The sequence below is a fragment of the Bactrocera tryoni genome, unplaced genomic scaffold (assembly GCF_016617805.1).
Source record: "Bactrocera tryoni isolate S06 unplaced genomic scaffold, CSIRO_BtryS06_freeze2 scaffold_7, whole genome shotgun sequence".
Lineage (NCBI taxonomy): Eukaryota > Metazoa > Arthropoda > Insecta > Diptera > Tephritidae > Bactrocera > Bactrocera tryoni.
The window spans coordinates 5492914-5565002 of NW_024396366.1; the positions used below are offsets into that span (position 1 = coordinate 5492914).

Sequence of the window (72089 nt, forward strand, 5' to 3'; positions counted from 1 at the left end):
GCGGCGACATCCAGCAATCCCTATATCAATCAGTGATGTGAGTCCCTACTCAATTATATTTTACATTGTAGTCTAGTGGTAGCCAATTGAGGTGAGGAACTTACCTACATAGGACCCACTTCCAGAAACGTTCTAAACATAACTCCATACACAAGTAGAGGTGCATTGGTAAAAAAACTGGAAAGTGCTAAGCATACCGTTGTTCTCTGAACATATTTCAAACGAGGTCAGGAGAAATCCCAGGAATACAAACTTGGATCTCTACAAGCGGATACTATTAAGCAAGAGACCTGGACCTTGCGTATACAACTCACATGAAGAGTTTGAAAAAGGCGTGACTGTATGTACGAATGCCCTAAATACAGATTTTTAATATGCATGCCCTACGTTGCGACTCAAGCACAAAACCAGGTCCCTTGGTGCAACAAGGAGCTTGGGTCTTGCAGATGCAAAGTATGAGACTGCTCCAACTGGGCCAAGCTAGCAGAAAGCAAGGACTGTTGGAACGAATATAAAGATCTTCTACGGGACTACAAGAAGTTGGTGCGCCGGACAAAGCGAGAATCCTGGAAAAACTTTTGTAATGGATTTGAAAAGACCTAGGAGGTGGCGCCTCGCCCGGTCTAATTCACAAAAGTAGTGGAGAGTGGACGAACAACGGCCAGGACCCATTGGAGGACCTAGTCGTTTCCTAATACATCTTTACGGAGAATAAAATATATTGGGCAATCTGCTCATTCGACTCATACAAATCTTTCGGTACGAAGAAATGGTAAGGAAAGCTAGCTATGCTCTAAATGCGTGTAGCCAGCTGTTCGCCACAACCTGAGGGTTCTCTCCCTCTCCGATGCACTAGTGCTACACAGCTATTGTTAAACCAATTCTGCTCTTCGGTGCCGGAATCCAATAGAAAAGATTCAGCGGATCGCTACGAATCCAGAGTCAACATCTACGTAGACATCCAAGCAGCAATCAAGGTAGTAACCGTATCGCATATCAACCATAAGTGCCTTGGAAAGCAGGACAGCAGTGGAGAGTGTTGCCAGAGCAGTGGAAAGTGTTGCCAGAAGTAAGCAACTTCACTTTTACTGGGTGCCAGGACACATAGGCATCGAGGGCAATGAAATAGTGGACGAGATTGCCAAGAATGCTGTACGGCTAACATCCGAAAACATGATCAACATTGGGAAACCCATGCAATGTCTATACGACAATCTCGACAGAAGCATGGTGAAGAAAATCAAAACTCCATGGAACGAGCATATGGAAAAAGGTAGATTAGAAGTTGTTGGCACTCGATACGAATACTAAGTGGTCACTGTCTGGTGGTGATACACACCCGCAAGGTGGGGGCTGACAGATCGAGTAGACTGCAGGAAATAAGAAAATACCTAGCACCAGGGAAACAATGGAGTATCCCTTGTGCACTTGTCCCGCATTGGCAAGACTACGCTGTAAGCATCTGGGGTCCCCATAGGATGATACACTGGAGGAGGTATCGATAGTGAGGCCGCAATGTATGTTAAAATTCGTGTCAATCCCGGGCATCGTAAACGATGACTACTCCTCATGGACTTGGCATCTAAGATTAAAATCTATAATCGACGAAAAGCAGTTAATCCCATCGCATCAGTTTGGTTTTAGAAACAAGCATTCAACAATAGAACAAATTCACAGAATAACACCAGAAGTAGAAAAATCCCTGGAGGAGGGAAACGTATGCTCAGCTGTATTCATTGACGTTGCGCAAGCGTTTGAAAGGGTATGGCACTAAGGACTTATGCAAAAACTAAAATCATGTCTTTCGATTGAGTATTGTGCTCTTTTAGAATCGTATATCACCGTGAGATTTTCCCGCGTAAAACATAGAAATTAATTCTCTAAACTAAAAGAACTTGAAGCACGAGTTCCTCAGGGAAGTATCTTAGGTCTACTTTTATATATTCTGACTTACCGTTAGCACCAAACAGTATGACTGCCACTTTTGCTGATGACACCACATTACTACGCGTCGAATAAACAGCAGAAAAAGCTGCGCTAAACCTGCAACATGCAATCAACTCTGTAGTAAGTTGGACTAAAAAATGGAGAATAAAACTAAACGGTGGCAAATCGGTTCATGTAACTTTACAAAAAAGAATCAACCTATAAGTATACTAGATGTCTGAATACCGTATGCAAATACAGCTAAATATCTTGGCATCACGCTCGATGCTAGATTACGTTGGAAAGAGCATATTGAAATAAAAGGATTGAACTTAATCTGAAATTGTCGAATGTGAAATGGCTAATTGGGCGAAGGTCAAACCAGTCCATCCACAACAAATTACTTCTTTATAAACAAATAATCAAGCCGGTATGGTCATATGGTGCGCAACTGTGGGGATGTGCCAATGATAGCAGTATTAATATTATACAACGTTTTCAAAACAAGGTGCTAAGAGACATTGTAAATGCTCTTGGTACTGCAGAAATGCTGATATTCATCGAGACTTAAGGATGAATACAGTCGCCTAAGAAATAAGGAGTCAGGCAGATGCCCACTACAAAAGGCTTAATGCACATGTGAACGAGGAGGCGAGAAATCTTCTTTAAGACACATGCCGCTCTAGTTGATTATGTCGAAAAAAACCACATAGTTACGTTGGAAGCTAAAATATAAAGGAATTAATTATATACCATATATGTATGAATATTACTATTAATTTCTACATATGTAATTTGAAAACAATTTTTACAAAAAACTGAAAACAAAATTTAAACTCAACTCAATACTCATATTTAATTTTGGTTTTACATTTTCATCTGTCAAAATAAGGTTTATTGTCATTTACTTTTTTCTGTAAAAATTAAGCTATTGTGAATGCCAACTACCTTTTCCTGCAAAAATTGTGTTGCGAATGGAAAAAACGATGAACTGATAATGCCTCCAGAAGATAGGTTTTGACAAACCAGTATACATATACACAAATATGTTGGCTAAGTATTCTCATATTTCAAATTTTCTTATGGTTAATGAAACTATGTTTGGGTATATTAATATATTTATTATATATATATACATACATATATATATTTTACTTAACGTTACAAATATATAAATTTTCTGTAATACATTTACATAGATTTAATAATATTTAAAAGTCTAAAGCCCATTCGTTTTCAGCAATAAATGAATCTACTACTTCTTTCATCGAAAAATTCGGTATTAGTTGGTCCTGGGTTAATTTAACCCTAGTCACAGGATCAAAGTGACCTACACGTTGCAGGTGTTCTTCAATATCTTTCCGTTCATATGTTATACCGGATGGAGTTATCACAGGATCGGTGAGAATTTCAAAACTAATTTTACCACACAAATAATCTGGGACATCGCGTTTCTAAAATGAATATAATTTAAAATTAAAAATAATATATAGCAAGTGTGAAGGAATAGGTCTTGGTGACCAATTTTTAAGCACTGCTATAAAATGGTCACCAAGATATTTAATGGTCATTAAGATATTTAATTATTTTTTGTTAACTTTGCTAATTTCTGCCAGTTTTCCTATTCTGTTTTTTATATTTGTTTCTAGCTCAAATACTTCTTAATATTAGCAATATATGGCACAGTTTTATTCAAGAGAAATGTATATACATATGTATATATGAATTAGCAAACTATACATATATACGAGTGTTAGATTAACAAAATTTAAAATTTGCCTCAGGTTGACGAACCCTTCTGGGAGAAATCAATCATCATCAAGTAGTTCTCGCCCTCCCTGGCACGTTCCGCAAAAGGGGGTTTACTTGACATTCTGATGTTACGAGACGAAATCTCTTCATTTAGTTTTACAAATTAATGTTCTGCCTCCTTTATTTAGGATAATTTAAAAAATGTTCGGAAGGATATCATAAAGGCCCTTTAAATAGTCCAAGGATATCTCACTCCATGCAATATTTATTGCTGTTAATTGGGGATTGGAAAAGGGTGGTTAAATCAGTCGGGACCGCCGAAATTAATTTTTTTTTATCCGAAAACACGACCGATGTCTATTAAATTTTCAATTCATGTGATCGCTGCAAAACTGTACAGGGATGTTGTGGAATCTGATAGTTGTCGGAATCAATTTTAAACCGATCAAAAAAGTAGTAGATGTCATGAATTCAGTTATTATTGGTTCGATGTTGGAAACAGAATTTGTATTGGTTTTGGGTATCATTGAAACAAATTGTATCGGTTTTGATAGTAACACACAAGTAAATACGAGCTAAATTCCTTTCCGATTCTCCTGGAGCATCAAAAGAGTTACTGTGATCTGTTAATATTTTCCTCTTATTTTTTTCGTTTTTTCTTATAAAGGAAAGTTTAAATTGCCGAACTCATTGTAAATTTTATTATAATTGCTTTAATTAGATATGTTTTTAAAATAAAGCCCTTTCTGCTTCTTTTGTCGCCTTTATTTGGCCTTCCTTTTGAATTTTTTAATATAACGCCAGATTCCGTAAAAAATTGTTAACGACATTTTATCTTTTATCAATTTTGAAAGCAATAGCTCATGCAGAAAGGCTTTGATCTGCAAAAGCTGTAATTTTGGCCTTTTTGACATCATAAAGTGCATCTGCTCGTCCCATATTCAACAAGTTCTGAAATCTTTCCAAAATTTCTTAGATACCAATAACAATTTTATTAATTTCACCTAAACGGACCTGCCTTAACAATTCCAATACAATATGCACCTCTTCAAGTGACGCAAATTTAAAAGCACATTTTCAAGTTGGTCATTAATACACCTCATATATACAAAATTTTGAAAGGAATATTTTTAATTTTCACAACCTTTTTTTCAAAATAGTTCCGTCTTTTAAACCAACCGAAATCGGAATATTTGCGATGTCTAAATGAAGAAACATATGCTCGAATCTTAAAAATTAATTATGTTCCTATTTAAGTACAGCGATGTGTATCTATGCCTATATGAGTACTCCGAGAAGAAACGCTTTTCAAATCCAGCTGCGCCTAGAGTATTATGACATATCATTTTACTGTTCTTTTCTCTAAACCTGTGCACAAATCTCTATCGGCTGTTTCCATGTTTTTACTATTTTCGTGACAGCGCCCCAAAACAAGGTAAAGTCATAGTTACTTCCCAAGACAGCCCGATATTGATAAGTCTCTGTGCTAACGTAGATGAAGTAATCTCCTACATGCTAATCATCTAATGAAGAGAATATGGTTTTCAGAAAACAATGGATTAGAGTGGCAACTCATACACACAGGCAGGATGTCCAAAAACTAACCCTGCCAACAATCCAAAAGTTTTTGGTAACTACTTGAGGAGCCGCTTTTATGAGTAATCTCCAAATGACTGTAGTCCAGGTGCTCCTGCATCGGCAATGGCAATTTCGACCCTTCTAATTTAGAAACAATAAGGGCCTCACAGAAAAATACACTTGGGGTACTCACAACCCGTCGTAAAGCATCGTAAAATCGTAAAATTATAAATTTTTACACTTGTTTTAAAAAATTGTTGTTGGATTTCATACAAAAATGAGTTTACACATTTACAATTCTCAATGCTATATCATTATAACTTATAACTTTATGAGACTTGTGAAAACCCTAACAATGATAATTGTTCATTTAATTTATGTTAAGCCATTGTAGCAACAATGTTATCGAAAAGAAAAATTAATGGTATTCACACCAAGAGCCAAGAGGGAAGGCTTTGCTGAAAACGAATTTACCTAGTAATGTGCCGATCCAGTCAATACACTATCACCTCCCCATCTCCAAAAAAGCAGAGAATTGCAGAAGTAATATTCATACCAAAAATGGGAGAAAGGGATTACTTATTGGGCAAATCTTATACGCGCATTTTTTTACGCTTAGTACTGTGAAAAATTGGTTGATAGAACCTCTAAGTAAATATCATCAAGTATGAGTTCTTAATTGTAAAAAGAGGGCATTCCGCCTAACGGTTTTTTATTTATTTTTCTTATTATCAGATAGTAAAACTCATATCTTGCTTCCAACTACTTAAATGCTGTACAAAATGGTCTCGTACGACTTTTCGGAAACTTAAACGTTTAAAAGATATTAACCGTTGAAGTTTGACAGTTTTAAGGCAAATTTGTTTGTTTATTTTGAATTTTCATACACTACAACTGTATAGTTTTTTGTTATAGTAGAGAAGTGGTAGTTCTTGGATATACCCAGCAAACACTGTCTCTAACATTAGAGTAAACGCTAGATTTTACATTAGAATTCTAATATAGTTTTCTAATGTTTCTCGAATCGAATTCAAGCTTAGAGAACAACATTAGAATTTGATTATAGAATGATTACAGAAACACTCGAAATGCACTATCGATATAAATGCTAGTTATCGAATACAATAAGTGTCTGCTGAGTCGCTCATTCCTAGTGTCAAATAAAAATAATACGTGCGAAAAGTGCTTTAAATTTTTTTAGACGGTTATTATTACAAAATTACGGGTAAATATAATTTTTAAATGCATTAAAAAAAAAGTTAAAGAGAGAAAGCGAGCAGATTGTGGACATGCTGTTTGATTATCGTGAGTTAAGGAATGAAACCCACGATGCACTTGAGTCAGATGCAGATTCGCCGCCAGCTCTTAAAGAATTGCGAAGTGACAATATCGAATGTGATTCAAGCGGCAGTGAATCCGAAAAGGAGTTAAGTGAATCAAATGATGACACAGATAGTGCTTCTGATGGTGAAAATTCAAGTTTGCCACAGGACTTAACCGAATGGACAATTAAACATAATATTACGACTTCTGCGACGGACGACTTATTGAAAATTTTAGGAAAGAATGTTTCAGGACTTCCGTTATGCTCTAGAACTTTAAGAAATACACCAAAAAAAAATACCTAAAGTAACAATGTGTTCGGGAGAATATGTTCATTACGGCGTTGAAAGTGCTTTGACCGATTTTTTAAACCAGAATGACTTCAATGATATCCGGTTAGATTTAAACTTTAATATTGATGGGCTTCCACTGGCAAAAAGTTCTAACCATCAGGTGTGGCTAATTCTAATTAATGTAAACGGGTGGGACGATGTGAAGGTTATTGGAGTGTATTGTGGGAATAGCAAGTCAGCAATCGCAAACGAATTTCTTACAAAATTTGTAGATGAACTACTTATTTTAATGGAAAATGGAATATTTTTTAACGAAAAACATTACTCTGTAAATTGTCGAGCTTTTATATGTGACGCACCTGCGCGTGCGTTTATTCTTGGTATCAAAGGTCATTGTGGATATTCGTGTTGTCCTAAATGCATACAGAAAGGCCAGTCTAAAAATGACAAAATAATTTTTGTTAAAGAAAATAGTCTTCCTCGAACTGACACCGATTTTCGTGCTCGTGTTGATAGAGCCCATCATGTAATTTTAGAACCGATGGTAATTGAAAAGGTAATCGTTTGCTTTGGATTACATGCATGTAGTCTGTCTAGGAGTTACAAAGACTTTATTGTTGACCTGGATAAAAAAACGTAAAAAACCTTATTCACTTAAGCAGAAGCAAATTCAAGCATTAGATTCAAGAATAATGTTTATTTGCAATCAGGTGCCGCGAGAGTTTGCTAGGCACCCACGTTCTTTGAAAGATGTTGAGCGGTTTAAAGCCACAGAGTTTAGGAAAAGCATCAGAAAATACTCCTGTAACTAAAAATGGTAAAAAATTAAATTTTAATTAAGTAGTAAAAGGGAAATATCTTAAGTATTTTGTTATTTTTCAGATATTGATTGGCTTGAGAAAAGGATATTGGACCGTATAAAACAGTCGGAAAATAAAATACTGAAAGGTAAGAAAATGGCTATGCGACTTTTCTAGCTGCGTATATTGGCGTTTTACCATTCAGTCTTATGTGACAATTTATGAAACGTCAAAAATATGTTTTTTAATGTTATACGTTTTTGTATTACAGAATAGACCGAAATCAAAAATCCTTAAAGAGGGCCCTGACACGAATTTTGCAAGAAACAAAGCAGACTACAAAGAGAAGCCACAAATCACGAAGTGAGCTGCTCCTGAAAGTTCCATTTGATAACTTGGAACAATTGCAAAATTTTGAAAAGGATATAGAGGAGCATTCCAGCAAATTTAATGAACTGGTAATATTTTAATTAACCAACAGACTATCTAAATTGTTAAACTTGAACTCAATGCATATCTTTCCAGAAGGAGGAATTTTTCACAGTATCTGGCCACACAGCTGAAAAGTTCGTAAAAAATGCTTGGCGCCAAATTTTTACCGATGGTGTTGCGCAGAATTTGTGCTGGAAGGGTACGAAGGATAAAATGGCTGTGAGACCCTTAAGTGTAACAGCTGCCTTAAAAAGTATAGTTCTTCACATTTCCGAAATTTTACAAAACTAATTAATTTGTTTTAGGTACATTTTTGTCTAAATTCCCTCATGCGACAGATACAGACTTTGAGCGCACGTCTATAGTCTTCTTCCAGCATGCTAAAGAACGCTACATGAAGAAAATGGCATACGACTCCAAAAAAACAAAAACGTAAAAATTTAACTTAAAAGAACATAATGTGATCTCATTTTAATTTTTTTATGAATATTTTTGTGTTTGAATTTGAATTTATAATTTTAATTAATTCACTAGAATTTAATATAAAGACCTTTGTGTTGGACTTTTTACACACAACTATATTAATATTAATGTAATGAAAATTGAGGCAATATGAAATAAAACTGTTTTAATTTGAAAAAAAAAAAAAATATTTTTTTATTAAACGAAATCCAATAATAGCTCCAAAACAATTCAAAATCAACATTAGAATCCAATTAGAATTCAATTTTAGAATACGATTAGATAACTAATATTTTTCTCGATATCGAGAACTAAGTCCCCTTTTTGTAGAGAATGCTATAGTTCTCGACAGTTTTTCTTATAGTTTTCTAACGTTCTACCTTAGAGAAATATATTAGAGTTCGACTCGTTCTCTAATCATTCTCTAACTTAAATGTTAGCTGGGTAAATATATTCTAGTTCTATAAATATACTCAACGGACGAATCTTTAACCTTTATACAAGTGTACCTACACCGATATGTATACTTTTAATTTTAATGGTAGAAAAGATTTTTTAACTCACTCGTCTTCTATCATCTACTTTTGCAAAAATATTATTAAGCTCCTTAATGTGATCATCCTGTAAATAGAGAATGAAAAATATTTTGAATTAAAATAAAATTAAAGTTTGATTGACAGTTATATGCAGTTTTTTCCAAGATTATAGCCTTGCCTTGGAAAATAAATGTCGTGAAGATATTTTACCAAATACTCTATAAGGCTGCTATATGATATAGTGGTCAGGTTGATTGATGAAAATATTTTAAAATTACTTTTTTCTGATTGTTCAGTTTATATGGCTACATGCAATAGTGGTTCGATATCGGCAAATTCTCAGCTTCTTTGACGAGTGTAAAATTTCAAATTGACATCTCAAGAACTGACAGACTAGCTCGCATGTATACGAAGAGCCGGACATGGTTAAGCCTACTCAGCTCGTTAAGCTGATCATTTTATAGGGTTTCCGGCGTTTCCTTAGAGGTGTTACAAACTTCATGACAAACTTAAAACACCCTGTTCAGGATATAATTTACAGTCGATATCTATATTCAACTGGTCGTAGCTTCGGCCACAAGTTCATACCAAAGACTTTAATCTGGTACCACGGAGAGCAGTAGCCCCTGGAGTTCGCTCCAGTCTGCTCATTGGGTTTGGCCCTTTGTGGAGATTCGTGGTGGCTGTGGTTAAAACCCAAATCGCGGGAAGAACTGACTTTGTCAGTCGAATGTGGGGTTGCATTGCAACCGGGTGCCGGACCCAAAGTACGGCAGAGGTTTTAGATGGGCCTCGAGCCCTACCAAGGTGTCCATGCCACCCTGCCAATTGGTACTGAAAATGTTTACCCAGTTTTCAGGGCGCTGATCGACGCATTGTATTGATCCGTTATGCTTTTGAGCACCGTGGAGTTAAGCTGTCGACAGCAGGATCCCACGTTAAACACAATCAGACGTTGTTCAGTAAATTTGGCATTATAGTTAACCAATTGCGATATTAATTGCAAATGAACTTCTTTGACTAAAAATTACACGAATGTATGCTGCAGCAGAGTTTTACAAGCTTTCCTCCTTAGAATAATCATTGTGAGTGAAAGCTGTTAAAAGTTTGAGGAGCTAAGTTAGTTGTAAACACATTAGTTTTATAAAACGCAATGCTTGACGCTACAATTTAGGAACAGCGTAGAGGTTGCGGGTATAAATTGTGGACACATCTACATGGCCGAACATGTAATTAAAAATTGTTAAGGTTATTTCAAATTAATTACGAACATTACATACCGAGCATGTAAGGCAACAAATAAAGTTTTTAAAAGTTATCAAGATTATCTCAAATTAATTAATAAATTTATATTTGCATATTCAAAATAAACTAAAATACTTACACATTGTTGCTCAAATTCTTGTTGTTTTTCTCTTAATTCATGTTCATGAATACTTTCGTCGATTTTCAATCTAGCTAAATTTCTATCCATATCTTCTTTTATAAGCCTGAAAATCATTTAAAATCATTATATATAACAATTAATTCTATAATATTGAATAAGTTTTACCTATTTATATACGTTTGCAGTTCAATTTCTTGACATATTCTTTTTTCTTCTAACAAACTCCACCGTTTCTTTCGTGCGAGACGTAACTGCCAAGTAATGTCATCTCCAAAATTCTGTTTCTGCTCCTTTGATAAATCAAATGCTAGAAAAATTATTTTTTCATAAAGCATATTCCAATACAATATTTTTTATATATTATATCTTGTATACTACTTTAAGTATTTTTCATTTAAAGAACTTTACCAGTTGTCCCATTTATAGGTATGTAGAAGTAATCATGATGCAATAATTGGACTTATGATATGATATAATTATTTAAGTTATCAACTATTCGACTAAAAGCATTTAAAACTTATCGTGTTAGATATAGAGTTTCATATATCAAACTGATAAAAAGGATGGAGTTAAATAACTCGGTTAAAAATATAGGTAAATGTATGAAACATTTTACACATGTTCTCTCATACTTGGCACGACCACAAAATACTGAAAAACTGCTTTAATTAAGCCTCAAATTAAGGTACAAAGCTGTAATTTGGTAAAGGGGTTTAACTTTTGATCACATATATCGACTAGTTTTCAGTTAGGTTGAGAGATCTTTGCGATTAGGATAAACACCTGCGAACTCTCCAACCCCGGCTATTGTATATAAAGTATATAAACGCTTTGTCAGAAGGAATTGCTCTCCGATATCGAAGGATAACACTAGACAACGCTGACATAATTTTTAACGAAGCGCTGAAACTTGAGAGTATATAACTTTTTCGATGGTTGGAAAACTAAAGTCAGATTCTAATACACAAACAACCACAAAGAGAAGAGCTGTGCAGTGATTTGGCCAGAGAGTTTGGTTATGATACTGTGGCTTTTGTAATTCAAGTCAAACAAACAGAGCCTGGTTTCAACTGGGGCAAAGGCAAATTTTCAATTTAATAACCAACCGTGTTGCTAACGGATAAGGCGATATTTTTTTTTGGATGCACCAGAGGCCAACGGCATAATTTTTTGTTGATACAGTTAAGCAAAGACAAAGTGGTTGCGGTCGCTATTGCGCCCTGTGGAATATCCGCCACCTTGGTAAGTGGTGGCAGAACCGCACACTCAGCATTCAAACTCCCGCTGATCCTTTCAAGTGAAGAAACGTCCATTTGCAGAATCAGCAAAATAAGTAGTCGCGGTGCTCTATTACAATGATCGTGAGGAACAAATGCACATTGTCGCTCAAGCGAGCGATTGAAGCACTGGATCGCAGCTTGCAAGTCATTCGGGGCAATCGAATTTTGATGGGTGGAGTGGTCCTTTGCGTCAGGTGATTTCCAGCAGACATTGCCGATCATGGGCGAGATACCGCGACAGACGTGATAAACACTTACCTCAAGGCTTCGCTGTCATGGGCTAAGGTAGAGTGCTAACAGTTGAATACTAACATAAGGGTTAAGCTCTTCAATAATCAGGAGTGTGGACTCTTTGCATAAACGCTTTTCGAGGTCGGCGAAGGTTGCATGCTAATGATTTCTAACGGCCAAATAACCTTTTACAGCCAATTTAGCAATGTTGTTAGCTCGGAAGATAACCTTATTACTGAGGTATTTCCGAGTTTACAAGATAATCTGACTAACGAGGAGTGGTTGTGTGAAAGAGCTATCATGGCGCCCAAAAAGAAAATCGTGGAAAAAAATAAATAAAAGAATATTAGATCAATTTCATGGATCGATGACAACTGACGACGTCACTATATACCCTGCGGAGTTTTAAATTCCCTCGACCTTTGTCTTACTTCTACATACAGCTCACGTCTGTACGTCTGTACGTGTGCGAAAAACTCACACACCAGTTGTCAGAAAGTAAAATAAAGTAGTAAAGTTTTCGCGATAATTGCTTGAACAATATAGTACTTCAACATTATACTCTTGTGCTTGTGCTATTTAAACTGGTACATAAACAAATTGAGATATAAAACAAGTATGAAGGCGCATTCCGAGGGACTATCTATCAGAAGCGCAACATACTTTTCGTAAAGTCAATGGATACTGCCCTACATACTATCATGGGTTGAAGAAGCCATTAGGGTTAAGGATTTCGCTGTTGGGACCTTCCTTGAGAGCTTTAAACCACGTCCTGTCAGAGGCAGTCGTTACTGCTCTAGACGGTTTTGGGGTTGAATCAAACCCTAAACACTTCATTCTCAGTCTTCTGTGGGAGAGAGGAATTGAAACAGATGGGGCACCGCGCGCGTGCTACGTAACGTGAGTAGGGGTACCCCACAGGGTAGAGTTTCTCTCCTCTTCTATGGATCCTGGTCTTTCACGAACTCCTTAAAAGCTCGAGGATCGTGGCTGTAGGGTGATTGCCTATGCAAACGATGTAGCATTTAAGCACATGGTCAAAGAAAAGTTCCTTAGTACCGTTTACGAGTTGTCGCAGGGGTATATCAGCGTCGTAACAAACTGCCCGTCGGAAGTGGTCTCGCCATCAGCCCAAATAAAACCAAGATGGTTTTATTCACTAGAAGATATAAGATCCCAGTGGCACCGCTAATGGGAGACATTCACCTGCAACCGGTGTATACAGTGAAATATCTACGGCTCATCCTGGATAAGAAGCTTTCATGGAAGCCAAATATCGAACAGAGATGAAAAAGGCATCGATTGCCCTATACTGGTGTAGAGGAGCCATTGGCAAGAGGTGGGGTCTCTTACCGAAAGTGGTCCCCTGACTCTTTGACACTATTGTCAAGCCCATTATGTTCAATGGAGTGTTTATGTGGTAGAAGGCTTTAGAAAAGACCGCAGTTACAGGAAACTCGAGAGCGTTCAATGGGCGGCGCTCATCAGCATGTGTGGTACACTAAGCTCCATTTCCAACCATGGCACTTAACGCCATTTTGAACATAATGCCTGTAGACATCGCCGGAAGGTGTATGGCCCCGAAAATGGCTATTAGACTCAGAGAATCTGGGTTCTTAAAAGAACGCGTATCTGAACACTCGGATATCCTCATATACTTTGACTGCATATTTAATCATCTAGCGGGTCCTTGTCTGCACATTTACCGCTGAGGGTGCTATGGGTGCGAAGAAGCCGTTGGGCAGTGAGCTTCTTTACGGATGGGTGAAAGCTTGGTGGAGGGATTTACTGTCGGAAGCTTTCTATCAATTCTGGTTTCAGACTTCCTGACTGTTGCAGTGTCTTTCAAGCTGAGGTTGCAGGCATAAAAGTTGCAGTAGATTTGCTGCTCCGGAGTGCGGCTTCCTTTAGAGAAGTGACCATTCACGCAGATAACAGAGCGGTGATACTAGCCTTGAGCCCATTTACAGTACGTTCAGGGTTGGTCGAGAAGTCCCTAACCTCGCTATCAATAACATCGAGTGTCTGTGATAAGACTGGTGTGGGTGCCGGACCATAGCGGAATCGCACGTAATTGCAAAGCGGTTGAGCTAGCAAGAAAGGCAGCCTAGAACCACTATCGGCAGAATGGTAACGGGTCGGTGCTCCTGTATTCTTTTGTGTTCTACTACTGGATAGCTGTGCTTCGCGGAAGCTTGGCCAGCGTTGAGCCACCATCGGTACTTGCACAGTCGCTAAAGTTTTCTGGCCCAAAATTGATCGCAGGGGATCTAGTGCTCTCTTTGCCCTCCGTAAAGATCTAGCTTCTCCCTAATTGTGGGGCTTTTAACAGGCCATTGCCCTTTTGGCGTACAAGATGTAAGGTTGGGAATCTTACCCCGCGCCGTTTTAGAAGCTGTTTGGAAGAATTTAAGGTAGAAACAACTCAACACTTCCTTCTTGACTGTCCCGCGTTTGGTAGGTCAAGACTTAAACACATTCCTTCAGACATCTAATTCTTTAGATTATTATTAAAATACAATAAAACTTTAAATATATCTAAATATAATCGGCACGGCGGAGTTAAGTAATCGCAGAGCGAAATTGTTGTTGAGTCGAGCTGAGATCTGTCGAATTTGTAGGCCGAAGTAAAGTAGCGCAGGTGTCGACGCGGCGCAGTGCCGTTCCCACGACAGTCGGGTCTACGTAACCGGAACGAGCCCGGATTTTTTTCTGGCCAAGGACTGTCAACCTGGCAGATTTCTGCGGCTACAACAACAACAACGCGGAGCAGTGTGTAATCGAATGTGTTGATCATCTTTTTGTTGCTTTGTAGTGTCAGGTGCCGTCGGGTAGTGACATCTGCTGTGGTGAATTGAGCTGTGTTTTATTAAGGTGTGCCAGTTTTTTCGGGTAGAGTGGGTAGAGGCACAACTCATTTAAATAATATGGAACTAAATTTCTTTTGCATGGCCAACACGGACACGTTCGCAGAAGTTCAGACGCTGAACACAATAATCAACGGGTTTCAAGAATAAATTAAATTAAAGAATAAAAATTCAGCAATCGTTGGCATAGATCATACAATTGACGAAGCCTAATACGAAAACGTCTAACGGCGTCAAAGCCCACGACCGAGGGGAACAACTGAGCCATTTCGTGAGATAACACGTTCACTAAACTTGGTTTTCAATAAATGGGTTGTGACATTCGCTGTGTGGCTTGTGGCACCGTCCTGTTGGAACCACATATTTTTCAAGTCCATATCATCAAAAAATATTCGGTTATCAATGAGCGGCTTGCTGATCATTGTGGGTTGCTGCCTGACCAATAACGCATATTTTTCTTATTGACAAAACCATTCAGCCAGAAATGAGCCTCATCACTGAAGATGTTTTTTCGATGAAAATCCGGATCATTTTCAAGTTGTTGCTCAGCCCAATCCACGAACATACGACGATTTTGGTAGTCAAGCGGCTTCAGTTATTGCGTCAATTTGATTTTGTTAGGTCATTCGCGAAATTCACCACAACGACGTCAGAGAGATTCCCAATGCTTGAGAACGACGTGTGAGAAACTGATTCGCGTCTTCCTCAATTGATGACCTAGCTTAAAGTTCAAAAAATCACTATAATGCGTGTTTAACCGGTTTTTAATGAATTTTACACTTATATTTTTAACTTTTATATCCACTAACATTTCACTTTATTCAATATTTAACACTAACAAAAAGTGTGCATTATAAAAAAATTAATCAGTGTAAACTTTATCTACATATTTTACCAAAGAAGTACAAATAATACCTCAATGGCAGGAAATAAGGGTCGGCTTTAGAATACCGTCCCAGGATTTCGGGAATAAAATGGGTATGGTCGGATAGAAGAGATTCTCCAGATCAAGAACTACCACTATTTCAAGTACGTATTTTTTCGATACAAAACTAATTTTACTAAAGGGTTGCAGTCTGTCAAATAATACTGTGTCTACCAGTATAATTTGTGAGATGAAAATTCTTAGGTGTTTCTAATGCAGTTTGATACCCTGAAGTCAAATTTGAAAGCAGAATTTTTCTATCAACCACTGATATTCTGCAACCTGCGGCTTTAGATTTAGATACATAAAATTTCATTATATTGCATTGTCTCAAATTTTCATACGATCAGGGATTTATCCGGTTTAGAGCGGTTCTGCCTGCTTGTTTGAAGTAAACACAAACAACATTTTATTTTACAAAATTTATCAGTAGACTAATAATACCCGTGACAGACATGTAGTAACAATACCATAGTAAAGGTATCATGGTATTCTGTTTACTACGTTGATGACACACATGGCAATGCAGTAAACTCAAATACTAGCTTGTTTCATAATAAATATTATTATTATTATTTATAAATATTAAATTAAATATTAAAAAAAAATGTAAACAATAAATATTTAGTTGTGTGTTGTTAAGAAAATAAGTACAATTATTTCAAATACTGTAAAGTTAATCTATTTTCATCGCAAAAAAGCGATTTGGTTAAAGTCTCTCTAAAATCCTCACATAATCATTAACCACTCCCCGTATTCACCTGATATGGCACCGTGCGACTTCTTCCTTTTTGGAAAAAAGCCTTTTCTCATGAAAGGAAAGCGTTAAGCAAACGTAGAGGCCATTAAAAAGACTTGCACCGGCATACTAGCTGCCATACCGGCTAACGAGCTAAAACACTCGTTCGACATGCTTTTGGACCGTGCAAAAAGCTGTATTGAAGCAGAAGGGTACTATTTTGAATAATATAAATTGATTTTGCCGGAAAAACCATTTGTTCCTCTTTACTTTGGAACGCATTTTGTATGTGCAATTTTTTTTTCAAAGTATCTCATGAATTAATAACAGTAAATTTTTTTTCAGTATGGTGGTTCGTGGTTCACAAAATAACATTGCGATTTGTATTGTTCATAGAAAATAATTATATGAGCAAATTCATCTATTTGTGCTCTGACAGCTGTACAGACAACATATAAAGTTTGTTTTTTAACCGAAGAGAAAAGATGTTTTTATTTTATTTTGCTACAAATATCGGTTTTTGGAGGAGAAGTTTGTAAACGCAGTTTTTAGTGACGAAAAAAAGTTTAATTTGGATAATCCAGATGGTCATCACCAATATTGGCGAGATGCGCGACATTTGCAAGGTAGCTTTGCTATAAGCGGAACCATGGTGGGGGATCTTTGATGGTATGGACTGCCTTTAGCTCTAAAGGCAAATCTCAATCAATGATCTACTGAATAGTGAGCTCATTCCTTTTATTGAGAATTTTCATGACGAATATTAGATATTTCAGCAAGACAACGCCCCATTCATGTAGCTCTCGCTACAAAAGCATTTGTTGAGTCCCGGAATATTAAATTATTGGATCGGCCAGCTTTGAGTCCTTTGATACCCTTGGGGTATACTTACTGCTAAAGATTATGGATATGTCAAGTAGTATTATACTATTAAGCAGTTAAAAAGTGCCGTTGTTTTAGGGTGGGAGAAAATTGAGCTAACTACTCTGCAAAACTTAGTAGGGAACATGCCACGAAGTAATACTGCAAAAGGGTAATACTATTAGATACCAAACATATTTAAAACTTCAATTACTTAAAGTTATTTTTATTATATAAGTGTAAAAATAATATTGGATATGAATTTTAAGGAGTTCTTTATGTTGCACATATAATTATTTTCTATGGAATTAAAGTAATATAATTTTTTTTTTGTTAAAAAAATTAATATATAATTGGAATTTTGTTTTTGTTTACTACACCTTATAAGGCCATAAATGACAAGTAAGGAAGGCAACCGAGGGCAACCGAACATTTTATATTTATATTCTTGCAACTTGCAAGAATCAAAGTCAGCGAAGTATCTTAAGGTGTACAACGTCAACCAGAGAATCGAAACCCAATAAATTTTATTTATACATATCCTGTATACAACTTATACACTGACAGACATAGAAATACTTATGTTTGTTAGAAAAAATTAAAATCATTATTGTAGTTGGGGTTAGTGTGTACCCGATTTTGCCTATTTTTGCCAATCCTATATACTATTAACTTGTCACATACTATAATAAAAGAATATTCTCTGGCTTTCATTCAGGTACCACAAATAAAATCACCAATCATATGGAGTAAAGTCAGTCAAATAAAGTTTGTGTAAGATAAAGTTTGCGCCCAATTTTAGCTATTTTAGGCACAAAGATACGCTATTATAAGTAAAACACGCTCTGTAGTTTTAATTCAAATAACTCAAATATTGACCGATAAGTGCAGCATGAAGTCACCAGAAAGTTCGAAAATCTTTATATTAGTTATTTGGGAGCTCAGGAAAGTATTTTTGATTCACATAGTTACTATTGTCAGTAAGAGATTATCTCTGAATTTCTGCTGTATATTCTATATAATACTAGCTGTTACCCTGTGCGTTTCACTACACCTAAATCGATTAAAACTTAAGGGTTTTTACTTTGTGTTTTATTTATTGTTGTAAAACTGTTACTTATTTATAAAACATTTATAAAACATATTGGTATACAACATTTTTGGTTTTTCCACCTGGCGCGTAAATGAATAAGCACCTTGGTGTTCCCACTCTCGAGCATGCGACGAACAATTGGCCGTGGAAGAATCACGGTTCTTCCAAATTGACGCCGCACACTTGAAACGTTTGCCCTTGCGATTTGTTGATGGTCATCGCAATGACAAGACGTACTGGGAACTGCAAGCGCTCAAATTCAAACGGCATGTCCGTTGGAATCATGGGAATGCGTGGTAAGAGTACAACTTCACCTGCTGCCTTGCCATTTAGTATTGTTGCTTTAATCAAATTTGGCCACAATTTTTTGACTGAAAGTCTTGTGCCATTACACAAAGGCGGTGGCTTTCGATTTCGTAGAAGTATAATGGGTTAACCGACTTTCAGAACCAAACGATGCGGTGGTAGACCGGGGGGATCCAAAGAATTCAAGAATTCAGTTGGATAATTGACTACTTCATCTTGATTTAAAACGCTATCAATCGATGTACATATATGTTGTATCTTCTCCTGGCAGTTTTTCTTGAATGGCAAAATTGATTTCGTTGACGTGTACATTTTTCGGTGCCAATATTGCGCATTCACTTCAATAATCGTGGCGTTGATAGTGTTGAACAATATTCGGAAATACACTTTCAATCAATTCTTCTTTCGATTGTAAAAGTGTACAAAAGTTGTTCGGCAATGTGATCAAACCGGTATCATCGATTGGTATTTTGCCTTCGCCAATGTCCAACAACTGCTTCGAAAACGCCGCTGCGGATCGATCATTTTGCAATTGGACTCGCATGTTGATGGTAAGAGTCAGCCTTTGAACATGTCTCCACAAAACTGACGATTTTAAACATACGTTTATTTCATCGGCAGGAGTTGATCGAGGAATGACTGGCAGAGTTTGCCGAAAATCGCCGGATAATAAGACTAATGCTCCGCCTAAAAATTGTTGCTTTTGGCGTAAATCTTGCATTGTTCTATTGAATGCTTCTAATGTCTTTTTGTTAGCCATTGGACACTCATCCCATAGAACTATTCCAGCTCCTCGCAAAACTTTTGCCATTGTTGAATTCCTCGATATGTTGCACGTTGGTGTTTCAACGATTTTGATGTTCAACGGTAATTTCAACGCAGAATGTGCTGTTCGGCCGCCATCAAGTAGAGTAGCAGCGATGCCAGCGCAATTTTCTGCTGTGACCGTATAGTAGCAAGAATTAAAAAGATCAGAAACATTTTCCCTGTACCACCGGGCGCATCAAGAAAGAAGAATCCACCGGCGTTATTGTCAACCGCTCGTATAATCTTATCATAAGCATTTTTCTGCTGAATATTCAATTTGGTAATGTTAGCTTGTATGAATTCACGCAATTCATTGCAATCGTATTGTTGTTCACGTTGAAGCTCATGGTCAATGATTGGGCGCAGTAATGCCAAGTTGCGCTAATGCCTTATTCGCAATTGTAAGGCACAGATCTTCAACCAATATCAAAGCAGAATTATACGTTTGTTATGTATATAGCAAGTCTGAGTCCGATGCTCGATTACGCGCCAAAATTAATAAGTCCTCGGTCATGCAGTCTTTGTACTTATTCCACAGTTATTGCGGATTTGACCGAAGGCATGTAGATATTATTATGGCGAATAGTACGCGTATTTGTTTTGGATGAGATGTGAGTGATGTGTCATGAAGTGTGGTGTCCCAATGCATATCATCTTCTAACAAATGCAATCGCTGACATGCTTCACGATACGTCGCACACAACTGACCGTCAACAGTTTTCAAATCATCAAATGATCTTGGTCCGGTCACGTTGACTAATAGCAGACGCAAATAAAAACATTCGGCGTTGTTCGGATGGATGGTGTAAATGCGTCTTATGGCATCGGTTTACGGACATTTGGATAACCGTCAACACGCTCCCTTGCTTTCGTCGTTGAAATGTTTTCGATGATGGATTGCAAGTGAAATATTGTGGTATTTCGGAATATAACAATGTTCTTGCAAATTCATCGTTTTCACACAACTCGAAAAAGGTAGTTAGTGTTGTCCCCGGTGGTCGTGCTAGAGTATGCATATTTGAAGTACATAAATAAAAATATCCATATTTGAAGTATATAAATAAAAATGGAAAAGTTAACCTAAAACTACATTTTAAACTATGTATTTCACCCCCACATTTGCGAACCGCATGGAAGCACCTACGAAACAATAACAATACTCACTTGCTTTGTGTGTGTTGCACGGTCAGCAGAAAAACACAAAATCGGTTCGAATAAATGTAGCAAATGGATGGAATTAAATCTGGAAAAAACACACAATGTTGAAACACTTTTTTTTACACACTCAACCGCACAATCGAACCGCATGGCATCACATATGAAACAACAACAATACTCACTTGCTTTGTGTTGTACGCAGAATGTTAATCACGTTGAAATCTGATAAAAATACACACAATGTTGAAACATTTTTTTTTATACACTCAGTGCATTCAGAACACTTACGTTCTGTATGTCTTGTTAGCTTGACAGTCATCCATAGAAAGAACGAATGACAGGCAAAAACGATAAACATGCGATGTCAATGTTTTTTTATTAATTGTAAACATCCGCCAGTTGGTTTTTTTTTTTTTTTTTTTTTTTTTTTGCAAAACGTGCAATGATACACATTAAATTTCTTATGTGCACCTTCCAAACAGACCCCAATCACCCCTGAAAATTTCATTGAAATCGGGCAAGCCGCCTAGGAGGAGTATGCGAACAGGAAGTTTTGCCACTTAATTTTATATATATAGATATATAGATATAATATTGCACGATATTCCAAGTCCAACCAAAACTGTTCAAGTCCATAAGCCGAATATGTGGACCCCAGTATCTATAGCTGACTTTTGACCGTAAATATCAGTCAATGTGCAAGTTACATCACTGAAATTCAGGGATAATCTTTTCCTGACAATGATATGTCTGTGTGGAAAATGGGTTGAATTGTGTAAATATTTTCCTTAGCTACCATATACAATATCACACACAACAATTTTCGAACTTCCAGGTGACTTTATACCGCAAATATCGGCTAACATGTGAATTATCTCTGTAAAAATGAGAGAGCGTGTTTTACTAATAAATGTGCCTAAAATCTCTAGCCTTCATATAACAATCATATATTATCCAGGTGACATTACTCCATATGATTGGTGATGATACCTTAATGAACCTCAGGGAGTATTTTATTAGTATGTGGCGTATTAATAGTATGTGGCTTTCCTTAACTCGAGCTGTTGAGGTGGTAATTGAAAGCAAATTTCATACATATTTCCCTCCACAATTCGAAATTTCTCTAACTCGAAGTTTTTTTTGTGGATTATGGTGATTCGAGTTAAGGAAGCTCAATTTCTTATATGAGTGCTTGGATTCCAATTCTCTGGTTGACGGTTTTAAAGTGTAAACCTGGCTTTGATTATTGCAAGTTTCAAGAATGTAAAATGTTCGGTTGCACGCGAACGAAATCTTGTTTTACGCTACATTTATTCTGTTAATAATTCGTAGTGTGAAAGTTATGTATTTATAAAATAGCTCGAAAATATGTTATCGAGTATACCTAAGCGTATTCAAAAGTTAATGCTATCAGCCCACACCTTTCTCTGTCCCCAATATACCCCATATATGTAACTATTCAATCAAAAATCATTCACCTGACTTTAAACCGTATAGGCTGGATTTTCTAATTAAATGTGTATTAAATGGGCATGTTTTTCGAAAAATTATGTGGTTCATCCAAACTTCATATCCCTAATGTAAATAATTCTCATCTTCTGATTAACGTTTTCCACCTCATTACATTAAATTTAGCTTCTACGGTTACTTATATCACACATGTACATACACACCTGCTCAAAATAATAGTTACACTATAAAACTTAGTACTCTCAATAGTTTAAAAAACTTTTTATGGGCTTTTTGAGACAAGTTATGCTGTAAGTTTAATTAAGATAATATGGCATCGCCCTTTCTAACAGAGTGAAGCATGTGAATCCCCGAGTTAATCCGTATTTCAGTTTTGCATGAATACTCAGAAAAAAAACTTGCTCAATATAATAGTTACACATAAGTGAAATTAGCTTTTTGTGAAAACAAAGTTAATTTTATCCAGTTTTTCAAGTTTTCTTATCTGGATTGGTAAGTTTTCTTGCATTAAAGCTCAAAATGCTGAAGATAAATGAAATTATTCTTTAATCAGATGGGTCGAAAGCCAGATTGCACTGTTGAAGAAGCGCGGCTAGTTTCAAACCTCAGAAAGCACGGAAAATCGCCTCGGGAAATTGGGAAATTAATGGAAAGGTCTCTTAATTTTGTTAAAAATGCTTTAGAGTGAAAATCTAGTAGAGAGACTCGTGGAAGGCCACGAAAAACGAGTACAGTTCTTGATCGCCACATTGTAACTATTTGTAAAAAGGACCCATTCAAGTCGTCGAAGGTGATAGCAGCAGAAATTAGAAATGTAGTAAGTGCTCAAACAGATCGCAGGCGTTTGCAAAAGGCCAAGCTACCAGGACGTATAGCCAGGAAAGTTCCATTAATGCGATCAAAGGATTTAGATATGGGGTTAAACTTTGCAAGAAATCATTCAGATTGGTCAGGACCTGAGGAAGCAAAAAACTCGAGAAACATCTTATGGAGCGATGAAACGAAAATAAATTTGTTTGGAAACGACCAAAAGGAAAGGAGTTTCACGTTCGATTCACAAAAACAACTGTGAAGCACGGAGGTGGAAATGTCATGGTGTGGGGATGTTTTTCTTGGTATGGAGTAGGTCCTATATACCGGACAACTAACAAAATGACAGCGTCGGAGTACAAGGAAATACTTGAAAATGTCATGATACCCTATGCTGAAGAAAACTTACCATTACGTTGGGTATATCAGCAAGATAATGACCCAAAACATACCTCCAAACCGGTTAAGAAATATTTTGAGGACAATAATGTAAACGTTTTGAAGTAGCCAAGCCAATCCCCGGACTTAAATCCAACAGAAAACCTATGGGGATCACTAAAAAAAAATTTGGCGAGTCAATCTTTCTCTAACAAAGACCAATTATGTGAGTGCATACAAAAAACTTGGTATGAGATACCTAAAGAAACCTGTAACGCTTTAATCAGTAGTATGCCCAAACGAATAAAGTAATCCAGAATAATGGGGGATATACTGGCTATTAACTAAGTAATGTAAAATATACAAAGAAACTGTTTTATCATAATTTGTTTTTCCAAAATAATTGTCTTATTAAAAGTGTACCTATTTTTTTGAGCAAGTTTATTTTAGCTATGAAATGTTTTGGATCTACGTTTACGTTTTTCTTAAAAATTTAATTAAAACTTTTTACTGATGAGCTTTACTTGAAAAAGTATTGTGTAACTATTATTTTGAGCAGGTGTTGGTATTGCAGATGGGCCCAGACGACCTCAAAATGTCCTTAAGTGAAGTATAATAAATTTATCACATTTGTTAGGACATCTGTCATTAAATTTTTTGAAAAAGAGGACTTTAACTATATATCCCCTAAAGCTAAAGCTATGTCAGCTGAACACAGTTGGAACATTTCGTTCTTGTATTTCTTCCTTCAGTGTGATCCTTTTGCTACGTGGGGCGAAATTGTAAATTCAAGTTCTTTCACGTTACTCTTTTATACATGTAACAATATATGTACTATATAGTACATTGGAATAAAACTTGCTCAAAGAATACTTTCAAAGTATGATACCTCTCTGCTGAATCGAGCTATAGAATTTAACACCCCATATACCGATTTTGTTCCAAAATATCAATTACTAGGACATACTTGTATTTTCTTGCTGAAAAACTTTTACACTTGCATAAAACAGCAATTTTTGGTGATTTTATTAGTTCTGAATTTCCCCAAACCCTCATGCAGTGTTATAATTTACATAAATATTGGGTAGTGTTTTCCTATTTCTAATAAAAATTCAACTTATTTTTTATATTTATAATGAACTTTAATGAACAAAATGTGTACCATTTTGGTCGACCACTTTTTGCCATTTTTCCGCATGGACATTATTCCATCAGTGTAAAACTTTTTTGGTTTCTCTGCGAAAAACGGTGACAATTAATTTTCACAGGCTTCTCTTGAAGCTAACTTTACTCCATTAAGGGAGTTCTGCATTGACCGAAACAAATGATAGTCCGATGCACAGTGGTCGGGCTTGTATGGAATCAGTGGCCAAAAATACTTCCACTGCCTAAATAAAAATGAAACTTTTTCCAAAGCTTTTTAAAATCTCCCTCTCCCGTTTCCCACTTCGCCACCCCCCGTTGGTAACAAATTTTAATTAATTATATTAAATTAAAAAAAAAAAATAAACGAAAAAAGGAATTTTTTGAATATTAGTCAACTAAATCAAAAACTGATTTTAATAAAATTTGTTTACTTTTGCATGATAGTGTCTTTGACTGGTGATGAAAGGATCTAAGCTCAAAAGCATTCGGTTTAGCAAGTCCTGATTTGTATTTGATCCGTTAGTTCTTTCGTATATGATGGTGTCGATACATCTTAACGTCCTTATTGCTTGACTCAGCTCTCAGCTCTTATGAGAGTTCTCCAATTGAAACTGGAGCATATTGAATAACATAGGGAGCGTGAATTAAAATTTTACGGAATGAGGAGGGAAGATAATACCAGGAATATTTTGAAGTTAATTCCTTTGCAGGATCTAAACTGATTCCTTTTGAAACTGAATTCGAACAGGACAGCAATAGCGGATGGACGAAGGTCTCCAGTTTTTCCAAATTTGTTTGTGCTCTTCATCATTTTGCAATTTTATTATTAGTTGAAGAGGGTCATACATATGTCGTGACAAATAAATTATTGTCTTACAAATTATTATTTTCAAATTTCTGCTTATATTCGCTCTGAGAATTTCCAACAAAGCCACATATTCCTATTGATAAGAGGTAATTAGAGGACTCATTCCGTTCATTAATTATGTACATTTGTGACGCAATGTGGTTCAATAATTTTTTATCTCAACTTCAACATCAAATTCTGAGACCTTTATTTGCTCAGGATAACTGTTTTTCCTTTAAAATGTCATCACAGCAGGGTAAAAAGTTAATATCAAGTTTTTTGCTAACGAAGCTTCTAATAAGTAGATACGGAAGCTTTATTAAATTTGCTTCGGTGATAAGCGATATTACTTCACAAATTTTCTAAACACCAAAATTCAAAATATTATATACAGGCGTGATGCGCCTAAATAAAAGTACGTATAAAACAAACATTTGATAAAAGAGAGAAAATACACTACACTACATTTCCCATTGAAATGACATGGGATTTTGCCACTTTTTACGAATATTTTTTTTCTCTGGAACTTTCTCGTTTGTAGGAATAAAAAAGTCATATTCTTGTACAGAATTGAATGCTCTACAAAATAAGTCTGGACAATTTTTCGATGTACTCACTCCTTTAAAAGTTATTCAAGGTTAAAGTTAACTTCTGATTAATTTCTGAAATTTTCAAACTTTTACGGCAAATTGAATTTTTTTTGTAAAATTCAATTGTTTATTCTAAGTTGTTTCTACCTCATCATCTCCCAAACAGCTTCTGCAGACGGACCATACAGCATGTACGCCAATAGGGCAATGACCTGTTAAAAGCCCTTCAACTAGGGAGAAGCTAGCCTTACTGATGGCAAAGAGATCGCTAGTTCTATTGCGATCAATCTTGGGCCAAAAGGCTTTTGTCATTACACAAGTACCGATGGTGGCCCTCGAACTCGATGGTATTGAGAACGAGGTTAGGCACTCTTTGACCAACACTGAACGCACTGTAAATGAGTTCAAGGCTACCACCGCCACTCTGCTATCTGAGTGAATAGTCACTTCTCTAAAGGAGGCCGCACTCCGGAGTAACAAATCTTCAGCTACCTTGATGGCTGCAACATCAGCCTGGAAGACACTGCAATAATTAGGAAGTCTGAAAGTGGAGTTGTTAGAGAGCACCTGACAGTAAACCCCTCCACCAACCTTTCTCCCACGCTTTAACTCATCCGTATCGGGTATGCAGTTAAAGTGTGGGAGGATAACCTAGTGTTCAGATACGCGTTCTTTTAAGAACACAGATTCTCTGAGTCTAACAGCCACTTTCGCGGTCATACACTTTCTGGCGATGTCCAAGACCATTATGTTCAAAATGGCGTTAAGTTCCATGGTTGGAGTTAACCTTTGTTAAACCGTTGAACGCTATCGAGTTTTTTTGCAAGTGTGGTCTTTTCTAAAGCCTTCCACCACATAAAAACTCCATAGAACATAATGGGCTTGACTATGGTGTCATAGAGCCAGAGGACCACTTTCGGTGAGAGGCCCATTTTGCTTTCTCTTCGATATTCGGCTTCCATAAAAGCTTCATATATTTCACTGCATCCGTCGGCTGCAGGCTGATGTCTCACATTGGCGGCAGCGGTGACACCGGGTTCTTATATCTTCTAGTGAATAAAACCATTTTGGTTTTACTTGGGTTGATGGCGATACATTTCCGACCGCCCAGTTTGTTACGACGCTGAGAAACCCCTGCGTCAACTCGTACTAAGAAACTATCCTTTGACCACAAGTGCTACATCGGCTGCAGAGGTAATCACACGACAGTCACGATCCTCGAGTTTTCTGAGCAAGTCGTTAACGACTAGGAGCCATAGAAGTGGGGAGAGACCCTGTGGGGTACTCCTATCACATTTCATCGCGCGCGCGCGTTGCCCCATTGCGTTTCAAATACTCTGTCGCAGTAACGACTACCTCCGGCAGGTGTTGTTGAAAGCTCCCTCGATAACAAGGCAGAAGCGTCAACATCAACACCAACGACAGCGTCGAAGCAATCGATAACAACAACAGCGCCGAAGACTGTGCAGCAAAAATTAAAATGCACGCGGAACAACAGTTAGAGTACGAACAGAAGTAGCGGGTGTGTTTAGAAATATAAAGGTACAGTCGATTTGTTTTTTCTCTGCAAGAGTTTTGCATATGCACAATGTAATATGAGCAGCAAACTTTATATTAGTGAACATCAAATCAATCAAATACGTCTATACTGTTAAAAATTGTTATTGCAATTTCCATGTTCTTTCTGCGTATTTTTAGTTAATTTTGAGTTTTCCTTATAATCATTCATGTGTAATACAGTAATTTAGCTACAATGTGAATTAAAATTAAAGCTTGTCATAATTGCATTACACAATTCATCACCCAATGAAAACCAAAATAAATTAAGCTGAATGCAAACATTATTTTTGGCAATATATATGTTTTAGTTTTGATTGCGTTTTCCTATACATAATGTGCATACGCATTAACGAGTACGAGTACATAAGCATTCATAAAAATTGTTTTCAAAAATTCATATTTGTATTTTATCTTAAACCGCTGCATTTTTAAACTATATTTTGATTACATTTACATATATATTTTATAGCATTTGTATATTTTTATAAAATTGTAAGGCCACGGTTGACACTCGGTATGAACAGGGATAACATTGTTTCTTTTTTCGGCTACCCAATTAAGGGGCAAGATGAGGGAATTACAAGAACAAACAAAGGGGCGAAAGGTTACGTTACAGGATAGGTTTTGTGAACATTTTGGACTTATGGTAAATAGCGAAAGTGTGAGGGGCAATACGGACGTCGGAGAAGCAGCTTCAACAGTGTGTAGTGTGGTGCCTCAGATTAGGAAAGCCTGTTTAGTGGCGTAGGTCAGCCGTCGGTAGAGTGGAATAAGGAATTTGAAGAAAATGCATTAGTTATAAAATGGTCGGATATCCAAAAGTATACCTACATATGCCAAGGAACTTTTCAAAGGTGCGGCAAAGATGAACATGCGGGGCCAGCGAGTCATTGGTAACCGCGTTACTAAAAGAATTTGGGGTAAGGGTATCGGCGATTGAGATACATCGGCAATTGCGAAACCGACGTAAACGTAACAATGAAGACTACCGCGAGTATTTATACCAACTGATGGACATTGGTAGCTCTATTAAATACATAATGAGCTGAGTCTGGTCGAGTATTTTATAGAAAGGATTCCTGATACCAGAAAAAACTAATTTATATCAGGCAATTAATCTAGATCAGCTTAAAGTATAGACTGTTATCTACGAGAAAGTTCGCCACATTTATGCTGGCTCTGAAAGTGAATCAATAGCACTGATAGACACATAATTTGTGACATGAAAACTCTTAGGTGTGTCTAATGCAGTTTGATACCCTGAAGTCAAATCTGACAACAGAATTTTTCTTTCACCCACAGATAGCTTTACAGGTTACAGCTTTAGATTTTACAATACATAAAATTTCATTATTCACATCATCCCATATTTTCATACAATCAGGGATTTATCCGGTTTAGACCGGTTCTGACTGCTTTTTTGAACTAAACAGCGTATTTTGCTATCATTTTATTTTACAAAATTTATCAGTAGACTAATTGTGTCCGAATCGGTTACGAGTTCTATGTTTGGATAGCAAAACATTTTCGAGTTCACATTCTTTTAGATTTTTGAAATTACTGTGTTTAAGATTTTTAGGTACAATGCCTAGGCAGTGCGTAAATAGTGCCAAAGGGTTTGGTCATTTGTGCGGAGAACTAACTTTTAAATCGCTAAAACGTTATTTTACTCCGCTTGTGCTAAAAGGTTACGAACTGTATTTTGGTGTTAAAGTTGGGGACCAAGACAAAGCAAATGCCCCTCATATCTGTTGTAAAACTTGTGTAACATTGTTAACAGCTTGGTTAAAAGGTTCAAATCGTAAAATGCACTTTGCAGTGTCAATGGTTTGGAGAGAACCTAAAGACCATGTTACAGACTGCTATTTTTGCCTCACGAATATTAAAGGTATTGGACCGAAGTCTAAACATACAGTTAAGTACTGTACTTTACCATCAGCTTTAAGACCTGTCAAATACAGTGAACAACTTCCTATTCCAAAAGCACCAGAATCTTTGAGTCTCGATGAAGAACTAGAATCGACTAGCTCTTCAAGTGATGTTACAGAAACCGCAAAGGAAATGACAACCGATCCTTTATTTGATTTACCAGGATGTTCAATAGTGCCGCATCTATTACACAGGGTGAACTTAATGACTTAGTTCGAGATCTAAGCCTTTCAAAATCGCAGACCTTCTCTAAGTGATGTAAATACAGAAAGACCTCACAAATTGCTTTCTTCAAGAAGAGGTCTAGTATACTGTTCAGAAGTGAACCTTTTGTTTAACGCACTAGGGCAGAAACATGATCCACGTGATTGGATTAGTTTAAAGGCGGTATTGGTTCAAAACGGTAACAAATATCTTAGCTCATGCGGTTCCTATGAAGCAATCATATGAGAATACGAGAGTTATTTTAGAGCACATCCGTTATCGTGAGTATGGTTGGGCAATATGTGGAACCCTAAAAATAATAGCCTTTGCTCTTGGAATGCAACAGGGATATACGAAATATTGTTGTTTTCTTTGCGAATGGGACAGCCATGACAGTACGGAAGCAGTGGCCAATACCTCAGGCACTAAGTACGGGACAAAAAAACGTTACAAATGAACCTCTAGTTGATCCCAAAAAAGTATTACTAACACCTTTGCATATTAAATTGGGTATAATGAAGAATTTTGTTAAGGCAATGAATAGAAATGGAAGAGGGTTCTTGTATCTGAAACAAAAATTTTCAATAATTAGTGAAGCAAAAACTAAGGAGGGCATATTTGTGGGTCCGCAAATAAGAGAACTAATGAAAGATACATTATTTGAGGAAATGCTCAATGAAACTAAAATACGAGCCTGGAGTGCCTTTAAAAGCGTTGTTAAATATGTTCTTGGAAATGTGAAAGCTGACAATTACAAATATCTTGAACTACTTCCTGCCTATAAAAAAAATGGGTTGCAACATGTCCCTTAAAATCCACTTTGTGGATCCCCCCGGGATATTTCCCCGAAAATTTAGGGGCCGTAATTGACGAACATCCGTTATCATGAGTATGGTTGGGCAATATGTGGAACCCTAAAAGTAATAGCCATTGTTCTTGGAATGCAACAGGGATATACGAAACATTGTTGTTTTCTTTGCGAATGGGAAAGCCATGCGAGAGATGTCATTATGTACAGAAGCAGTGGCCAATACGTCAGGCACTAAGTACGGGACAACAAAACGTTACCAATGAACCTCTAGAGGATGGAGGCATGTGTAGAAGTTCACGCAAGTGAGGAAAGTTCTCTGATCGCCATTCTCTTGGGAGTGGCCAGAAACGATTCTTTTACACATGGCTCAAGTAGCTCACAACTTCCGGTCTTTGACCAAGTATCCTCTGGGTAGCCTACGGACATCCGTTTGAAGGCGATCTAAAGTGAGAAGGAGAAAGATCCCCTACATAGGGTTGTGCGCTGGGTTTGGGACCCGCCACGTAAAAAAACACCCAAGAAATGCGATGGACCGGACAAGGACAGAGACGAGTAGGTCCTTGTGACATTTACTACAGTGGCCATATAAAGGAGCGCAAGTTTGGTGTTGGATTCGTGGTGGGAGAGAGACTCCGTCGCCGAGTACTATCATTCACTCCGGTGAATGAACGTCTAGCCACAATCCGTATCAAAGCGAGGTTCTTCAACATATCGCTGATTTGCGCCCACGCCCCGACGGAAGAGAAGGACGATGTGACTAAAGATGCCTTCTATGAGCGCTTGGAGCGCGCTTATGAGAGCTGCCCAGGGTGGGCAAAAGAAGGTATATTTGGCACTACGATCGGTAAATTCAGCCTCCACAACGAAACATCTCCAAATGGGTTGAGGCTGATCGACTTCGCCGGAGCCCGAAATATTATCTGTAGTACTAGATTCCAGCATAGAAAAATTCATCAATCTACTTGGCTGTCTCCGGATCGAATTACCAACAACTAGATCGATCATGCTGTGAAAGACCGAAGACACGTCTCCATCGTCCTAAACGTGCGTACGCTCCGAGATCCTAACATCGACTCGGACCACTATCTTGTTGCAGCCAAGATTCGCACCCACCTCTTTGCAGAAAAAAACGAACGTCAACAAACACAAGGAAGGTTCGACGTCGGGAAGTTACAATCACAACAGATAGCCCAACGATTTGCTACTCGACTTGCACTCCTGCTCTTTGAGAGCACTCGTCAACAACTCAGTATAAGGAAACTCTTGGTCGGCATGGCACACTCCTTGCGTACAGCTGCAACCGAAACCATTGGTTTTAGGAAAATGCAAAATAGCAACTGGTACGATGAGGAGTGCCGAGTCGCAGCGGAGAGATAACAGACTGTCTACCGAGCAAAGTTACGATAACACGTTCGGGATGGGATAGATACCGAGAGTTGAAGAAGGAAGGCGGCATTTGCAGACAGAAAAGAGGCCGAAATGCGTGAATATGAAAAGCTTGATAAGCTGGCCGACAGGGCTAATGCTCGAAAATTCTACGAAAAAATGGGGCGACTAACAGAAGTTTTTAAGACCGGTGCATACTCTTGTAGAACCCTCAAAGGTAACCTATGCCCAGAGCATACTAAAATTATGGAGGGAACACTTCTCCAACCTGTTTAATGGCAGTGAAAGCATAACGGCAGGAGAAGCGAACCCGAACGGATATACACCATGCGCCAAATCTTGGAAAAGACCCGTGAAAGAAGAATCGACACACACCACCTCTTCGTCGAGTTCAAAGCTGCTTTCGACAGCACGAAAAGGAGCTGCCTTTATGCCGCGATGTCTGAATTTGGTATCCCCGCAAAACTAATACGGCTGTGTAAATCGACGTTGAATAACACGAAAAGCTCCGTCAGAATCGGGAAGGACCTCTCCGAGCCGTTGAATACCAAACGAGGTTTCAGACAAGGCGACTCCCGATCGTGCGACTTCTTCAACCTCCTTCTGGAGAAAATAGTTCGAGCTGCAGAACTAAATAGAGAAGGTACCATCTTCTATAAGAGTGTACAGCTGTTGGCGTATGCCGATGATATTGACATCATCGGCCTCAACACCCGCGCCGTTAGTTCTGCTTTCTCCAGGCTGGACAAGGAAGCAAAAAAAATGGGTCTGGCAGTGAACGAGGGCAAGACGAAATATCTCCTGTCATTAAACAAACAGTCGTCGCACTCGCGACTTGGCACTCACGTCACTGTTGACAGTCATAACTTTGAAGATGTAGATAATTTCGTCTATTTAGGAACCAGTATTAACACCACCAACAATGTCAGCCTGGAAATCCAACGCAGGATTGCTCTTGCCAACAGGTGCTACTTCGGACTGAGTAGGCAATTGAAAAGTAAAGTCCTCTCTCGACGAACAAAAGCCAAACTCTATAAGTCGCTCATAATTCCCGTCCTGCTATATAGTGCAGAGGCTTGGACGATGACAGCAACCGATGAGTCGACGTTACGAGTTTTCGAGAGAAAAGTTCTGAGAAAGATTTATGGTCCTTTGCGCATTAGCCACGGCGAATATCGCATTCGATGGAACGATGAGCTGTACGAGATATACATTGACATAGTTCAGCGAATTAAAAGACAGCGGCTACGCTGGCTAGGTCATGTTGTCCGGATGGACGAAAACACCCCAGCTCTGAAAATATTCGACGCAGTACCCGCCGGGGGAAGCAGTGGAGGAGGAACACCTTTGGAAGGACCAAGTGGAGAAGGACCTGGCTTCGCTTGGAATATTCAATTGGCGCCACGTAGCGAAAAAAAGAAACGACTGGCGCGCTGTTGTTAACTCGGCTATAATCGCGTAAGCGGTGTCTCCGCCAATTAAGAAGAAGAAGAAGAAGTGACGAACATGGGGAAAGGTTCCACCAAGACATTTCTGTTATGGTGGAGTTTGCTTGCCGATTACTGCAAGACATTGTTAATATAAGGGATACTCCAAAAACAAAATATCGCCGAAAAACATCAACAGTAGTTTATGGTACTCTTTAGTTAATAAAATAATATAACAATAATATATCTACCGCTGTTTTGTTTTTAAACAAAAATCCTCATAGCAAAAAACTATAGGTGATAGAAGAAATATGTTGCTATTTTCTGCATTTGTGGCAATTTTTACATAATAAACACTTTGTTCTGTTCATGTCGCAAAAAAAAAAGTGGATTTTTGTTCACCAGTGTAATCAGTGTTACCTGAAATAATTTCTTTCTATTTTATTTTTTACAAACCAACAAAATAAAATAGAAAGAAAGATTATACCCCAAATACAGGATTTATAATCGTTTCTCAACAATGAAAAAATAAAAAAAAAAAATTAAAGTGCGGCTGAATTCCTCCTACGCAAGGATTAGTTCTACGGGGGGAAAAAATGTATACACCCGGTGTTGGACCTACCAGTTCTACGCAAAAAAAAAATTTCATACACTCCGGTGTTTGACCGGCCAGGGTTATTTTTTTGTAGCGCTGCCGAAGGCAACCACGCAAAAAGGAGTTTTACCCGAAAGAACTTGACACATCCCAGTGGCGGGTAAAAAATCCTTTTTGTGGGTATAATCAATTTTCTTTACTTCTTTTATTACATTTACAAAACATGTCGATAAGGTAACAATGATTATTTGACAGACTGCAACCCTTTGGTTGTTGTTGAATAAATATAATTGAGCAATACGTATTGATATAAAACTATTTTTACACTATATACTGTAAAAAAAATGTGTACAATCGAATTAGCGAAGTGTTAGTGAACATAAAAATGCAAAATATAAGTGTAAAATTAATTTTAAATCGAGAAATAACGTACTTGAAATAGTGGTAATTTTCAATTTTAAACGCAAATATCAAGAAAATTATAAGTTTCCCGTGGCTATAACTATATACTTATATATATAGTATATTCGACCATTTTCATTTTATTCCCGAAACCAGGCAAAAACCGCTTGTACTTGCTAAAATAACACAATCAGGGAAGATAACGATAGCAGTTGTTTCGTCAGGAAACGTCGGAACACCTTAGAAACTCCTCTGCTCTCATGGGCGGGATAACTTTTGTATTTGCTGAAGATTTCCGACAGACTCTTCCTGTCATTAACAGAAGTACGCGATAAATATAATATCATCAAAGCATTCTTAATATCGTCGCCCTCATGGGCTTCGATTGAAAATATAAAATTACGGACAAATATGAAAGCTCATCTTCATGGAATCGCTTATAGTGATTTTACACAGCAACTGCTTAAACTTGGGGAAGGACTTTTTCCCACTCCAAATTGAAGCAATAATCGTAATATTTTTTCTGATGAGTATCTAAGCCAAATAGTCCATAGTTTAAAATTTTTAACACAAGCAGTATAGCCTGACTTCAAGAATTTGCACGAAAATGAATTTCATTGGTTGTGTTCTAGGCAATAGTGTCACACAGGAATGATAGTGTCAACGAAATAAACGATCTAATTATTCAAAAAGTCCCCGGCCAAATAAAAAAAATACAAATCGATAGACACCGTGACTAATATCGAAGATGCAATCTATTATCAACAGGTGTTCTTAAATTCATTAAACCCTTCTGGACTGCCACCACATGAACTGGCTTTAATAATTGGAATTCCAATTATGCTTTTGAGGAATTTAAGCCATCCAAGCATGAGCAACGGGACGAGGCTGCTTATTAAGGAAATGAAGGACAATTTAATTGTACCAATCATAATCACTAACCCAGCAGCTGGTCAAATGGCTCATATACCGAGAATTCCGATGATCCCAAGTCAATTCCCACGACAGCCGGTTCTACGCACCGGAATTGACTCGGATTTTATCTGACCAAGGCGTTTTTTTCGGCGATCTAAACTCGTTTAGATCTTTGTTTGTCGTTATTGGAGCAATGCCTTGCAGCAGGGTTGCTCCGTATCTTCCTGACTCGTGCTGGCAATGAGTTCAACCCGGGCACGGAGGAATTTTTCTACTGCGTTTGCGCAAAAAGGATCCATCCAAACTCCACCTCGGTCAAGTACTGCGGCACTAGCCACCCCGAGTGGCCAACAGAGGACCTCCACGGTCCACAAGAGCTCAAACAGGCAACATAGCTCCCACTCTGACTTGTACAACAATAATATAATATTATTACAAAACAATAAACTTTCATGTTCGCGAAAACGAGAAAGTATGTGTGCCCAAATGATAACGGGCCGACTTTTGCATACCATCCCACGATTTCAAGGTAAAAGTGATATGGTTGGATAGAGCAGATGCAGAATTAGGATTAAGAATATATGAAATTATAGCCGCCGCAAACTTATAATTTTTGAGATATTTGCATTTAAAGCTGAAAATTTCCCAAATTTTATTTTGTAATTACAGTAGAAATTCGATAATCCGACTACTCTATAATCCGGAAATCCAGTAATCCGAAAGGTAATATTCTTACTACTGGCTATTCTGCAGTCCGAATTAATGCACCTCTATAATCCGAATTGTATGATGTGCTCATATAATCAATGGAATGAAATGATTAACGGGAATTTAACGCTTTTTAACAGCATAGCTTTCATAAATGAAAGAGGGAATGCATATTTTGTCATTGTGTATCAGTTTTGCAAGTGATCAGTCGCAAAATGAATAATAAAAAACGTGCTCATAAAACTTTGTGTTTATTAGAAAAAATAAAAATAATCGATGAAATAAAAAAAGGCAAATATAATAAAGAATTAGCCAACAAATACGGAGTAGGACGTTCGACTATTTCTGATATAAAAAGGAAAGGTTATAAGCTTAAGAGGTGAAATAAAAAAAGGCAAATATAATAAAGAATTAGCCAACAAATACGGAGTAGGACGTTCGACTATTTCTGATATAAAAAGGAAAGGTTATAAGCTTAAGAGGTTTGTATGCATAACTGTTACAATTAGTTTGCAAGTTTTAATTTTTTATCCATTTGTTTTAAAGAGTATCGGAAAATGCAAGCGCTAAAAATCTAAAACTGCGTCAAACTTTAAGAGAAGTTAAATTTCCAGAGTTTGAAGAACGCCTATACTCTTGGTTTTTAAGGCAGCGGGAACTTCAAAAGATACTTTCACGTGAAATTTTATGCAAAAAGGCCAAACAAATGTTTAAAGATAGGTATGGCAGTGGCAAAATATTTAATGCGTCATATGGATGGTATCACAAATTTAAGAAGAGGTATAATATCCGTTGTTTAAAGATTTGTGGCGAAAAACTATCCGCACAAGATGATTTAGTACCTGCATATATACGGCAGTTGAAAGAACTTCAATCATCAGAAGACTTATGCGACACACAAATTTATAACGCAGATGAGTCGGCCCTTTTTTGGAAATTACTTCCTAGTCAAACTTTGGTACATGCTAAGGAAAGATCTGCGCCAGGAAGAAAAATGTCTAAAGAACGGGTTACTTTTCTTTGCTGTGCAAATAAGACTGGAGATCACAAATTGCGGATTATGGTTGTAGGAAAATCAAAAAAGCCGCGTTCTTTCAAAAATCTTCCCCCAGTAGAGTACTACGCATCTAAGAATGGTTGAATGACTTCATAAATTTTTTCGCAATGGTTTCAGAATTCTTTTGTTCCACAAGTTAAACAATACCAAACTGAAAACAATCTGGACCAAAGAGCGTTACTAATAATAGATAACGCTCCATGTCATCCTACTGAACTTGCTTATGAAAATTACAAATGTTTATTTTTACCCCCTAATTGCACCAGTTTAATTCAACCTATGGACCAGAACGCCATTAGAATAACCAAACTGTACTATAAGAAATCGCTTTTATGTCATATAATGGGAGGAGGAGGAGATTACGATAAGTCTTTGAAGTCTTTTACATTAAAGGATGCATGTATTTTCCTCAAACATGCATGGAACAAAGTTCGAGAGGAAGTTTTAAAAAAGTGCTGGTCAAAAATTTCTCATGAAAATACCATCCCTGAAGATGATATTCCTTTGGCTACTCTTCGACAAAATATGATGTCTTCTATAATACAAGGTGAAACTGAAACAACAAATTTTATGAGAGATCTTGTTGAAATTTGTATGAATATAAATGTAAGTAATGATAATTTGTAACTTCTCAAAGTAAATTTATGCATATAATTAAGAGTTAAATGTTTGTTTTATTATTAATAAATGAATTCATGTTTGGTTTTTTATTGAAATTTAGAATTTTTCTTATATACCTTCACATACAAAAAATAATCCAATAATCCGAATAATTCAGTAATTCGAATCGGGTCTGCAATCAATTATTCGGATTATCGAATTTCTACTGTACTTGATTTATAGTAGCTCTTTCATTTATATTATGCTTTTTATACACTTACACTTCACTACATTGGTTTTACTTATTTATTTTTCAGTAATTACACAGATCTTTGCTTAAAATTAGCATTTTATTTTTGACACAAATTTCATTATATGTACAATAACAAAAGTGTTCCGTTTTGACAACGTTGTAAGTGCTGCCATAATTACATACTTAGCAAACGAAAAAAAAGAATAAAACAATAAAAAGCTTTAACTTCGGATACACCGAAGCTATTATACTCTTTACAGGTGCATTTCTTTTAATTATTATGTGTTCAGTTTGTATGGAAGCTTTATGCTATATATATGCAGTAATCCATGTCAAATTTCGTGAATATACCATGTCAAATGCCAAAGTTTTCCATAAAAGCCCTTGATTCCGATCGTTCGGTTTGTATGACAGCTATATGCTATAGTGTGCCGATCTAAACATTTTCTTCCGATATTACATTATTTTTATGAACAATAACTCATACCAAATTTCGTGAAGATATATCGTCAAATGAGAAAGTTTCCCATGCAAGCATTTGATTCCGAGGCACGATTACGATTCTTGCGGCGCCGCGATTTGATTGTACCGATGGATGGAGGAGGTCCTCAGGATTAAAAAATATACACATATATACCGTCCTCAGACGCATAGTTTTAGAGATATTTCACTTCAAAGTTCCACAATTTTACATGCTATTCACTCTTATTTTGTTTTGTTTTGTTTTTCTTTACATGTCATGACAAATACCGCCGCAAGAATCGTAATATTGCCGATTCCGAACATTCAGTTTGTATAGCAGCTACATATATGCAATAGTTAACCGATCTGAACAATTTCTTTGGAGATTACATTGTTGCCTTAGAATATAATCTATACCAAATTTCGTGATTATACCTTGTCAAATGCAAAAGTTTTCCATACCAGTACTAGATGCCGATAGTTCAGTTTATATAGCAGATATATAGTAAGCCGATTTGAACAATTTGTTCGTATAATACATTATCTTAGAAAATAACCTGTGCCAACTTTTGTAAAGGTACATTGTTAAATGTGTAAGTTCACAAAAACAAAAAAAAGTGTTCTACGCGAGAAAAAACTGGTAACACCCGGTATTTGACTGACCATACCCCAAAGGCGGGTAATAAAAAGTTTTTTTGTGATAAGCTGCAAAAATCCGTTTTTGGGTATAATTTATTTTCTTAATTTCTTGTAGTTCATTTAACACTGATTGTTTGACAGACTGCAACCCTTTAGTTGTCGTTAAATAAATAGAATTGAATAATAAGTTAAATCTTAAATCAATTTTTGCACTATATAATATAAAATTAATATGTAGAAACGTATTAGTGAAGTGTTAGTGGATATAAAATTGCAAAATATAAGTGTAAAATTAATTTGAAATCGCCAAAATAAGTACTTCAAATAGATACTTTTGAAATTTAAATGCAAATATCTCGAAAACTTTAAGTTTGCGGGGACTATAACATATCTGGAGCTTCTCCTCTATACAACCATGCCACTTTTGGCACAATTCCGATTTCTTTGGCGCCTCGATTTGAAGGTACCGTTGGAAAGAGGAAGTCCTCCTGATTAAAAAATATATATATAAGGTTATAGGTACCGCAAACGGTTAGTTTAGGAGATTTTCGACCTTAAAGTTCAAAAATTCGCAAAATTCGAACATTTCAAGAAGCTATTTCACCACGTTAAACACACTTTATTCACATTTTTATCTTCAAATTAATTAAATTACACTATAATCTTTTAAATAAATCCACATTTTACACTTTTAGTAGGTTTTTTATATAAAAAATCTTTATTTTAAAAATTACATTTTACACTCTTTTGAACCTCATTTGTTTACCAAAAATTACGAAGAAATGGAGCGCTGCCATGTGATGACAAGGCAATTCGCTGAAATTCCTCTTTTTCGCAAAAATTCCTCTATTCATGCATATGGATATTTTCTTTTAAATTTATTAAGCAAATAAGTAATATTATATACATGTATTAGTAATATTATATAATAATATTATATACATTTGTATAAGTAATATTATATAATAATATTACGTAATAAAAGTGTAAGGTGTACAGTACAGTACAGTACGAAAACTCAAATTTTGTTTCAATATGGTGAATGATAACCGAAAAATATAACCACTTTATATCCGAAACTCATATTTTAAATATAATAATAAAGTATACATATATCGTCACCTAAAATACAAACCAGTGCACTGCAGTGTATCATAAAAAATAAATGGATATCGCTGACAGATATAATAACCAAAATGTATCAATTTTATAACGAAAACTTAAATTTTGTTTGAATATTGGATATAAAGTGGTTATATTTTTCGGTTATCATGCACTCATAGTGAAACAAAATTTGAGTTTTGGATATAAAGTAGTTATATTTTTTGGTTATTATATCTGTCAGCGATTTCCATTTATTTTTTATGATACATTGGTTTGTATTTTAGGTGACGATATTTATATTATTAATATTAAAATATGAGTTTCGGATATAAAGTGGTTATATTTTTCGGTTATCATGCACTCATATTGAAACAAAATTTGAGTTTTGGATATAAAGTAGTCATATTTTTTGGTTATTATATCTGTCAGCGATTTCCATTTATTTTTTATGATACATTGGTTTGTATTTTAGGTGACGATATATATATTATTATATTTAAAATATGAGTTTCGGATATAAAGTGGTTATATTTTTTGGTTATTATATCTGTCAGCAAAAAGTTAATGTTTTTTTATTTTTAACGCAGAAAGAAGTACTACGCGAAAGTACTACAGTCACCCCGGGTATTTGCTCGGCCAGGGTTATTTTTTTAGAGCGCGGCCGAAGGCCGCCAACGCAGAAAGGAGTACTACGTGATAGTACTTCAGTCACCAAGGGTATTCGCTCGGCCAGGGTTATTTTTTTAGAGAGCGGCCGAAGGCCGCCAACGCAGAAAGGAGTACTACGCGAAAGTACTTCAGTCACCCCGGGTATTCGCTCGGCCAGGGTTATTTTTTTAGAGCGCGGCCGAAGGCCGCCAACGCAGAAAGGAGTGCTACGTGATAGTACTTCAGTCACCCCGGGTATTCGCTCGGCCAGGGTTATTTTTTTAGAGCGCGGCCGAAGGCCGCCAACGCAGAAAGGAGTGCTACGCGATAGTACTTCACGCCGGGTATTCGCTCGGCCAGGGTTATTTTTTTAGAGCGCGGCCGAAGGCCGCCAACGCAGAAAGGAGTACTACGCGAAAGTACTTCAGTCACCCCGGGTATCCGCTCGGCCAGGGTTATTTTTTTAGAGCGCGGCCGAAGGCCGCCAACGCATAAAGGAGTACTTCGCGAAAGTACTTCAGTCACATAAATTACGTATTACACATATACTTATGTAGAAAGTATTTTTTTTATGGTTAATATAGAAAAAAGAATCACGCGATAAAACAAACAAAGAAAAATGGTTAAAAATCCTACATATTTACTATTTAAGATGTGGCAAGGCTCGTTTTCCTCATAATTGTAAACAATCTAACCTTTTCAACGATGAGTGTGCTAAGTGATTTTTAAATTACAAAATTTAGCTTAAAAATTGAAAAATAAATGTGAAATGTGAGCATATTTCAAAGCTTAGAGTGTGTATTTAGATATACAAAGTAAAAAATGTGAAAAAATTTTGTGAAACATAGAGAAATATTATGTTTTCTTAGTGCAAATTTTTGAACTTTTAATCGTGAATATTTTAAAAAATATTAGTAATTTTTACATTATTTTTGGATATTCCTCCTCTGGAGGAGCTCCCCTATTCGTATATACCCCATTTATACGGAAATTCGTTTTTTTTACCCCTCCGCCAAAGTAATCGGAATCGTGCCCCACTTTTTAACCCTGAAATCGTGGGATGATATACCAAAGTTTCCCCATTATAACTTTTGAAATGACTGTTTAATACCCGTGCGAAGCCTAGGCGGGATGCTAGAATTTTTGAACTTTGAATGCAAATATCACATAAACCGTAAGCCAGGTGCAACTATATATATTTTCTTCATCTGGAGAACTTTCTTTGGGTTGGGTTTACTATCGCGCCGGTTAATTTTGGCTCACTGTACCTAAACGAGACAACCGAATTGAAAATTTTAAACACGAATGTATGCTTAAATTATCAAACTTTATTTTAAAACATATTTCATAAAAATCGGTTCACAAATTTTTGCACAAATTCACTTTAAAAAAAATGCTATTTTTTTGCAAATTTCTCAATATATGCTAGTGTATTTTCACCTGTTGTGCATTGTACCAAACCAATTATGGATACATTTTCACGCACATATATTACTTATGAATTATAAAAACCACTAGTAATGTTTTTAATTACTTTTGATTGATAATTTCTTTGTAAATCTTTAAATAAAATACACCTTTTTCTGCATTGAGTTCAATAATGCGAAAAACCAAAATGACTGCCTAATTTCATTTGTCAAATTACCGAGAAAGCAAGAACAAAAGGGAATAAATTAAACCCAGTTAGCAATAAATGTATGAAGTGAACGCGAAAAGGTGTTCAATGCTAAAATACTGTGGATGGCGTAGCCGGTGTTGGACCGGCCAGGGTTACTTTTTTTAAAGCGCGGCCGCCAACGCAAAAAGGAGTTCTATGCGAAAAAAATCTGATACACCCCGGTGTTGGACCCACCAGGGTTATAAGCCCAAACCCCCCCCCTGTTTTTCTCCATAAACGATACTAAACCGGCGCGATACTAAACATTTCCCCTTTCTTTAACTATAAATACCAATTTTAACCCTGAAATCGGGGGATGCTTTTCTAAATCCAAAAATCAAATAAACACGTATTTCAAATTGTTGCCTTTTTCAATTTTCTTGGATTTAATATACATACCTCTTTGTAAGTGCTTTATAGCCTCGTCATACAGTTCCATTTCTATTAAGCATTGCCCTAAGAAAAAGTGAGCTTTAAGAAAATTAGAATCCAGATCTAATGCCCGGCGACAATCGTGGCAAGATAATTCCCATCTTTTCAGCTTTAGGTAACATAATGCCCGATTCGTAAAATACGTTGCATTATTTGGATTTTTCATCTAAAAAATGCTATATATTATATGATCGCAAATATAAGTAAACTTACAATCGCTTTGGTGTAGCAGCTTACAGCATCATCATATTTTCTTACTACAAACAACTGATTTCCTTGTTCCTTCAACTGCACATCAGAAAGATTCGCAGTTGTATAGGCTAATTTGCTCATTTTGGTAACACTTACTCGAAAGTAAATATTAAAAAAGAGGCTCTTTTAAGATTTTTAAAATAATTTAATTACAATCAACACCTACTGCAAGGCAATTGGATAAAATACGAATTAATTTCTTCTAAATTCTTACCAAGACCCAACAATTTATAAGCAGATAAGTAAATAGAAGAACCAGCTGTTGGTTGCTTATTTAACCCTCTGTGAATCTGATATTTATCGATACATATAACGCAGCATCTCCGCATGCAATAACTATTCCCGACTGACTGTGAATTTACAGGCCTATTCTGAGAAAACCTCTCAACTGATTTGTGAGGTTTATTTTGTAAGTTTATTCTTGCTCAAACCTCACAAGGAAAAAGCACAAAACACTCACCACCTGACTTGAAAAGCACTTTGCTGTGAATCAGCTAGTTTACAAAACAAACAAGGCAAAATAAAGAAATGTAAAACTAAGAAAAGTATGTAATTTATTAAATTCGGTGCATATAAGTATAATAATTAGGTTATTTTTGGGATTTCAAATTTTTAAAGAACAACTCAGAAGCAGCTGCAGCATTACAGCATATTATATAATCAAAAATAGTTTTTTGTTCGCTATTGTATCTAATAATATATACATACATATTTACAAATAAAATCTTGTCCAAATTATTTAAACATAAATATGTATATTTCTTCTTATTCATACTCAGAAGGAAGTAAAATGTACAACGGGCGTAAGTTACATATTTATTGTAATTTGCAAATACTTATATTTATAAAAGATAACGCTTTTGGAATACTCGCTCCATTCTATTTAAATAAGCTAATTGCAAATTTCTCCAAAAGTGTTTAAATTGTCAAAACAAGGATAACCGATTTTGCATTGTGAGGTTTGCTTTCAAACATCACAAATTTGTCAGGTGATTGTTAGCATATGTGCGTTTGAAATCCCCTCAGGAGACGGAAAACCTCACAACTCACACAAACCTCACAAAAGTGAGGGTGGTGATTTTTGTAAAACCACGAGTGCATACGTCCAAGTTCCAAATTTTTTCACTTTAAATGATCCTGTAAGGAGGTATCCTGCCAAAGCGTGCGCATCTTTTTCCAAGCGGTCACCGCAAATTGTGTTGCAATGGCCGAGTTTAAAATATTTTATTCCAAACAAAAAATTCTAATAAAATATTTAATTTTGTATATGAGAAAAAAATTCTTGAAAAAAAGCTGTTCTTCCCGAGGCAACCCATGTAACCCCTTAACAATAACAAAAGAGTTACAAACTGTAAAAAAAAATCAGTGTCAAACTATAAACTTCCGCGGCTTTTACTAACTGTATTCTTGATCTGGAGAACATCCGTCCATACCCGTTTTATTCCTGATTGGGATGGTTTGATCAACTCTACAGTTTTAAGAAAATTTAAAACTTTATTATGTAATGTACGTTTTATAGATAAAATAGCGAGTATATTTTAGAATAGCATCCCTTGTTACGGGGTTAAAGGTCGACGCTTGCAAAATGATAGTCGGTTTAGCCTTCCTTTACGCTCCTCCACTAACAGCGATATGATCTCATAAGCTTAGATCGCTTTTAGGTCGCGGATAGCCAAACGGCCTGTAGTAGCAGGTTAATTGTGAAATACGTGTAAACGAATAAGTAATCCCCGACGATGAGCGGCAGGAGTGGAAAATGCGGTGTAAAAACTAGCAGATCCGCTGAAGGTCCTGTGGCTGTGGCGAATCGACACCGTCACATAGATATATGTGTCCCCCACAACAAAGTCCAGGTGCGTCGTACCCATAATGGGAAGCTTCCTGGTCAGCGTCTATTCGTAGTTTGACCAGTATGGGAGCTGGGGTAGGGACACGGTCTCCGAGAGTACACCTGTTCCTGTCTATTTCATCCTGCTCCCTTACAAACAATACGCTGGAAGAAACAAACAGAATGAAAAGTGATTTAAAACAACTTAATAATAATAATAGCAGCAGCCAGCAGAATTCTAGAAATGGAACTATCCAGGAGAACGCCGACCATTATTGAACTTAGCTTCAAAGCTGACCCCTTCACACAAAAGGCGAGATACTACTCGAAATGAAGAACGCACAAATGATGAACACAGGAGCATATAAAAAGGCGAAATGCAAGGCTCTCAGCAACCAGTCGCAGATAAGAGGCCTAACCCACGAGTTATTAGTGCAGATCCGTGACTTAAACGAAATAACCACTAAAGAAGACACTGCGCCGGCAATACGATCGCAAATTAAAGAACTAAGCTCCTTCGGCGAAAATGCAGTCATAAGCCATTCCGCAAAAGGGCTGCTTGACGCGCATAAGATCAAGATTGGATGGGTGGTCTGCAAAGTAAGGGAAAAGCCGAACATAAGAAAGGGTTTCAGCTGCCTGGAGTATGGCCATCTGGCGTGGGTAGGTACAAGTGAGGGTAGGTACAAGTGACCAAAGCAATTGTTGTGCTAAGTGTGGTGAAAAGGAGCACGTCGCAAAGGAATGTGATAAAAGCCCGTCGTGTAAGCATGTAAAAGCTGCGGGAAAAACGAGACCGGCCATCAGATTGGAAATTGGAAGTGTCCTCTGTATCAAGCGGCGTGTAAAAAGACAATATGAGAGATATCCAAATCAACCAAAACCATTGTGAAGCTGCTCAAGAGCTGCTGAAGCAAACAATTTTCGAAGAAAAGATATACGTTGCGATAGGGTGTGAGCAGTATAAAAATATAAAGATTGGTATATTGATGTCAGACAAAGAAAACAAAGCTGCCATTTGGGCCTTGGGGGGAAACGCATTCTAAGATAAGCCGCTCCTGGGCAGATCTTACTATACGCGATCGAAAATATGTTGAATATATTTCTGCAGCTGCTATATTCCCCCGAGTGTGTTGCAAGGAGATTACGAAAGAATTCTCGATGAACTAGTACGAGACGCCATCACTACCAGGCCAAACGTGATAGTAGGCTAATTGAAAGGGGTAGTAGCTTTACAAATAACCGGGGTAATGCTATGCTCAAAGCATTTTCTTTGTTAGACGTCGTGCTGCTCAATACCGGCGGTAGAAATACTTTTGTGAATAATGGACGCCGATCGATAATAGATATTACGTTCGCCAGTAGCACGCTGGTTCGATCTGCAAATTGGAAAGTGTGCGACTTGTATGCACTTAGCGATCATCTGGCCATCTTGCTGGAAATCCGCAAACAAATGAGCCCCCTAAAGCACAAGTGATATAACTCCACTTTTTCTTCTGTCGAGATATTAAAAGGTTTGCTAAAAGTTGTATATAAAAATCAATATTGAACTTTTGGACTACTTTTTTCAATAAAACTTCAGAGAAAGGTCTTATTTAACTTAAATTGATGTTTTTGAAACTTTTTGTCCATTAACTCTTGTTTTATCGAGTACCGAAAATTAATTATACCATTTGGGCTGTAAATGGTTTTAAGATTTCATTTAACTTATAAATAGTTTGAAATCTGTTTCGTTTTCTCATCTAATTTTTCATGTATTATCAACAAAAAATCTTAAATTTATTTCATTATTGACAGTCACTTCGTCACTTTCTTGAGATTCTTCCTGAAGTGGGCCAACATCTTCAGCAGTCTCACTAGTAACAAGCCCCTCGAGATAATTGTGGTGTACTGGAGGGATGTATGGCAGCAAGTCCATCATATCTTTCCTTTTTTCTTTTGAAATAGGCCGAGCTCTTGTGTACAGCTTAAAGTGTAAACACAATGGCTACGACAGACTGCAAACTACATCTGTCAAATATTAAAATACACACGTTCTTATGGGCAGTGTTATTTTGACAGCTGCACGACTACACGACTGCAGGCCGACAGTTGTCGTTCTCGCTAACTTCAATATCCTCCTATTTTTGCCAACGACAGTACGACGACAGTAGAGTTGACAGTAGAATGGAAGATAGAAAGAGGAGGTAGAGTGGTGATGCCACTAATATGTAAAATGTAAAATTATTCACAGCTCTAACAAACTTGATGTTATTTTACAAATAAAAGCATAAAATAGCTATATTATAGCTCTATTATATCATTTGTAATAACAAGTGATAATTTAAAGCAAAAATATTTACCTATTTACTTATTTTTTGCATAAAATCACTTTGAACAAAATATTAAAATTTCATTGAAGTGAAAGGTATTAGTATGGCCACAACGAAATTGTGTACAGGACAACTGCGTTGTTTTGTGTACATGCCGGCCATTGCGTTGTTGTTGCTTCTCAAAATGTACATGTAGTAAGATGAACAACGACGTTTTCAGTTCACTGTCGTGCCGCTGCAGTCTGTCGTAGCCATTGTGTTTACACTTTTACCCTGATCAATGGTGCAAACATTAACCGGTCGTCCTTTTTTTCCTGCTGGCTTGAAATCCAATGTTGAAAACGCCATATCTTCAGATAGAGTTTCCTTATGTAGGAAGACCGATTCGTTTCGTGGTTGCGTCCGAACTGAACTGCTTTATTTTTCTCCTTTCATGTCGCCAGTTACAAGTTTTTAAAAATTAAATCAGGGTTGCTTATTCGAGTAACATTAAAATAAGGTATGATACAAATTCAAAATTACATCAGGGTTGCTTATTCGGATAACATTAAAATAAGTTATGATACAAATTCGAAATTACATCAGGGTTGCTTATTCGGATAACATTAAAATAAGTTATGATACAAATTCAAAATTACATCAGGGTTGCTTATTCGATTAATATTAAAATAAAGCATAATACAAATTCAAAAATACAACAGGATTGCTTATTCAAGTAACATCAAAATAAGGTAACGATACAACATAATACAGTAATCATATTTACATTGCTACAATTCGGCCGTCCTGACCATGAGATCACCTGATCTCAAGTGACTGAGTAGACTTCACGTCCTTTGAACCATGGTTTTATATTTCCAACTGCCCATACCCCGTGGTATGGGACTCGAGACTGTTGAAAACCGTCGACATCTCTAAGTAAGTAACGATCGTTTCGTAAAACTTTTTCAATACAATACGGTCCCTTAAATTTAGGAATCAGTTTTTTAGACACCCCTATGTGAGAATCGAAATTTTTTATAACCACATAATCTCCCTTTACATATTTTCTTGGCGCTCGCCTTTTTTTATTAACAAAGTTTGTATTATACTGTTGCAACTGTTCTTGTTTTACACTTGCCTTCTCACGAATATCCTGTAAAGTTCGATTTTCACATGACTTTTCAAGTTCTCTTAAGTTTTCTTTTAGCGAATCAACAATTTCACCTCTTTGATTTACACCGAACAACATTACGCTCGGGTGCTCCCCGGTTGTCCTATGTATCGTGTTATTAAAAGCATGCTCTATACTTTCTATTACCGCATTCAAGTTGTATCGTTTATCTGTATTTAACATTTTTGATATCATTGGTCCCAAACTCCTATTTACCCGCTCTACCTGACCATTTGCCTGTGGAGAACCTGTAGCGATCTTAATATGCTGAACCGAGTTTTGTTCTAAAAATTCTTTAAATTCACCAGATGTAAAACAACTTCCTCTATCAGACACAATGCATTTAGGACGACTATAAATCCGGAAATAACTTTGCAACGCTTGAATCGCTTCTCTAGTATTTGTTGTTTTGGTAGGGTAAAGTCTGACAAACTTTGTAAATGCATCAATGACGACAAAAATGTGTTTCGTTTTTAATGAGTTATCAATCGGACCGAAGTGGTCAATGTGAACAACTTCAAAAGGAATTCTTCCTTTTGGAATGCTGTGTAAAAAACCCTCCTGCGCCCCACTTTTGGAAGAGAATACAATACATTTCAAGCAATTTTTTATGTGTCTATCAACCTTTTCTCTCAACTTAGGGAACCAATAGCTTTTCGATATTAATTCTACTACTTTATCTATTCCAACATGGCCAACCTCGTCATGATATTTGTAAATTACATTACCCTCCATATCTTGTGGAACACAAAATAAAACTCTGCCATCAATTTTTTTTCTATACAAAACCCCATTTCTCATCTCAAATAATCTATGTTCTTTTTCTTCTAATAGTTTTTTCCACTTTTTTAAATTCTCGTCTCTTCCTTGGCATATAATCAAATTTTCCTCAAAGGTATTTGTTTCTACTACTAGAATATTACTGGACCGACTTAGAGCATCAACATGCTGCATGTGTTTTCCCGCTCGATGCTCCAGCGTATAATTGAAGTTTTGTAACTCTAAAGCCCATCGTGAAAGAAATGTACTTAAATAATAGTACTTAAAGTCAAAATTAAGGGTTTACTAATGTCAGTGCAATTTAAACATAATTGTATTTTAATATTATGAAGTTATATATTCTCCATTTTGATCTAATATCTTTTGTCAACTCTCAGGCAAGAGATTGATTTCACTCTCATAAAATTGCTGATTCTTGCAGGGACAAAACTGGTCCAAGTGGTATTTTTGTTTTGCAGATACCAGAACAAGTATTAGTCCGAAGGTACTAAGTATGGAGAATATGGTAGGCTTATTCAAGCTTCAAAAGCTTTTGGAGAGACATCAGACTTGTATAAAGCTTCGCATCAACTTTGCGGAACACTACTCCTTTTCTATTGATCAATTTTGGCATCTTTTGTTTGAGTGCATCACTCAATTTGTCCAGCTGATCACAAAATTCTTCAGAATTAATCGTGGTATTATCGGACAAAAGCACAAAATAAACGATCCCTTTGAAATCGCGCCACACAGACAATAAACCTTGTTTTGGTGACTATCGGCTTTCGAAGTGGTTTGAGTTGGTTCATCCTTTTTAGACCAGGTTTTTGTAACTGCAGAAAACATTCGTGGAGAAATTTCGAGGAATAGTGCCGTGCTGACCGAATGTCGTGGGCTTTTAAAAAAGGTAAGAAGATGTATACCTTTTTAAACCAGGATCTCTTACGCTTTATATACTTGTAAACAACCCACATCTCTTCACCAATAACAATGCACTTTAACAATTTATTACTTCTTTGAGGTTTGATAAGCAAATCGAAATTGATCCTTGATGTTTCATGTGCTTGTGAACGGTCGCGTTAATCAAATTTAATCTTTCGGCAATCCCTTAAGTTGTGATGATTTGGATCCCGCAACGACTTTATTTTATCCACACCGGATTCAAAAGTAATTCCAGGACGTAGAACATCCTTAAGATCGAAATTGCCGGAACCAAAGCTATCGACCATCCTTTGGCATTGACGTTCAGTCAACACATATTTTCAACATCGCATTGCTTGAACAGCGTTTTTATCTTTTGATAATACGATGTTTGAATTGTAATATCAAACTGTTAAACCCAAATAAGAATCTTTAAGTTCATACCTTTGGTGAGGGAAAAATGAAGACTTATTTGAGCTGAGAAATGTTTCACTCTAATCTTTTTTTGTATTTTTAAGCTTCTTATACTATTTTGGAAATCTTACGTATCTAATGAAATATATGGGTATGTACTGCACACCACATGGGCCCTGCCAACCATGAGCGGGTAAAAAACCAGATAGTCAGTGGGTAATCCATAGGGTAATCATGTGTACTTTAACATAGGCCGAGCGACAATTTTCCCCACTCACGTACGTATACATGTGATCATACATCTTTGTTGCGCTCATTCAGCAGTGTCATATAAAAAAGTATATCTGTCCTGCTCTAATATCCCCAATCGACGGCTGATGCAGGGTTGCATTTTCTCTTTTTAAATAGCTGATGCAGGGTAGCATTTTTTGATTCCTACTTTAAAATTTCTTAAAATTTCAAACTAAACTTTTAATTTTCAAAATTTTTATTTTATTTTATTTTTTATATGTTTACAAAAAATTTATTACAATTTATATAAATAAAAATACATTTAATTTAAAAAATATTTAATATCTGAAAAAAGATTAAATAAAGAAAAGAATTTTTAAAACCTGAAAATAAAAGAGTGGAAAAATATTATAAAACACAAATTCCTGTAAATAAAATAAAGGTTATTAAAACCTGAAAATAAAAGAGTGGAAAAATATTATAAAACACAAATTCCTGTAAATAAAATAAAGGTTATTAAAACCTGAAAATAAAAGAGTGGAAAAATATTATAAAAGACAAATACCTGAAAATAAAATAAAGATTATTAATACCTGAAAATAAATAATAATTACATTGAAGAAAGATTAATTGTATAAAATGATAATAATATCTGAAAAAAAAGATTAATATTATCTGAAAGAATAAAATGTATTAAATACAAATAGAATTTACTCTGAAAGCCAAGATTAATTAAATAATAATAGTGATAAAATCTGAAAAGAAAGAATAATTAAATAAAAATCATAATAATATCTGAAATAAAAGAATAATATTATCTGATTATTTAAAATATAAAGCAAACATTTGATTTCACATATTATATTGGATTGTGAAGGCCGCCTTAAACGCATAAAATACATACTTATGTACATATGTAATTATTTTTGCGTATTATGTTGAACTGCGCAATCCAATTTCAAACAACACACACTTTTTCTCACATACTTATTTAACAATTTAATTTTGCTGCTTCTGATGATATTGGTGCAGCTGCTAATTCCAATGCTATAAAAACAAATGAAGAAATTATTTGCAAATTATTTAAAAAAAAATCATTCACTTACCTTCTTGTTGTACGAGCAGGAGGCTTACGATAGTACGATCACGAATGACATGCGTCTTTCAATCGTTTTTTTATTACCCTTTTTGGGATTTTCCTTTGTCACTATTGACAATAATATTTTCTCCTTCGCACTCATTCAAATAAATCAAGAGATGAAAGAAACTTTCATCGCATTTAGGTAAACAAAAAATAACCCGAAAATGTGCGTTGGTGTTAGTGTATAGAAAAAAAATGTGTAGTTGTATTGGAATATTTGTCTCAAGCGGGTAGCCGTGGTTGGCAGGGGGGGGGAGTTGTTTTTAACTATACAATGCAATACATGTGTGTGTTATCATATTATTTATGCTGTATGGTTTGGGTTGTTCTTAAGTGCACATGTGCATTTGTAATCAATTGCCCATACCTAAATAAATATGTTTGTATTTTATTTCTTGAGTGCATGCGTATTGCATATAAATGCATACGTGTCTCATATAAATGTATGTGTGTTGCACATAACTGCATTTATATTAATGTGTTTATTTATGTACGTTTTGAATTGTCTCTGCCTTATGGAATATGTGTGGACTGTATAATTTATTACAATAGTTAGAATTACATATTTTTTATCTTATGTAAGATGCGTAAAATATATAAAAATTTTTAAATATTTTGCAACATGTTCAGTTTTGAACAAACGGTAAAGCGATTAAATGTGAAGTGGGCTGCGAAAAATTCTGCTGCCATCAAACGAAATTACTGAACGAACAACCCAATATTCCATACATAAACTTGATCTCTTTTTTACACGTTTAAATGGGACAGTGAATTAAGATCAATAAAAAAGAAATCCGTAAAAAAAATGGAAAAGGTATAAAAAATATCTCATTTTACATGTAAATCTATCTATTCGTACAGTCAGAATTTACACAATTAAAACACTGTACATTTTCATGGTATTATATATGTAGGAGGAAATAATATAGGACAGGTGGCAGTGTTGTCACTGAACGAATAAAATGTCGTTCAGATGGCAACACTGTAACTCAGCTGTTTATTGACGAAGTGTCCATCAGCAGCCATCATTGTAACGGTCCATATGGATCATGCTTTCTGTATTCGAAATTAAGATTCAAAGTGTAAACACAATGACTGCGACAGACTGCAGCAGCACGACAGTGAACTGAAAACGTCGTTGTTCATCTTACTACATGTACATTTTGAGAAGCAACAACAACACAATGGCCGGCATGTACACAAAACAACGCAGTTGTCCATTTTGTATGTACACAATTTCGTTGTGGTCAAAATAACACTGCCCTTAAGAACGTGTGTATTTTAATATTGGACAGATGTAGTTTGCAGTCTGTCGCCGTCTATGTGTTTACACTTTCATTGTTCAAGTATTAGTCGTTAAGTGTGGTCGACAAGAATAAGTAAAAGAAAACGTTGTGTCACGTCGCCGCGTGAAATTAAAGTGCGAATAAACTAAAGAAAGAATAAACCAAATTGAATAAATTAAGAACACGGTGGTTTTTGTTTTAAAATGAATCCCATATTTGGGGGCTCGTCGGGGATAGTGTCCGTAAAGTGTTGTGCGGTTACATCAATAATTAAAACTAAAACTGTAAACTTTTTTTTGAAATAAACAATCTTTTTTTGTGAATTGACAATTGTGAGGGGCTGTACTGGCGCGCTAACTGGTAGTCAGCACAGTTCTATCTAGAAATTTTCCTAACGGTGAAAAACCGTAGATGGGCGCATAAGACGCGCAAAGCAAAGCCTAAGTAGCAGAACAACGCAACAGCTAGCAGCAGAACAACACAACAGCTAGCAGCAGAACAACGCAGCAGGAGCAGACAGCAAAGCATCGTAGCAGTAGGCGGCGCACGAAGAAAGCTGAACAACGGCAGCAGAGAAACGGGAGTTAAGATAAGTTATAATGATTTTGTAGTTAGTTGAGTAGAAGAGTGTTTTATTTGCACTCAGTTGCGATGTAATGTAGTAGAATGCGTAGCTCTTAGTTTGTAAGCAAAAACGAAATGTATATTTGCTTCTAAGAAACATATGTAATTAAATTTGTAAAAGCGTATCCGTAATTTGAATTTTTATAAGAGTTAAGAGAAAAAATAAATTTGTAAGATGGACGCTGAAACCATTAGGGCAATGACGGTAGAGACGTTAAAAGAAAAACTAAGAGAATTAGGGTTGTGCGTTACGGGTAGGAAAAAGGAGTTGCAACTGCGTTTGCTACAACATTTAGTTTTTTGTGATGAACAAGATGAAGGGGGGTGCGACGACGAATCGGAAAATTCGTTGTACGTGGATGTAAATGCTGCCCCATCGAATTCGCAAAGGGTGTCATTTTCGTTGCGTGACATTAAAGACAGTGTTTCAGATTTTTTTGGTGATGATACTTGCGATGTTCGTCACTGGGTTGAGGAATTTGATGATATGGATAACACGGTCGGTTGGAATAATTTATATTGTATACGCTAAACAACTACTTAAGGGAACAGCGAAATTATTTGTACGTGGATTAGTAGGAGTAAGATATTGGGCTAGCTTAAAGCGTTCTCTTATCGATGAGTTTTGTGAAAAATTATGTGCGTCTGAAGTGCATCAAATATTAAGAAACCGGCGTAAACAGCCAAAAGAAAGTTTTCATGAATACTTTTATGCTATTTTAGAATTGGGGCAGCAAATCTCCTTAGATGAAAGAAGCGTAGTAGAGCATTTCGTGGATGGCATACCAGATGTTAAGGCAAATAAGAGTGTGTTATATCAAGCCAAAACGGTGAGCGAATTAAAAGAACAAACTCGCATATACGAGAAAGTTAGAAGTGTACAAACTACAGTAGGCAAAGGATGCTTGGAACGGTTCGCTACAGAGAGTAAAGAATCGTTGAAAAATACGTGTTTTAAATGTGACAAGGAAGGTCATATAGCAAGAGCCTGTCCGGAGGCTAGGTCAAGTAATATCGTTTGCTTTAAGTGCAAACAGAAGGGGCATTATTCTCATCAGTGTAAAGAACTCTATAAGTCGCTCATAATTCTCGTCCTGCTGTATGGTGCAGAGGCTTGGGCGATGACAACAACCGATGAGTCGACGTTACGAGTTTTCGAGAGAAAAATTCTGCGAAAGATTTATGGTCCTTTTCGCATTGGCCACGGCGAATATCGCCTTCGATGGAACGATAAGCTGTACGAGATATACGACGACATTGACATAGTTCAGCGAATTAAAAGACAGCGGCTACGCTGGCTAGGTCATGTTGTCCGGATGGATGAAAACACTCCAGCTCTGAAAGTATTCGACGCAGTACCCGCCGGGGGAAGCAGAGGAAGAGGAAGGCCTCCACTCCGTTGGAAGGACCAAGTGGAGAAGGACCTGACTTCGCTTGGAATATCCAATTGGCGCCAAGTTGCGAAAAGAAGAAACGACTGGCGCGCTGTTGTTAACTCGGCTATAATCGCGTAAGCGGTGTCTACGCCAATTAAGAAGAAGAAGAAGTAAAGAACAAAGGGATAAGGCGATAAAAAGTAAACAGGTAAATACAATTGATAACAAAGTAGAAACGTCTACCAAAAAAGGTGGAATGATCAACTATCAATGGTTTTACCTTCAGTACACTAGGGGATACAGGATGTATCGTTTGTATCATGAGGTACGATACCTTAGTGATGTTAGGAGATATAAAGCTAATTGGAGAAAAACAAAAACTGTTCGGTGTAGGTAAAGGCGTGCTTACGACATTAGGCAGCTTTACAGCCGATATTTCAATAGAAGAGTTGTCATTAAATGTAACATTTCACGTGGTTAGGGAAAATGATATTCCGAATGCAGCCATAATAGGAAATAATGTACTTCACGGTGTTGAGTTAGTTTTTAGAGAAGGTAGTGTTGAGTTCAGGAAACTTGTGAGGACTGCTGAGGAGGCAGCGAAGTACACAGGGATCGGGGAGATCTCTGGGGGTGCGTGTGGTGGAGCTGAAGAGTTTGGGTCAGCCCACCAGGGTGCATGCAGGGATGCTGAAGTGTTTGTGTCAGATCACCGGGGTGCAAATGGTGATATTGAAGGGTTTGTGTCAACTCACCGTGAGGTAAGAGACTATGGGAATAGTCAAGTTGAAGTTTTCAAGGAACAAAAGGACATTACCGAACCGGTATTAGAAACGAGGTCGGAAGTCATGGATAACAATGGGTTAAGCAAAGAGTTTAGGGTATTGTGTTCAATTGAAACGGCAATGTCTGAGGAGTCAGATAAAGTGGATCTATCGCATCTACCGATAGACGAGGCTAAAGTAGTTAGCAGTTGGGTTAATAGTTATTATCCTAGGAAGTCGAGTAAAACGCCAGTACAGATGAAATTGTTATTAAAGGATGAGAAACCGATATTTCAGCGGCCACGTGGAGTGTTGCAGGCGGATCAAAGATGTATTGATGAGGAGGTAGCGCGTATGCTTAAAGAGGGTATTATTCAGGATAGTGTGTCGGAATACGCGTCCCCAGTTGTGTAAGTTACAAAGAAAAACGGAGCAAAACGGTTTTGTTGTGATTATCGCAAGATAAACGAAAAAATAATTAGGGACAATTTCCCAATGACAGTGGTGGACGAAGCATTAGACAAATTACAGGGTACAAGAGTCTTCACCACATTGGACTTGAAGAACGGATTATATCATGTGCCAATAGAACCAGGGTCTCGAAAATACACGTCTTTTGTAACTCAGAACGGCCAATATGAGTTTTGTTTCGTGCCATTTGGTATTAATAATTAGCCGGTGGTATTTTGTCGATACATACGAGCAGTATTCCAGAACATGCTTGCGGATGGAACAGTCATAATATACATGGACGATATCGTCATTCCGGCCAAGGATGATATCGAAAGTTGAGAGAAGTTGGAAAAGGTATTAAGGCATGCAAGTGAAAACGGTTTGCATATTAGATGGGAGAAATGCCAAATTCTAAGGAGAAAGATTAATTTTTTGGGGTTCATTGTGGAGAATGGGGCAATTTTGCCTTCAGAAGAGAAGACTAAGGCAGGCAGTGCCAGTACCAACTAGTAAGAAAGAATTACCACGATTCTTACGGTTAACTTCATATTTCAGGCGTTTCATCCAAAATTATGCAGTTAATGCGAAACCGCTAACAGATATGCTTCGTCAGGACGAAAAGTTTGGGTTGAGGGAAGAATAACTCTAAGCCATTCAAGAGCTGAAGCGTGCGTTAGTAAATGCGCCCGCATTGAAACTTTTCAATCCACGTGCAGAGGTGCATGCTGATGCGTCAAAATTTGGTTACGGCGCAGTCTTACTACAAAGAGATTCAGAAGACAATCTGTTACATCCCATCGAATATATGAGTCGTAAAACAACAAGGGCGGAAGAAAAATATAGTGATTTTGAACATGAGGTTCTGACAGCTATAAAAGCATTACAGAAATGGCGTATATACTTAAGAGATATTCAGTTTAAAATAGTTAGCTATTGTAACGCTTTCGCTATGACAGTCAAGAAACAAGACGTACCAGACAGAATCATGACGTGGGCAATGTACCTACAAGAATATAATTATGTGGCTGAACATAGGTCAGAAACTCGCATGAGACACGTAGATGCTCTTAGTCGCGCATACTGCTTATTAGGAGAAGACTCGTTAAAGTTTAGGATAAAAGAGGCGCAAATGCAGGATGATTGGATAAGAGCAGTGCGGAAAATTGTGGAAGTAGAATCATACGAAAACTTTTTTTTAAGAAATTACTTACTTTACAACGACTCTGTAAAAGAATTGTTGGTGGTATCATCCAGTATGAAAGAAGAAATTATAAAGTTAGCACATAGCCAGGGTCATTTTGCAGCAAAAAGAACACAGGAGCTGGTAGAGAGAAATTATAATATACCAAACTTGAGCAAAAAAGTACAAAATGTAGTAACTTCGTGTGTAGAGTGCATAGTAATAGACGCAAAAAGGGGAAAGAAAGAGGGCTTGTTGACACCAATCGACAAAACTTGTGAACCATTAGGTACTTACCATATTGACCATGTGGGTCCATTAACCGAAACACGGAAAAAGTATAATCATATTTTAGTCATAATAGACGCATTTTCGACATTCGTTTGGTTGTACCCAACGAAATCAACCGGGGTGGAAGAGGTAATCAATAAATTAGAGAAACAATCCTCAGTTTTCGGCAACCCGAAACGGATTATAACGGACAGAGGAGCGGCTTTTACGTCAAAAGCGTTTAACGAATACTGCACAAAGGAGGGCATACAACACCTGTTGATTGCAACCGGTGTTCCGCGAGGCAACGGACAGGTAAAACGTAAAACGCATTCACAGAACCGTTGTTCCAATGCTGTCTAGGAAATGTCAAAGTAACCCAACCCAGTGGTGCAACCACGTCGCAAAAGTACAACAGATTTTAAATAACACTGTACCGCGCAGTACGAAAATGTCACCTTTTAGAATTCTTACAGGACTAAACATGCGAGTAGTAGATTATCCAGACTTACATGAAATTTTAAAAGATCTCGAAATAGAGGAATTGAATTTAGAACGTGATTCATTAAGAAAGAGTGCTCATGAAAATATAGAGAAAATACAAAAAGAGAACTGTAAGACATTTAATCAAAAAAGGAAAGAAAGCCGTGAATACAACATATTAGATTTGGTAGCTATTAAGAAAACTCAGTTTGGGGTGGCTACGAAATTATGACCGAAGTATTTAGGACCGTACAGGGTAGTCGCCAAACTAAACCATGACCGATACGAGGTTGACAAAGTAGGAAATACGGAAGGACCAAAGAATACCACTACAGTGGCAGAAAACATGAAAAGGTGGACTTAATTATTCGAGATCGAATAATAGGTCAGGACGGCCGATTGTAGGAGGAAATAATATAAGACAGGTGGCAGTGTTGTCACTGAACGAATAAAATGTCGTTCAGATGGCAACACTGTAACTCAGCTGTTTATTAACGAAGTGTCCATCAGCAGCCATCATTGTAACGGTATATATGGATCACACATTCTGTATTTGAAATTAAGATTCATTGTTCAAGTATCAGTCGTCAAGTGTGGTCGACAAGAATAAGTTAAAAGAAAACGTTGTGTAAGCAGTCACGCCGCCGAGTGAAATTAAAGTGCGAATAAACTAAAGAAAGAATAAACCAAATTGAATAAATTAAGAACACGGTGGTTTTTGTTTTAAAATGAATCCCACATATATGTATTACTTTTAAAAGAACAAACAAAAATATTCTGGGAATGAAAATAATAAATTTCAAAGTTCACGTTTATGATTTAAAAAAAATCCGCCATTAATATCTATGTCTTCTTTGCTTTAACTTCTTCATATAGCTCACGCTAGCATTTATCCGCTTCATTTAATTGGCGCAGAAATCATGCAGACCGTTCTCTGTTTGGGTCCAAGTTGAGGATATGATTTTCTAATTCCGTCGCCATTTTTAACCCATTTTGGATCAATGCTGCAGTAAGACCAGCAGCGCTGGAATGTTCTCCCTTTCCTCATTCTCTTCGCTATCATTACCATCGTTTTCGTTAAAATTTAACAAAATCTCCTGGTCTGAAATAATAAAGTTTTCGAAAAGCTCATTAATATCTTCAATGTATATATCGTGCAATCCTCCTCCTCCGATTGTGTGGGAAACTTGGAAAATATCGGCATATGCAGATAATGTCTCATTCTCAGGTTTTTTCCGCACTTGTTTAAAGTGGTTTTCTTAATTTCTCTAACAGACGACGCAATGCAGTCTATGCCGTACTTTAATTCGAACGCTTTCCACGAAGATACATATATTCATTTCGTTATTTAAAAGGTGGGTTCCAAAGTAAACAGGACTTTAAAAAAAACAGAACAAATGGTTTTTTCGGCAAAATCAATTTATTTTATTCAAAATAGTCTCCTTCTGCTTCAATTGCACGGTCCAAAAGCATGTCGAGCGAGTGTTTTAGCTCGTTGGCCGGTATGGCCGCCAGTATACTGATGCGAGCCGTTTGAATGGCCTCTACGTCTGCATAACGCTTTCCTTTCATGGGCAAATGCATTTTTCCGAAAAGGAAGAAGTCGCACGATGCCATATCAGGTGAATACGGGGAGTGGTTAAAGGTTAAAATGTGATTTTGGTCAAATAATCGGTCACAACGTCAAATCGAATGTTGGATTCTGAGCAATTTTTGGTCGTCATCTAATTTGCGCCGAACAAACCGTGCGCACACCTTTCGTAAGCCCAAATGTACGGTCAAAATGCGATAAATCGATGTCTTAGAGATGTTCAATTCCATTTCCATGAATTTCAATGATGATTTCAGCTGATTTCGATGGAATTTCCGGTGATCACGGAATTTGATTGGCCCACATGTTGATCGTCATTTATGTCCTCACTACCACTTTGAAAGCGTTGAAACCACTCGTGCACTCTGCTACGGGATAGGCAATCATCGTCATAAACTTGTTTCATCAATTGAAACGTTTCGGCAAAAGTTTTACCAATTTTATAACAAAATTTAATGTTGGCTCTTTGTTCGAAGCTCATATTCGTACCGATAACACAAACATACTGACACTTAAAACGTAATAACTTCACTTCCAAACAATGAAACATCTTGATCGTTATTTATGTCCTCACGACCACTTTGAAAAAGTTGAAACCACTCGTGCACTCTGCTACGAGATAGGCAATCATCTTCATAAACTTGTTTCATCAATTGAAACGTTTCGGCAAAAGTTTTACCAATTTAAAACCAAATTTAATGTTGGCTCTTTGTTCGAAGCTCAAACAATGAAATGCCATGAAATTCTCACTGAACAATCAATAAATATTGTATATAAATTTCGTTTATTATATGCTGAAACGAATGCTGTACATAATAACTTTTAAATGCAGCAATGATCCTCTGATCCAGCGGTTGAATCAATGATGTATTCTGAGGAAGAAACATTGATTTTTTCATGAACAATTTTTTGATGACTAGGATCTTTGAACTCGAGTTGATTTGAACGCAGATACTCTCACACCTCAGGCTCGAAATATTTTAAGAACCAGTCCTTAAAAGGTGAAGCTGTGACCCAAGCCTTCTTCTTTGCCATTCAATGCACCGGAAGCTTGGTTTTGTTAATAGGTGAAGAGCGAATTATCGAATTAAAATACATACTAGTGCTTAAAACAAAACATTCTAACTGAATTTTTAAAGCCCCAGGGTTAGGACTTTTGCTAACAAGAGGATGCTTCAACATTTTGCCGCCTGATGCATTTCTATATCCACATGATTCCTCTTTACGCAATCTTCCATCCAATATATAAGGACACGTTCTGCTATAAAACGGCGACATCTCGAACATGAAACGTACTAGAGAAAAATCCAGCACTGGCGGCTGAAACCACTTTTCTTATTGTCCTTTCATTTTTTCCGATAGTGCGAATGGTTGCTTCAATTATTTGTTTACGTTTTAAAAATGTTGCAACTTTTTCGCCGCCTTTCAAATCATCTACAATTTTTATTTTTTCTTTTCGTTTAAACTTTATTTAGATCGCTTGGTCGCCGTGTTTTGTTTTCACATTCCTTTGTTTGTGCTTTTAGTCAATTCATTTCTATTACAATCGGTGCATTTTTTAGTAGGTGGAATTAAGAGTTGTATTTATTTGAATATTTAATAAAAATTATAATATTATAATAGAGCACTAATTACTTTGAGTTTTCCAGTTTAAAATGATTTTTGTTTTTTCATGCAAAACGAAATGCATGAAAACAATCAAATTGTTAATATTTTTTAAACGAATAAGTTTCAAAAAATCGATATTAAAAGTGCGTATTTCTTCATTTTGTGATGAATTTTACAGTTATGCTTTTAACTTTTATATCCCCTAACACTTCACTAATTCATTTGATATTATATGGAGCAAAAATAACTTTGAATTACTTCTTGTTTGTTCAATTCTTCATTTTTATACAACAAAAAAGGTTACATACTAAAAAATAATCAGTGTTACCTTATATACTAATTTTACAAAGAAACCAAAAGAAATAATGAAAACAAATAAAACTTAAATAGCAGGAAATAAATAACACATTATTAGTTTTTCGAATACCTTTGTGCATTGGCGGCCTTCAAATAAATAATATTATAAAATAATACTTGTCGTTGTTCTTCCTCTTTCCTTATGTATAGGTGAAAACAAAGACGTAGTTCCCAATACGAGGGGAATCTTTGTGAGCACTTTTTCTTGCCTTGGTTTACCCCGAAACCCACCCTTTCGCTTTTTTTCTAGGTTGCACTGCCGGCTCTGTTGTCATCCGTGTACCGCAGTAGCATTGTTCTTTTAAAGTAGATGGTACCACTGCGGTTCAAATTAGCGGTGATATCATTTACTCACGAGAGGGAATGAAGGAATTCTGCCAAAAACCTCCTCTGTTATCGAATGGGTCGGAAAAGTCTTTAACAATTTTGATGGAGTTTTTGGTGGTGCTCTCTGACATTCTGCTTAACTGTATGAGTTTCTCATGAATACCAAATGTATACATGGCTCTAATTGGTAGCTTCTGTCAACAGTGTTGAAAGCTGCTTTTGCTTAGCAGATTGAACAAACGCTTTTTCAGCTCCTCGTCGCTGGCTTCAAACAGATCAACTGACAACCCTTTGGCCCCTGAGCTGTGTTGCGCATGTATCAGAGAGCTGCAACGAGTATGATAAAATCAGAACAAACAGTCGTGCCAAAAACACAATAAAATCAATTCAGTTCAGCATAGACAACATTGTTAATCAATTCGAGTAGCCGCCAGCGTCAACTGACCTGATGCAACATGAACAATCTGTTCTTCGGCAATCACGATCGTGTAAGCGGTATGGCTGGCTTCGGTTGCAATCGTATCATGTCAGTTCATAGCATTGCGACGATTGTTTGAATTGAAGTGAAACTTTGGGTAAACTATAAATAAATCTACCAGTAAATCTATGGGTAAATCTATGAATACAGCAAACAACAACAATTTTCTGCTGGACTGATTTGAATCATGTGTGGCAAAAATGTGCGCATGTTACAAATTTTCGATGCGTAAACAATGGAAATTCCGTCGAGTACGTACATACAGATATATATACATACATTTCTTGTATGTATGTATGGAATTTCCATTATACATATAACATATGTATATACATACATACATGAATATACAAACGTATGTATTTGAAATAGAACAAAAGTGCACTAGTAAATCAGTGTTTAGGGGATGATATACAGACCAAACTCTGTCGATCATTTCAATCATTGAAGCATGAGTTTGCATCACTTCGGGTATTTTCTGCTGATACGAACGTTCATAAACAAATCAGGTATAAGCTGATCGCTAGTGATTCAAAGTTGTTCTCTATCGCTGATTTGAAGGCAAACAGTGCGCTTCGTGTACATGAACTGAACTGACAGAATCGGACAGAGTAACGGATCAGTACTTAACAACAACAATTTATTACTCGTTGCAGTTCTCAGCCATGTATTCATCTCATTTTGGTCGAATGACGATACGACAATATCGTCTAGATAATTTGTGGCGCGAATTCTCCTTCATCTGTCGCAGCATAATTTCCGCCACTTAGCACTGTCGAAAAATGTTCCCTCTAAATTTCCAGTGTGCTCTGGGTATCTGTTACCAGGTTTCCAATTCCCGTCTTATAAAAGGAGTTTAAGTTTGAAACCATTTTTGTTGGCTTAATTACGGATAAAATTTTCGAACCAGGCTCCTGCTAGCTAGAAATTCTTCGCACTCACGTTTTCCGCTTCTCTGTTCTTTTTTTTTTAAATACGTCTTAATTTTTTTTCTCTTCGCGGTATCGATTTTATATCTTATGTCATCGTACTAGCTATTTCTGCGGTAGTAAACTAATTCCTCTTCCTCAGCAATAAGAAGTGAACAATAGATGAAGGCATGTTCATATACCTCCTTGTGATGGGAGTAGGAGGATAAAGGGTAGAGTGCGGAAATTCTTGGCTGTCTGATCATTGCAGCTTTTCAACATCTAGCTTCTAGCTTTCGATGTGCTGAATACGTTCGCCGTTCGCTGCACTGAGGCGTGTGGTTGTCTTATTCTTTATATACCCATTATATTAATTTTTGTCCTTTTCTGAATGTATTGAATGGAGAATATTTCGACTAGTATTATGTTATCTAGTGGTAAGAATTATGGATATCGGCACACAGTTCTCCAAAGCACTAATTTTTTCATGCTCTAAATTGCAACATTCAATGACTTTAACAAAAAATGAGTTTTGACGAAATATTTATATCACGAGGTATGTGTCTGGTCCCTCACTGAACTGCTATTTTTCAAAATCGGTGATTTTGCGAAATTTTCATGGATCACTTGACGTGGTTTGACCCATATATAATTATAGAAAATAAACCTTTACTATGAGAAGTACACGCTGCGATTAACTTGGCCAAAATTTAGGAAACTTTTATTAAACTTCGTGCACGTGTTTACTGCCACTTGGCATTTTAGGTAAACAAAACCGGATCATTACCTAATGTGTTACTGGATATACTATATAAGATATTTGAATGACATTAAAGCGTTCCATGTGTTTCATGGTTCTCAAGTTGAATTGAATTACAGTTCTGAAAATATAGCTCTGAAAAATGCTCGAAACAGTGCTGTCAAGATTTCTCCCGAAGTACTCAATCGACCTTATAAAATTTTACACAGGTCTTCGAGATATAATTTACAAGATTTTTTTGTACAATTACAACTATTAAAAATACACAAAAAGGTAGAGAAATTACCACAGATTTTTTTTTTTTTTTTTTGTAAAACCATCTTTTACTATTTTTGTCTTTCCTTCGTCTAATACTTAACACTCATTTCTTTTTATACTCTCGCAACAAAGTTGCAAACGAAAGTATTATAGTTTTGTTCACATAACGGTTATTTGTAAGTCCTAAAACTAAAAGAGTCAGATATAGGGTTATATATACCAAAGTGATCAGGGTGACGAGTATAGTTGAAATCCGGATGTCTGTCTGTCCGTCCGTCCGTCCGTCCGTGCAAGCTGTAACTTCAGTAAAAATTGAGATATCATGATGAAACTTGGTACACGTATTTTTTTGGCTACATAAGAAGGTTAAGTTCGAAGATGGGCAAAATCGGCAAACTGCCACGCCCACAAAATGGCGAAAACCGAAAGCCTATAAAGTGTCATAACTAAACTATAAATAAAGATATTAAAGTGAAATTTGGCACAAAGGATCGCATTAGGGAGGGGCATATTTGGACGTAACTTTTTTGGAAAAGTGGGCGTGGCCCGCCCGCCCTCTACTAAGTCTTTTGTACATATCTCGGAAACTACTATAGCTATGTCAACCAAACTCTATAGAGTCGCATTTACATATACAGTTCAAAAATGGAAGAAATCGGATAATAACCACGCCCACCTCCCATACAAAGGTTATGTTGAAAATCACTAAAAGTGCGTTAACCGACTAACAGAAAACGCCAGAAACACTAAATTTTACGAAAGAAATGGCAGAAGGAAGCTACACCCAGGCTTTTTTTAAAAATTGAAAATGGGCGTGGCGTCTCCCACTTATGGACCAAAAACCATATCTCAGGAATTACTACACCGATTTCAATGAAATTCGGTATATAATATTTTCTTAACACCCTGATGACATGTACGAAATATGGGTGAAATCGGTTCACAACCACGCCTTCTACCAATATAACGCTATTTTGAATTCCATCTGATGCCTTCTCTGTATAATATATACATTAGGAACCAATGATGATAGCGGAACAAAATTTTACACAAATACGGTATTTGAAAAATATGTAAATGACGGATAATGAAATCTCGATTATCACTTTATCATGCGAGAGTATAAACTATTCGGTGTATTCGGGTCTTAGCCCTTCCTTACTTGTTTTTATTCTAATGGTATTGAAAGAAGTTATGCTGTCAACGCGGAGGCACCTTTTTTTCTAGGATCGGACTGTCTGACGTCGTAATGGTCGAGTGTAGAATATTTTCTTTTGAAAATTTTACTAAAGCCTTGTAAAATATGTGTCTGGAAAAATAAAAAGTTTGAATAAAATATTTAATCTTTTATATGAAGAACAGAATTATTGACAACAACCCCGTTTTTTCAGGAGGAAATCCTTTTTCTGATGAATATAATTATTTGGGTTAGTATGGTCAAGTTTAATATAAATATTTAGGTACAATACAAGTTGTGGTAAAGAAGCTGAAATATATAAACTACATGCTTCACCGAACCCTATGATAATTTTCTTGCAATGAGGCATATTAAAATAGTACAAACCTGTGCTGTCATAAAATATTAAATATAAAATACATTTCGCTGATATTTGAATTTCTGCAATGAGGTGTTCTTGTGCTCTTGCATATTTTGGTATAGGATTTTTGCGTTTCGTTCAATCTTGGAAGAACAACAGAATTCCCTATGGTTAGTAGGATTACCACCACTGCATATTCAAACAAATTGTAGCGTACGAAAGATTTGAGTGAGAATTTTTCAAGCGGTGATTTCAAGGTAAGTTGCCTTAATTCCTGCATTAAGACTGGAAAGACCAGTGATTTACACTGTCAATAATAATATCCGAATTTGATAGAGGCATAGAGACTGCTGTTCTACGGCTTAATCATCACTGGTCAATGTTGTATATTTGCATCTTATGATGTATTAAAGATTGTTTCTTCTGGTTCATTTTATAACAAAGTTGGTAGTGGACAATTTCTTCATCTTGACTTAAGACTTTTTGTTTGGTTAGAAAACATCATCCGTTGAAACTTTAACATTTTGTTTGGTTATCTTAACATAGGTAACCCATGTTAATTATTTGTTTTGTTACCAAACAAATATTTAGGTTAAAAAATGTTACGGAAACTAAACGAAAGATTCTATGTCAACATTGCAATGTAATTGTTGACGTTTCTTAACATGAAAACCACTGTATATAGCAAGTCTGTGTTAAGTATTATGTTAAATAATGTAGTCTTCTTTTTCTAATAAGAATTGTACACAAACTAACATGGATTTTTTTATATAATATAGATGCATTAAAAATTAGAAAATAACTCTTAATTATTTTTTATTTATTGAGATATTTGCTCAAGCTAGACTCTAATACCACCACTTTAGTTCTTAAATTATAAAATTTAATTAATTTAAAAAATTATTGTATAATTAGCATACATGTATATACAAAATTAGCGAGTATTAAGAATTGGTAAAACTATAATCGTATATATAAAATTAAGTTGGGGTTTTATCTGTTCGCTATAGCTGACTAAACCGTTGCATGAAATGAAAAATAGTCTGAACCACTTTGAAGATAATCCAATGAGGATGGTTTTTAAAAAAGACATTAGAATATGTTCATTTTAAACAGACTTTCGAGCGTAAGTTCAAAAAAAAATATTTATAACAGAGAATGTTAAATTTAGACAAAGAATTGTATTTAACATTTAGCTAAGTAGCAACACACTGAAAAGGGCGATTTATAGCGTGAATAACAACCATTATTCATAAATCTTGAACATCTTTCAATATGTTCTATCTGCGAAAATAGGCCTCTTGGTTAACTATTGCAAGACGCCTCGTTGATTATGTGGGATGAAGGCACCATGAACCATAAAGCACATATACATAGAGGCCTTGGACAAAATATTAAAAGACTGTTCTCACGGGCGGGATAACCATTGTATTTGCTGGAGATTTCCGACAAACTCTTCCTGTCATTAACAGAGGTATGCGAGCAGATATCATCAAAGCATTATTAATATCGTTGCCCTTATGGACTTCGACTGAAAATACAAAATTACGGACGAATATGAGAGCTCATCTTCATGGAATCATTGATGGTGATTTTCCATAGCAACTGCTTAAACTTGAGGAAAGAATTTTTCCCACTCCAAATTTAAGGAGTAATTGTAAAATTCCTCTGGATGAGCCTCTAGGCCAAATAGTCCATAGTTTGGAAATTTTAATAGATGCAGTATACCCTGACATCGAGAATTTGCACGAAAAGGAATTTCATTGGTTGTTGAACAATTCAATTGATACTAATTTTGCGAACAATATTATATTGGGCGATATAAATGGGTGGCATCCACTATGGGGCTCTCACAATACCAACTCCTGAGGAATAATGTTTGAAAATTTTATACTACAAAATAATCTGTGTATTCTTAACAACGGCAAATATACTCACTATTCCACTCATCATACTTTAACTGCGATTGACATCTCAGCATGTAGCCCCAATTTATCGAATGAGATAAATTGGGATACGGTGGACGATATGTCCGGTAGTGATCATAGTCCAATAATACTCAGTTATAGGGAAAATTATGCGAGACCTATCCATAACCCTAGATATGAAACAGCAAACGCAAACTGGCTTCTTTTTTCTAAGAGATTAGAACTAGAAGTAAACCGATACCCGTATACTGATAACGTTAATAAAGAGGCGGCTAACATAACGAAAGCTATTAGGCGAGCAGCCAATGTAAGTATTCCGCAATCTAAACCATACAGGAAGAGACATAATACCTGTTGGTGGACAAAAGAGCTGCAAGAACTTAGAAACGAAAAAATGAAATACTGGCATGCTCTAAAAAACAACTTAACCTTACAGAATTTGCTCAATTATAAGAAATGTAATGCTCTTTTTCGCAAAAAAGTAAAAGAGACAAAAACTTGCTCTTTTGAACAATTTACGGCTCATATCAACCCAAACACTCCAACACAAAAGGTTTGGCGAACAGTAAGAGCTTTTAAGGACAATCCCACCTCTTGTTACATTCACTCACTTAAATCTTCTACTGGAATTATAACAGATGTACTCCAAATTGCAGAAATATTTGCCACTTATTTTGCATCGGCTTCTGCAGATGTACAATTTTCAAGTGAATACATTTCTGAAAAAATCGTGTCCTCAAATCGGTATACAAGGTGAATAAAATTTCGAAGTCTGCTCGTAGTCTTGAAGAAGAAATTACACTGTTTGAACTGGAAAATAATCTTAAAAATATTAAAGAGAATTGTCCTGGCCCGGACAAAATCACATATGCAATGATTAAAAATGCACCTCTGGTTCTAAAAATTCGTTTAATTAATTTATATAATTTAATCTTCAAAACTGGTGTGTTTCCCCACTCTTGGAAAAAATCAAATGTAATTTGTATTCCAAAGAATATGAATGAGAAAGATGACTACAAAAATTACCGTCCTATCTCGCTTTTATCATGTCTAAGCAAACTGTTGGAAAAAATAATATCAAAACGTATACAATTTTTTTTTGTTTCAAAACAATCTAATAAGTAGAAAGCAAACTGCTTTTAAACCTAGGTCAGGCACGTTAGAGGCAATAATTTACCTAGACCACTTTCTAGCTAGTAATTTATCAACTCGAAATCACTGCTCTGTCATAAGTGTTGATTTTACAAAAGCCTTTGATCGTATAGGTGTCCACTCTATACTCAATCAACTTGATCAGTGGAAAGTTGGTCCAAAAATCTATAACTATACAAAAGCCTTTTTATCAAACAGAACTTTTATGGTCAACGTAAACGGATATAAATCAAATTTAAAGAAATTAGAAAATGGAGTACCACAGGGTTCTCCCCTATCGGTGACGTTATTTCTAATTGCATTTGAAAAAATTAATGCTTTAATGGGAAAAGTTAATAACATATCACACTATTTATACGCGGATGACCTCTATTTTGTTTCGAAGATTAATGATGTAAATACTTACATTCATGATTTGGAAAAGTTGTCTACTTTATTTACAAATTGGTCCTTAACATCGGGTGCTTCTGTTAATTTTGAAAAGTGTAAGCTCCTACATATGTATATGCAAGAAGCGGAACTGCAATCTTCCAGATCCAGTATTTCAAAATCATTTAATAGAAAATGTGCGCTATCTTAAAATCCTTGGAATAACCTTTGATCAAAAACTGACTTGGAAATACCAAATTGAAGACTTATGTCAAGACCTCTCAAAACGTATAAATCTACTCAAAATCATATGCAGCATGAAAAGTGGTGCACATACAAAGTCTCTATTAAATATTATGAAAGCTTTGATATTGGGGAAAATCTACTATGGCCTTATTATATATGTCAGTTCAGTCCTCCCTGGAAATCTGCAGAATTTCTTTTCATCTCCAGTGGTTTTACCAAAAATAGCACGTCTCTCATCTATAAACGCTTTAAAATCTGCAAATATTAGTGATATTCTCACACGTAGGGTTAAGGAGACTCTCATACGAGGCAAAAATATAAAAATTTTATATACGCCAGCGCATGTAAACATTACGGGTAATGAAAATGCCGATCAATTAGCAAAAGACGCACACTCTCATCCTACTTTTTTATTAAATAACTACACTGAAAAAGATATTAAAAGGTGCCTCGCAAACTTCATCAAAAAACAACGTGTCTCTAATTATGAAAACAAAATTAATGCTCATTATAAAACTATGCACCAGTTATCTCAACAGCATGGCAGTAAATCGAATTTTAAAACAAAACACCAGCAACTTGTTTTGATGAGACTTAAACTCGGCCACACAAAATTAACGCACGGATATTTACTTTCAAAAGATTCACCACCACTTTGCATGAACTGCAATGATACCCTGACCATGCAACATCTAATAAACTGCTACAATGACACATCGCAAAATGTTGATTTGCATACCGCTATTATTAAAATTAATTTAAAACTGAAATGTTTATATAAGTAAATTAATATGTACTAAATGGGAAGAAGGCCTAAGCAGCCAGTTCCTTTTTTTTCTAGTATGTTTGTAAATTGATTTACAAGTCATATTATAATAAATAAATAAATAAACAGTGTCAACCAGGAATGATAGTGTCAACGGAATAAACGATTTAATTATTCAAAAAGTTCCCAGAGAAATACAAATCGATTGAAACCATGACTAATATCGAAGACGCAATCCATTATCAACAGGTGTTTTTAAATTCATTAATCCCTTCTGGACTGCCACCATATGAATTGCCTTTAATAATTGGAATTCAATTATACTTTTGAGGAATTTAAGTCCTCCAAGTAAGTGCAACGGACGAGGCTGCTTATTAAGGAATTGAAGGACAATTTAATTGTAACAACCATTATCACCGGCCCAGCAGCTGGTCAACTACCTCATATAGCGAGGATCCTGATGATCCCAAGTAATGTGTCAAACCCATTTAAACGGCTTAATTTCCCGTGAAAACATCTTTCGCTCTAACTACAAACAAGCCCAAGGCCAAGCTTTTGAATCAATATGGACTGACCTACGGAAAGGATGCTTTACTCATGTTCAATTGTATGTTGGTCTATCCCAGGTCGGAGGTCCTGAAAATCAATTTATATTACTGCCGCAAAATAAATTAACATCAAATATCGTATACAGGGAACCTCTGACTAAATAAATTATTTTTCAGGAGTAGAGAAAGTAAAATATTTAATAAAAGTCTTTTTACCAAAATAAAAAAAATTATAATAATACAAAAAATATCCTTTCATGTTCGAATTTCCTACATTTAACTAATTCTTAATGACCCCAAGTAAAACCGAGAAAGTATGTGTGGGAGAGTGTATACAAAATTTTATCTTTTGAAGTGAAAGTGAAGCCCGTGTGAAGCCGGGCGGGCTGCTAGTTATAAAAGGTTTAACAATTAATACTAATCTACTCCAATAAAGGCGACATATAAATCATATATAAGCTTCTGTAAAAATTATTGTAAGTCATATAATTTAGTTTGTAATATACAATATATATGTATATATAATATTTAAAACTAACCGTCAATAACTATAATACTAAAAATTAAACCATAATATATGCAAACGTATGAAAAGAGCGCTGAAACGAGAGGGTAACTATAGTTTTCCAAAAGAGAAGATTTTCGCAAAAGCAATGAGATAAAGCAAATTAGATAATCACACCAATGTGTATACTTATGTAAGGGATAACAAATGCATTAATGTCTAATCGGTAACCAGTTCACTAACTTTTATCCGACTTTTAGGGAAATTTTTGGTTTTTTGTTTTTATCTCTTACAAAAAATAGTTTACATTACACTTGGGATGCAGTATTTTTTTTCCACACATAAAGTATTTTTTTATTTGAACGATTTAATTCATCCCTTATTTTGACAAAATATCGAAATAACCCAAATTTCAATCGAAATACTCACGTCAAATATAAATATAATTTTTATTTTCATTCTGATGGTATACAAAATATATATAGTACATTACTATTGTAATTTTTGTGCAAAAAAG

General features: G+C 36.2%; 1 protein-coding gene, 1 long non-coding RNA gene and 1 pseudogene across 5 annotated transcripts; 1 reads left to right on the plus strand and 2 right to left on the minus strand.

Annotated features, from left to right (window-relative positions):
• Positions 1 to 3078: 3078 nt before the first annotated feature.
• LOC120781730 (STIP1 homology and U box-containing protein 1) lies at positions 3079 to 43322 on the minus strand. Of its 4 annotated transcripts, none has more exons than XM_040113967.1 (7): positions 43253 to 43322; positions 43000 to 43133; positions 42754 to 42952; positions 10655 to 10796; positions 10487 to 10592; positions 9131 to 9187; positions 3079 to 3380 (listed from the first exon to the last, which is right to left on the minus strand). In XM_040113967.1, exons 2-7 carry the CDS (start codon positions 43117 to 43119, stop codon positions 3138 to 3140), a joined length of 867 nt encoding a protein of 288 aa, XP_039969901.1. In that variant the 5' UTR covers positions 43120 to 43133; positions 43253 to 43322; the 3' UTR covers positions 3079 to 3137. The 4 variants fall into 4 exon arrangements, with proteins under 4 accessions (XP_039969901.1, XP_039969900.1, XP_039969902.1 ...); XM_040113966.1 differs by having other exon boundaries at positions 43000 to 43161; XM_040113968.1 differs by having other exon boundaries at positions 43000 to 43129; positions 43253 to 43308.
• On the plus strand, positions 7429 to 8562 carry LOC120781732. Its single transcript, XR_005706152.1, has 5 exons — positions 7429 to 7689; positions 7755 to 7820; positions 7944 to 8130; positions 8198 to 8357; positions 8410 to 8562. It is a non-coding gene; the product is annotated as an uncharacterized LOC120781732 (long non-coding RNA).
• Positions 43323 to 59052: 15730 nt separating the features above from the next.
• Positions 59053 to 59560, minus strand: LOC120781531 (annotated as a pseudogene).
• Positions 59561 to 72089: the final 12529 nt, after the last annotated feature.

What these genes read in the sequence shown, in the direction of transcription:
- LOC120781730 (XM_040113967.1), bottom strand. Translation starts at nt 43,119, where the DNA reads ATGAGCAAATTAGCCTATACAACTGCGAATCTTTCTGATGTGCAGTTG. An exon ending in CTGCAAACGTATATAAATAG is followed by an intron (nt 10,593 to 10,654) that starts GTAAAACTTATT and finishes AATGATTTTCAG; the next exon opens with GCTTATAAAAGAAGATATGG. An exon ending in AAGTAGATGATAGAAGACGA is followed by an intron (nt 3,381 to 9,130) that starts GTGAGTTAAAAA and finishes TATTCATTTTAG; the next exon opens with AAACGCGATGTCCCAGATTA.